Genomic DNA, 72,089 nt, shown 5'->3' with positions numbered 1-72,089 from the left:
ATCAACCTATACACAATGACATCCTTCATCTGTCCAATTCGATAGGCGCGATCAACACTTTGGTTATCCATACTGTCAATAAGAAATGCACACGTAAACTAACAGAAATATGCTCAAGATCTGCTTCTTTACTCATATATGAAAACAGCTACAAAATGTCTAAGCTATGTTTGAGAAAAGAAGGGAGGGAAAACGGATGGGAAAAATTGCACCCCCCCACCCCAAACAAAACCAAGCATAGGTTTAAAGTAATAAATACATTTTTTTTTACCAAAGAACCAAAAGAATTTGTGGTAAATGCTGACACTATTAGGACATTAGAAAATAAATAACAGCGAATGTAAGCACAAACTTATATTGTGCCATGAGTTTCTCCAAGTACACAGTAGAAGTTAATGTCAAGAAAGTACCTTCCCTTCCAGGAAGTATGCTAAAAACAACATAAGATTATATCACTAAAATGGTAGTTTTTTGCTCCGTCATATTGTTTTATGAGTCAAATAAGGGGGGATCATATTAACTTGCGTCAAAATTGATGAATAGATCAAGTCAAGGCTGACATGATGTTCCTTACATGTGTCTTTGCATCTTTAGTTCAGTGATATTGGTACCATGAAATATTATTTAGCATAGCAGCATGAAGCTTAAAGTCGGGTAAGAACTTGTATCATCTACCATAATGATATTACCCATGACAAGTATGGGTTAGAACTCAAACAGTACACAGATTCGTACTTAAAAGTTGTGGAATGGCATTGAATATGCCCTTACAATATAACAGAAAAAAGAAGTTCTTTTCTTCTTTCCTTTTTCATGTACTTGCAAAAGTAGTTGAATTCATGGCCGACAATCGAATAAGCAGTAGTACCTTGGATTCCATGCTGGATCGACAACAATCACACGGTCTGCTTTTGTAAGGGTGAGGCCTAGACCACCAACTTGAGATGTCAAGAGAAATATAGGTGCTCCAATGCCTTCTTGGAAATCCTAAGTTCATAAGATGAGAATAGTACATACTGCACAAAGAAAAGCAATATCAATATTGAATGTTGGAAAAGTGCAAAATTAATATCTCGAACTACATACTGCACAAAGAAAAGCTCCAAATAAGCATAGGTTGGTCAATATGATCTCAACAGAAAGTAATTGTTGTAAGTCGGTCCTCATAAGCTTACCCCCGAAGCTCCTGAACTAGCAAGGATTGCTAATAAATTCATCATCATCATCATCATCATCAGCAATCTCATTATCATTGTGTGGCTCATCATTGTGCCCATCACCTATTGGATTATTGGGATGTACATGAGGAACCTCATCGTGATCGAGGTTGAGGTGTCGCAAGACCAATTGCATTTGTTGTTTCACTGCTCTCATTTCTTCATCCTTTTGTCCAAGTAAATGTTTGAATTCTTCGTCCTTTTGTACAAGTAAATCTTTCAGTTGGCTCAATTCTTGGGTCATTTGCTCCTCATGTCGTGTCCTCCTTGAAACAGTCGCATTGGAGGATGAAGTTGCAGCACCCTTGGTTGTGTATGCCCTTGACAAGGATCCCATCCCAAATATTTTTCCTCCTTTCATCCCACCCGATGCCTCCAGCCATAATGCCATGCTGTCAACCGATGGCTCAGACGCAGCAACACCATCACCACCATCACCACCACTAGCAGTGCTCATTAAAAGTTCATCATATTTTTCCTACATTAACAATATAGATGAAAATAAAATAAATTCATATGTATAACTACCATAAGTATTAAAAACATTCATGGTTTTCATTATAGTTTCCATAAAATCCAAAATATAAACCTTACATACCTTAATAGCTTTTGCTCGATCGCCAGTCCACGTCTTGTCTTTTTTCTGAAATGTACGTTCAAATGTAGCTGTAAACGTCGGTTCTGTCCCCAATTCATCTGCCTACAAAATATAAACATAAATAAGATCATTGAATTAAATTAACTTACAACATGTTTAAACAAACTTACCATTCTTTTTCTATGCTCCCCGATGTTGATAGAGCCCCCAGCATATGTGGCAGACGCAGACCCTTCACTAGAACTAGAAGCTCGATTCTTCTTATTCTGTTTACTTATTTGCTTATGCTTCTCAGTTTCCCAAGTTCTCGTAATTTCCATCCAATTATCAGCTGTAATAAAATCCGGCTTTCGTTGCTTTCTCTTTGCTTTATTCATCACATTTCGCATGTGATCACCGGCTTTCTTCTTAAAAATTCTTTTAACTTCATTCTCTTCAATTTCATCCCACCTAAACTTCCGCTACAATCAATACAAAAACAACCGAAAGTTATTATGAGAGTCACAGGTCACATATCCATTACCATGCACCAGATAATTCGTGACAAAATTCATTCTTGATTATTAGTATGCTACGCCGAACTTAGTTTTTGAGAAAATAGAACGACAAAACTTACCTTGAACTCATTCCACCACAAATTCTTTACTTCTTTTGGAGCGCTGCTGAAACTAATATACTGCCCCATCCAATAGTTATCGACGATTTTATTAAGTTCCCTCACAACATGATGGCATCCGTGAATCTGCAAACAGGTTATAATAATATGAACGATGAAACAATGAAGCATATGGATAATTTGCAGCATAGACAATTCAATTGACATCCATAATTTACATATACGTTAAAAAATGAAGTACTTACGAATCTCCACATGGGCATATCATGAATCGACTATCTTCTTCAACATTCGAATGTTGCACTGAAGAAGAAGGTGGAATCGAAGGAGATGCAATCGAAGGAGATGGAACTGAAGTAAATTCAGTTCGCATGTCTCCAAGTTGTCCCCTAATATGTTCTTCAGGTTCGGAGGATGGGCCAATGTGTCCATGTTGTCCATGTAGTGGTTGAGGGTTAGATGAAAGGACAGGAGAAGAGGAAAGGGCCGGGGACGAGAACGAGGAAGGGGAAGGGGCTGATCTTCTTTGTGATACCGCACCACGTATGGGACCTCCACGTTTATACTGACAAGTAAGAAAGTTAGTCAAATATATTAAAAAATATAAACATCTATTAGGGATACAAAATGACGTACGTCATAAAGCTTACCATTTTGTTTCAAAGAGCAAAAGATAAACTTGAGGGTGGATCCTCCTTTGAAGAATGAACAAACAAATGCCAAGTTATTAAATAAGGATAAGAAACCTGTTCCTGATGAAATCCTATTGCATCAATAGGGAAGAAAAGAATGCAGTTGAAGTTGAGGCAACCCAAGCAAATGTCAATAGCAATAGGGCAGATATAGCTTGGCTTAAAACTTCCACCCACTCCTTAATATATGGTTGGCCTCACCTACATTCATTAATTTCCCTCATCCATCTCATATGCCAACTATTACGAACTCATCTCTCTCCCTCTCCCTCTTCCTTTAAGCCAAGGTGCCCCATTTGATCAAAGCATGGTGCCGGCCAGATCAGGACATGACCCATAAGAACCAAGCAGGACATTCCCTTATATTAAACTTTGTCTCCATGACTGATGAGGACAAAAAATTTATTGTACCTAATCTGCTCGAGAAAAGACTAAGAAAGTGTTTTGTGAAATCACCCGTGATCAATTTACTTCATAAGCTAATAATAAGCCCATGAACGATTTACTTTCACCACGTGCCAAGATCTGCAGTGCTGCTCCACAAGTACCATAGGAAGAAGAAGAAAAAGAAGACCTCTTGCTTCTCAGCAAGCTCTTCCTCTGATGACCATGCATGTATATGCAATACCAAAATGAAAAATTCGAACCTTAAACACCCACTGGTGCAAGGAAAAGGAGAGCACGACTCAGCTGGAGCGCAGTCGCCGAAAGGGAGATCTGGAAAATACTCTTTTAGCTCAAAGTTAAACAACACGAGAAGCACATTGACTGGCCTCAACTATTATGTCTTAATAATAATGATGAACAATCAGAAATGCAACTAAAGCGCTCTTCTTGCTTATCATCCGGGCAATGTCATCAACCAACAAAGATACTGAGAAAGAAATTTAATAGGAAAGAAGAAAAAACAAGATCTGATCACGCTTTAGTAATACAAAAATTCAGTGGAGCAGATTCAAGAACAATTATACTTCTTCTCCACCCACGGATGCAAGTCCCAATGTCGGGCCAGAGAGAGAGAGAGATCAGAGACATAAAAATAAGGACCCATTTGCTTGTACTAAGGACAACGTTCATAGGAATCCTAAACTGCCAAAGCTTTCACAGGCAAGGTCTTGCTATTTCCAGCAAAAACCACCTCCTCTTACCAAATGACAATAAAAATAAACCCCAGCTACAAATAGCAAAACCCATCTGGAACTAGCGATTCCCTATGTGATGATAAAAAATTACGACTTCAGTTGCCTTATAAATGCTCGCCCGAGCGGCCCTCACGCAGATCGGGAGGGATGCTCGTCGATCTGCGCGAGGGCCACCCTAATCGGGCTCGGGCGAAAAGACGAGTGACAAAATACAATCGTGCGAGACTCACCGGACGGACAGGAGAATGAACTGAGAGCCGTGAGAGAGCTGGTGAGTCACAGGAGATGAAAAAAATCGAACGACAAGCAAGAGCCGCCTGCAGTCGCGCCGGAGTGACGAAGACCTCAAAAGCTAGAGGTGATGTAGCGAAGCAAACACCAGCTAGCCACAGGAAGTGGGGAAAAACAGAGTAATTGCTTGAATGAGCCGAGTGAGTGATGTTGGGGTAGACAACTGCAAGAAAAGATGATGAAGATGAAGATGATTGTTAGGGTCTGTGAACAGGGGAAGAGAGAGATCTTTCTGAAGAGGGGGCTTCCTGTTCTAAGAAGGGTGTCATATTTTAGTCTTTTGCGCGCAAAGACTTTTTCGACAAAATTTTCTTGGCGGCATTGCGGAAATATTTGCCACGGATTAAATTCGTGGTAAAATTCGTGACTAATTAGCCACGAATTTAGCCACGAAAATAAAGTTTCCATAACTTTTCGGACTTTATTTTATTTTCGTGGCTAAATACGTGGCTAATTAGCCACGTATTTAATTCGTGGCAAAACTAGTGGCAAATTAGCCACGTATTTAGCCACGAAAAATAAAATAAATTCCGAAATAGGCATCGAACTTTAAATTCGTGGCTAAATACGTGGCTAATTAGCCACAAATTTTCCCACGAACTTAATACGTGGCTAATTAGCCACGTATTTAGCCACGAAAATAAAACAAAGTCCGAAAACGCAACGAGACTTTATTTGCATGACTAAATACGTGGCTAATTAGCCACATATTTTACCACGAATCTAATACGTGGCTACTTAGCCACGTATTTAGCCACGAAAAATAAAATAAAATCCGACAAGACCTCGAATTTTATTTTCGTGGCTAAATACGTGGCTAATTAGCCACGAATTTTGCCACGAATTTAATACGTGGCTAATTTAGCCACGTATTTAGCCACGAAATTAAAGTCGGGTGGCTTTTTCGGAATTTATTTTATTTTTCGTGGCTAAATACGTGGCTAATTAGCCACGTATTATATTCGTGGCAAAATTCATGGCTAATTAGCCACGTATTTAGCCACGAATTTAAAGTTGGAAGTTGTTTGGAATTTATTTAAAGTTCAATGCCTTTTTCGGAATTTTTATTTTTCGTGGCTAATTATCCACGAATTGTGCCACGAATTTAATACGTGGCTAATTAGCCACGTATTTAGTCACGAATTTAAAGTAGAATAGCTTTTTCGGAGTTTATTTTATTTTTCGTGGCTAAATACGTGGCTAATTAGCCACGTATTTACATTTGTGGCAAAATTCGTGGCTAATTAGCCACGTATTTAGCCACGAAAAATAAATTAAATTTCGAAAAATAAATTAAATTCCGAAAAAGCCATCCAAATTCAAATCCGTGGCTAAATACGTGGCTAATTAGCCACGAATTTTGCCATGAATTAAATACGTGGCTAATTAGCCACGAATTTAGCCACAAAAATAAAATAAATTCAAAAAAGCATCGAACTTTTTTATTTTCGTGGCTAATTAGCCACGTATTTAGCCACGAATTTAATTCGTGGCTAATTAGCCAAACGTAGACTTTTCTATCCCAAAAAGCGGAAACGGATATTCTAGGGTATATGCCATTCGGCGTACAGTACCAAAGTGACTAAAACGTCACTGCATGCGTAATCACATCTTTGAGGAATAGTCGACAAAACATCAAAAGTATGAGTATTTTATTCAACAAACATCCAAGATGCGAACTAAAAGACAAACAATCAATACTTGGAGTATTTTATTCATCGTAATAGAGGTTACATTGTTCATCATCTTCTCCAGCGATGATTAACCGGAACAGTATATCATTCGAAACATATTTTAAAATCTAAATTTAACTGCTCACTATGTGTACCACTACATACAACACATAAAAAATCTTCAAAAGTTACATTGTGGCTAAAGTTTGGACCATGAAAATAATGTTTCGACGCGACTTTATTTTATTTTCGTGACTAATTAGCCACGGATTTAGCCAACAATAATAATAAGGGTTAATACAACGAAAAACTCTAAACTGGTACAGTTGTGATAATTTTACCACAAACTATTTTTTTTACCACAAAAAAATCCCAAACTGGTACACTTGTGAGAAATTTATCCCGAACTATTTTTTTTACCACAAAAAACCCCGAATTGGTATACTTGTGACAATTTTACCCCAACTAATTTTTTATTTTTATTTTTATTTTTTGGAATTTTTTTATTAAATTTTTTTCTTTTCTTTTTTTTCCCTAATATTCATTATCTTCAAACTCTGGTCGGTCGCCGGTCTGGCGATCGGCCAGAGGCGGAAGCCGGAGAGGTCGGCCCCGCCGGTCGCTTGGTCAAGCCTCGCCAGCGGCAGGTGAGTCCGACCTCGCCGGCTTCCACCTCTGGCCGGTGGCCGGTCCGGTGACCGGCCAGAGGTTGAAGATGATGAATATTAAGGAAAAAAAGAAAAGAACCAGAAAGAAAAAAATTAATAAAAAATTTCGAAAAAATAAAAAATAACATTAAAAAATTAATTTGTGTAAAATTATCACAAATATACTAGTTCGGAGTTTTTTGCGGTCAAAAAAATAGTTCGGGGTAAATTTATCACAAGTGTACCACTTTTGGGGTTTTTTGTGATAAAAAAATAGTTTGGGGTAAAATTGTCACAACTGTACCAGTTTAGGATTTTTCGTGGTATTAACCCTAATAATAACGATAATAATAATAACAACAACAATAATAATTATGACAACAACAATAAACATTTGTCACAATAATAATAATAATAATTACACATAATTATTAAAAAGTCTCAAAAATCATAATCTTCGTCTTCGTCTTCATCTTCACCTTCGTCTTCTTCATGAGCATCATCATCATCATCTTCATCCTCTGTCTCAAAATCAGATTCTGCAACACCTTCTAAATTTGATTCGCGAATTTCAATTGGATCCACATCTATCATTGCTCCACATGGATCTCGTAAATTTGGAATGTTATATTCCTCAGTTTCAACCGTGTTACAAACTTCCTCTTGTTGATATGCTGTATCCTTCCAGTGTTCCTCGATTTTTCTTCGTGCTTTTGTTTTACATACAGCCCACCAATCAGCTTTGTCACGTTTCAAACTAGGATATGATGCATAATATACTTGAATTGCTTGTTGTGCCAACACAAATGGTTCATATTTCATATACATTTTCTTGTGATTTATTTCAACCAAATTAAACTTCGTATGCACCTTCATTCCTTTGACGGGGTCAAACCATATGCACTTAAATAACACAACCTGCATTAATGGTCCATGGTACTCTATCTCTATGATTCCATCCAACAAGCCATAAAAATCATCTTGTGAACTGTCACCATTGGATGATCGAACACACACACCACTATTCATTGTACCTTTTCCCATTCCATATTCTTGAGTGTGAAAATTATACCCGTTTATGAAATATGCTGGCCAACTTCGTACTCTTGGCTTTGGACCCCGTGACAGATGATATAGCAATCCTTGCTCTTCAACTTGATCATGATTACTGTGAACCTAAGATCATACACGCAAAGTCAATAATATATATTTTAATAAGTGATGTATTAATAACTTGGTTTTCGTCCATAGGCAACTTACATATGTTTTGAACCATGCTGCAAATTGTTCATCGCACAAACGGTCAAACTCATTTGATGGTAGTCCATTCATTGAAGTTTGAAAAATCCTATTAACAAATACCATTTATATATTAACAAATATTTGACACACAATGCATATATTTGTCAATGTACACTTACTCGAAGTATGGCTTCACTTCTGGACAGTTCAATAAAATATATGTATGGGCCGCCTGCCGTTCTTCGTCTGTTAAGCAACGAACCTTACATGCGCCGCTTGGTCGACCGAGATAATTGAAAATAGAGAATGATTTGCAATTGGGATCAATAGGGCCCTCATCGTTTCTTCCTGCTCTCCGCCTCTTGCACTGCACGTGCGGCTCAAAATAGTATGATGCAAATGTTGTCACTTCTTCCACAATATATGCATTACAAATTGAAGCTTCAACACATGCCTTATTCTTCACTTTTTTCTTCAAATGATATAAGAATCTAGTTGCAATAAAAAGAAGTTTATCAGAACATAATATATAATAAAGTAATTTGAAATTTATTTTAAAAAATATCTTACCTCTCAAATGGGTACATCCATCGAAATTGGACGGGACCTGCAACTTTGGCCTCATAAGGCAAGTGAACTAAGAGATGCTCCATTGAATCAAAAAACGATGGAGGAAATATTCTTTCTAAGTTGCAAAGAATAATTGGAATGTCACTCTCTAATTTCTCCATCTGTGATACTTTTAACACCGTTGAGCAAATATCATGAAGGAAATTACTTAACTCTGTAATGGAGCTCCATACAAAGTTTGGTAGAAGTTCCTTGAAAGCTATTGGAATTAGTCTTTCCATAAATATGTGACAATCATGACTCTTCAAACCTGTCATCTTGCATTCATTCAAATCAACACATCTCCCGATATTCGAAGCATATCCATCAGGAAACCGCACAGATTTCAACCATTGATAAATGACCCGTCTTTGCTCCTTGTTCAATGTATAAACTGCTTTGGGTTTTGGTCCCTTGCTGCTTGCATCGACATCTAGTGTTGGCCGATCACAAATATCTCTCATATCTTTTCTTGAATTCAAGTTGTCTTTTGTTTTTCCAGTGACATCCATCACAGTATTTATGACATTATCGAAAACATTCTTTTCTATGTGCATAACGTCAAGATTATGATGAATAAGATGAGCCTTCCAGTATGGTAGATCCCAAAATATACTGCGTTTAGTCCACTTATGTGTACTTCCGTACGCAATAGTTGTGCCATGAGGGTTTTCAACAACAGTTGGAAAGTCTTGCACTCGCTCCCAAATTTGATGACCGGTCAACCTCAATAGTGGACGTGTTCTTTCAATCCTATCCTTGGTGAACTCTTTCTTATTCCTTCTGAATGTATGATTTATCGGCAAAAATTGTCTATGACAGTCGAAATAGCTGGGCTTCTTACCATGTCTTAATCTAAATGACTTTGATCGCTCTAAACATATCGGACATCCTAAAATCCTAGCTGTACTCCATCCAGATAACATTCCATAAGCTGGAAAGTCATTTATTGTCCAAAGAAGAGCAGCCTTCATTACAAACCATTGATCAGTAGAAACATCATATGTAAGGACACCTTCATCCCATAGCCGTTGTAACTCTTCAATCAATGGTTGCATATAAACATCTATCAACTTTTTCGGATTTTGCGGGCCAGTCACGATCAATGTCAAAAACATATAAGGTGTCTTCATGCACATACCGGATGGAAGATTGTACGGAGTTAAGATAACTGGCCAACATGAATAACTTTTTCTGATTTCCCAAATGGGGCAAATCCATCAAGCACATAGACCTAACATGATGTTTCGAGGCTCTAATGCAAACTCAGGGTATGTTCTATCAAAATGTTTCCATGCCTCTGCATCTGAAGGATGACACATTAGACCCTCTTTTGTTTCATGATTTGCATGCCAAGTCATGTGTTCAGCAGTGGCTTGAGACGCATAAAGCCTTTGCAATCTGGGGATTAAGGGTAGATAAAACATTTGCTTGCATAGTCTACGCTTTTGATTACGACCCTGTCTTCTGTTAATCTTGTACCTAGGTTGGTTACAGAATTTGCAAAATTCTGCATTTTCATCATCTCTCCAATATAACATACATCCCCTACTACATATATCAATCCTTACAACTGGAAGACCTAAGTTATCCACTAGCTTCTTCATATCGTAAAAATCATTTGGCATGATGTTATCAGGAGGCATTGCTTCCCGCATTACTTCAACAAAAGAGTTGAAGCAATTCTCAGACACATTATACTCTGCCTTGATATTTAACAGTCTTGATGTCGCTGATAACTTAGTGTGGTTGTCACAACCTACCCATAACGGTTCATCTGCTGCTTTCAACACTTCCCAGAACTGATTAGATGGAAAAGTTTCATTACACACATTCTCATCAAAACCTGTTACTCCTATCTCTTCCAATTGTGATGCATGACTAGTACCCACGTGTTCAAGTGTATGAGTAAAACTAGTACTTGCATGGTTCGATTCTGAAACAAAATTATGACCAGCTGCATCAATCACCATCCTCTGGTATGGGTTCAATTGGTCGTAATAGCTACATTCTGCCATAACTAAAGATTGTTCACTTCTTCCATATCCTTCATCAGATATAAATGGTTCACCATGGCAAGTCCAATTATAGTAGTTCGGAGTAAATCCAAATCTACAAAGATGTTCTCTAACTTTATCACACACATGAAATTTACTATTACTGCACTTTGTACACGGACACCTTAACTTATTTCCATCCATTAACTCATATTTACTACTAGCAAAGTCCAAAAATAGTTCCAACCCAGTACGAAACTCATCAGTCAATCCTTGACGTCCAGGTAAGTTCTTATTATACATCCAAGCCCTGTTTCTTTGCATTGTGTCTGTATAAAAATAAAAAAATAAAAAAATATTAAAAATATGATATCTACTGTTTAATATTCTTAATTAAAACCATAAAATTTTGTTTATGAAGAAACAATTACTTTGAAATTGAAAAAATTACCATGTCAAGAAGACTTACCTAAGTATTTGACTGCAATCTTTGTAGTAGTGGTCAATTTGATGATAATTGCTACGTTCACTTGTATTGCGAGACCTCAAATCGACACATACCTAAAAAAAAGAAAAATAACTTAAAATTCATTTTTTAATAATTTTTTATTTTCTTTCTGAATTTTTTTTTCCTATATTCTTTGCCGGTCGCCGGCGAGGTCGAGTGGCCTCGCCATGGCCGCCCGACCTCGCCGTCGCCACAGATCTGGGCGACGGCAAGGTCGGGCGGCCATGGCGAGGCCGCTCGATCTCGACCAGGCGTGGTCGAGGTCGAGCGGCCTCGCCATGGCCGCCCGACCTCGCCGTCGCCACGGATCCGGGCGACGGCGAGGTCGGGCGGCCATGGCGAGGCCGCCGACCTCGGCTGGCGTGGGTGAGGCCGAGCGGCCTCGCCATGGCCGCCCGACCTCGCCGTCGCCACGGGTCGTGGTCGAGGTCGAGCGGCCTCGCCATGGCCGCCGACCTCGCCGTCGCCCGAGATACGGGCGACGGCGAGGTCGGGCGGCTGCGGCGAGGCTGCTCGATCTCGCCATGGCCGGCCGGTTCTCGCCGGTCGCCGGTCGCCGGTCCGGGGACCGGGGAACAAGTTATGAAAAAAACAGAAAAAGAAAAAAAAAAGTCAATAAAATAAAAATAAATTGAATCCAGTTACGAATAGTATTGCTACGAAGCCAATTAGTCACTACACTTACCGGTGAAAAAGCTTTACCGAGACTGATTTGCGCAAATGCAAAGAAGTTTATCGAGAGAAACGAAAGAGGGAGAGGAAGGGAGAATAGCGAGCGGGATATGAGGAATCAAGAGAGAGAGAGAAATTGGAGATGGGTTGGGACATAACGAAAGTTATTTACTGTCACAAATTTAGCGACGAATTCCGTATTCGTGGCAAATTCCGTTGCAAAATTAGTGACAAAATTTTTTTTTTCATCGCAAATTAGCCACGGAAAATTTTTCGTGGAAAATTCCGTCGCAAATTCGCCACGGAAAAATTTTTCGTGGCAAATTCCGTCGCAAAATTAGCCACGAAAATTTTTTCGTGACAAATTCGATCGCAAAATTAGCCACGCAAAATTTTGGTCGCAAATTCCGTCGAAAATTAGCCACGAAAAATAATTCGTGGCTAATTCCGTGGCAACTTAGCCACGAAAATATTTTCGTGGCTAATTCCGTCGTAAATTAGCTACGAAAAATTTTTCGTCGCTATAGCGACAAATTTAGGTTTCGTCGCAAAATCCGTTGCAAATTAGCCACGAAAAATTTTTCGTGGCTAATTTTTTGTGGCTAAATCCTTGTTTTTTTTAGTGATTGAACGAATTAAGAATTTAGGGATGACATTGCTTATTGAATCAAAGTTCAAGGACCGTTTATGTTAATTTTTTTTTATTTTTGATGTGATTGAAGAGGAGACAGATTGTGCCACCTGACAAGAGACTAGCCAATAAAAAGGTAAACTTTCGAAATTTTAATGCAAAATTGTGATGGAAATGCATATATGCAAGTCATGTGATTTGTCGGTTAACTATTTTGATTGTGTGATAGATACGTAACATAATTTTTTGGGATTGGGGCCCCAAGACCCAAACAAACTAGTCTTTCAGTACACACTATTGATCTTTTGACGAAGCCATGTGGCATTCTAGCATGCGTAAATTAAATTGCAGAATTTTGTCCATAATTACTAAACTGTAGTATGTGATGATAATTGGCATGAAGGGCGATCCTATGCATAATTACCAAAGCTAGCTACAAAAGGACTAATCGAATCTCAATGCCTCTTTGCTTCTGTGGTTGGCAAAGAACAGTACCAGCTAGAGGGACTCAGCGCAAGAAAGGAACTATGTACGAGGATTCATTCAACAAGTTTAGAACTTTAATGTAATATAAAATGGCCTCTTCGGTTCATCTTTCGTGGGATAAACGAGTTGAAAGCTTTCGATATCGCCTATAGATCATTGGAGAAGCAAGCTTTCGTATTGGAAGGTAAGGTATTTTTCATAATGATTAATATTTCCGTTCCTTTTTCGTTTGCTAGTTGTCTAATATTTCCTTTGTTAATTCTTAATGTCTTCAATCTTGATGCTGGACCACAAACTTTTCATTAAATTCTTTCTTGATTGGTTTACTCCATTCAATGATGTTACTAGTATATCAATACTAAAAGTTTGTCCCATTTGTGATTTCCCAATGCTTATTTTAATTTTAATTTTTTTTTGGCTCAATTTCTTTGTTTTACTTCTTATGGAACAGAAGAAAGAAGGGGTTCAATCGGGTCAGGCAATTAGGTTGGGTGGTGAAAAAGGCCACCAGCCACCACCATATTCATGCAAGATGCCGCAAGAGCTTGTTCGCGTAGTGACTGCTCGCCAATCGGATGATGCTGCGGGGCTAGCCACACCCCGACCGCATGGAAAGGAGATATCTCCTTATTATCATTCTTGATGTCATTGGGAGGCTGTAGTTTGTGCCGCATGGGAATAACACATTGTGTAACCAGCCAATAAAAAGGGAGTGTTTCGAAATTAAAATGCAAAAGTTGAATAGAAAATGCATATTATGCAAGCAATTTGATTGGTTAGTTAGTCACGTCGGTTTTGTATTCGATATATAACATACTTTCTTGCGATTGGGGCCCAAAGAGCGACAAAAACTGGTCTTTCGATAAGCACCATCAAGCTTTCGAGGAAGCCAACTAGCTTCCTAGCAATACACAAATTAAATTACAGAATGATTTGTCCATATTTACTAATCTTTAATGCGTGATATAATTGGTATGATGGATGGTCCTAGCAACTATTCAAGAGCTGGTATAAGTTACCGCCAAATTGTGTTATACCGAAGTAATTTGTTACCAGTGGCAATCGAAATTGAACGGTCCAATCACGATGAAGCAACAAAAGAGTTGCCACGTTCTTAAATTCATAATTGCCGAAGTAGCTACAAAAGACTATATGGATCTCTAAGCCTCTTTGCTGGTATGGGAGGCAACCTCGATCCTTGGTGACAGGTTAAAGCAAAGAATAGGATCAGTCAAAGGGACTTATAGCGAGAAAAGGGAGTATGCATGAGAATTTATTCAACAACAAGTTTAGCCTTCGATGTAGTATAAAATGGCCGCTCGGGTTCATCTTTTGTGGGATAAACGAGTTGACTGCTATCAATATCGTCTTTAGATCGTTGGAGAAGCAAGTTTTCGTTTTGGAAGGTAATGTATTTTTCAAAATGATTAATATTTACTTTCGTTTTTCTTTTGCTAATTGTCTAATATTTCCTTTGTGAATATTAATTGTTTCAATCTTGATGCTGGATCACAAACTTTTCATTATATTCTTACTTGATTGGTTCACTTTATTCAAAGATTTTACTAGGATATCAATTATACAAGTTTTGTTTCCTACTGCATGAGGACTGCCATTCTTTCTCAAGTTAGCTTAAGGTGTCCTTTCTTTTCACTCCTTTTCGCCTCCGTACTCAACTGCTTGACCTGCTAATTTTAGTTTGCATTCCGTACGACATCGCCCATGGGCGGCCATATATGCATTCTCCGGCCAAAAAGTCGACAAGAGGAAGAAGGGAAAAAAAAAACAAAGAGAAAGAAAAGAAAAAAAGAAATAATGAAATAAATAATTTGAAAAAATATTAAAATTTATCCACTTTAGGGCCGATCGTATCATGTAGGACAGCCGGCGTCCACGTCATCGATTTCTGGCCAAAATTGGCTTGATGGATTCAATTGACGAAACGTGAAAAGGTGAAGGATACAATTAGCACAATCTAAAAGTTTATGATTGAATGGACAAAAGTGCAATAGGTTTATAACTTTTTGGATAATTTTCCCATTTGTTATCTAAATCACCTTGATGTACTAGTCCGCAGGATTGTGGAGTTGTTGAGGCGAGAATGGGTGGTAAGGGGAAAATGGGGGCCGACTGATTAGCCAATGCAGCATTCTTTCAAGGACCAGAAATTTTATTTACTTAAGTTTACCTATGGGGCTTCAATTTTGGCTTTTAGGAGATAAAAGTGGGTGTTAGAAGGCCGAGAGTTGTATATGAGATGTAGCCTGTGTTGTCTTTGTTCACTTCACTTGTAAATAAAAGGATGCACTTCATCTAAATGTAAATTTAAATAAACAAATCACAACAAAAAAGAACCCAATCGTATAAGTCTTTTGCTTATTTGAAGTGGAAGATCCCATCGATTACTCTTGATCTAAAGTAAATTTCCTCACTCTAATTTACTTTTTGATTTATTTTTTTAGGGTTTTGGGTGTCATTCGAGTACGGGAAATACTTAAGTGATTGAGCAATTAAGTACTCACAGGAATACATTGGTAATCTTTTCTCAAGATCATGGCACAAAGAGATTGAGAACACTCATAAAGAAAAACTCATTTTTTATTCTCTCTTTTTCTTTTCTTTCTATTTTCTTCTCAGGCCCTTGATGACTACTATCTATCTATAGCTGATATATGAGGTATAGCTTTTAACCTAAAAGCAAATTAAGAGAAAAAAAAAGCTCTTAATAATAAAATTTGGCTTCATCCGCCAACAATAATGTCTCTTTACCCTATCGTTGCTCCATTGTAATAACTGCATTACTTGCATTGCTTAGGCTTGATGGACGTACAAATATCTATGAATATGGACGGGGAAGATATCCGGAGGAGTCAACAGGCGAGAATAAAAAGTGCATTGGTAGTTGCGAGAATTGCAGCGCGACAAGAACCAAAAGATTTGTATGCAGATGCCAGGGGACTGGTGAATGTCATCAAAGCCGCCGATGTCGAAAAGTTCATTTCCATGATCGAAAGGCATGCCGTTCAAACTGATCCGTCTGCCATTTTCAATTTCCAGGGGCTATCGAAGGGTTCACTGCTCCACATTGCAGCCGGGACAGGCAAGGACGACATTCTAAGGCTCCTGATTGATTGTGTTGGTTACGACCTCATAGCCGTCCCAAATGATTGGGGAGATACGCCCCTCCACATGGCCGCTAAGGCTGGGGGATCCGGAGCCGCCTTGATGTTGATTCGCCGGGAAAGAGATCTCCCCAGCATCAAGGACAACAAAATGATCCTGAGGATGAAGAACAAACATGGAAACACCGCTTTACACGAGGCTGTGCTTCATTGTCATGCCGACGTGGTGTGCCACTTGTTGAGGGAAGATCTTGAGCCCGTGTACTGGGAGAACATGGAGCAGAAATCTCCCCTCTACCTGGCCCTCGACACCAACGACTCCCAGATACATGAGGCTTTATTTTTGGCCTCGATCGAACCATCGAGGATACAAGGCTTGCCACCAGTTCATGGTGCCGTTCTGCGCGGTAAAGATGGTGAGTACCTAAATCTGCTTATGAGATATATCAATATATGTGTAGACCAAACTCGTCTCAAATCTGTGTAACAACTTTTGCATTTACCCAAACCCCTTACGGGTTTTTTTTACATAAAATTCCATACCCTGCTTATTATAGTATCTAGATACCCATCGCGTACTTGCAACCAGTCATATAATCCTTTTAGTAAACAAATTATCTCACATTAGAACATAGTAGATCACCTGAAATTTACAAACACAAGCATTTTACTGAAAACTCATGTGTTGATGAACTTTGTCACGCCCCGCACCCTACGAGCGCGCGATCATCCCGCGATGGTCGATCATTGAATGCGACGTCCCAGACACGTCGCCGACCCAACTCAAACATCAGAGATAAAGGCAAGCGGAAGCGAATTTAAAACAACCCGCATAATAAAATATGACAAAGGGATAGCACAAAATAATAATTCCAAATACACAACATCAAAAGGGAATAGTGGTGGGGTATCCTACTTCGCTATACAAAAGAGGGGCACACAAAATATGGGGTAACTTGACCCGTCCTCCATCCCCGAGATACCCTGGTGGCGTCTCCAATCAATCATGATCGCAGATCTGAAAATGGTTATATAATAACCGTGAGAACGAGTCTCAATAAGCAACCCCCTATACCCCACATAGGCCAATGCGTACCCAGACAAGTTGTAACATGCAATCTAACCGATAACTTATATATAATTCACATCAATGGACTTACCTCGCCATCCAATCACATGCCCACACTGTACATTAGTCAAATCACATTAGTGCATCCAGCAGAGCTCATATTCAGATCACACAAGGAAATTTTCCATGCATCATACAATAACACTCGCGCGTGTCTCGATTATAAGGTAAAACCACTTGGGCACGTCCCATACCATGCCTAGCAGTATTCACCTCATAATCAAACACTATGCAACATGCATGGTCCAACTAACTTTCTCACGACCTCCCGTGTCCTTTCACACTCCACGCCCTTTGCGCCTCGTGCCCATTCTCACGACCCGCGCCATCGCGCCTCGGGCCGCCCCTCGATCAAGCCGGGCTCCGTCCTCACTGGACATTTCACACTTTCCCACGACCCGCGCATCGCGCCTCGGGTCGCCCCTCGGGATCAAGCCGGGCTCCGTCCTCACTGGACATTTCACACTTTCGCACGACCCGCGCTATCGCGCTTTAGGTCGCCCTCGAGATCAAGCCGGCTCCGTCCTCACTTGGACATTTCACACTTTCCCACGACCCGCCATCTGCGCTCGTGTCACCCTCGATCAAGCCGGGCTTCGTCCCGCGTAACCACGCCTCAGGACATTTTTCCTTTCCAATGACCCGCGTAACCTACGCCTCAGTCTAACTCACCTTTCACACCGCGAACACGCCTCAGGCTCGCCCTCCGATCGATCCGGGCTTTTCTCATGCACATGCACCACAATACAAAATTCACCATGCTCTTAGTCATATAAATCAATTTCAATCACCACCCATTAACCAATGTCAATCTAGCACGCCACATCAGTCAACTCAATTCATGCTCCCGACATTGGCCCACCGACCCGACATTCAAGTCGGCACATTCAACTAATCCAATTCACCAACAAGCGCCACGACAATTCAGTCAGGCATATTTATCTCAAGTCAATCACTAAATCGGCCGCACAATTATCGCCACAATAATTCACCAATTAAGCACAATCAGTCCTAATTAGCCCACGCCTAATTAAAGTCCCAAGCCAGTACTAAACACATCCTAAACAAGTCTAAAAATACCCAAAGTACTAGGTAGGGTTTAGGAAGTCACTTACTTGGTTTTGGCCCGGAGAAAATCGGCTCGGGCCTAAAATGGCCCGGGTGAACACTGTCGAACTAAGCGCGGGCACGGGTCAACGGGCGCGGTGGCCGGCCAACGCGGGCACAATGGCCGGACGGCGTGCCTGGCGCGCGGGCGCGATGGCCGAACGGCATGCCCGGCGCACGGCAAGCTGAACGGGCGAGGTGCCTGGGTCTGAACGGGCAAGGCGCAGGCTTACCTGGCCGGGGCGACGCCAAAATGGGCTGGTCGGACGGGCGACGCGCTCGGTCGGATGGGCATCGGCACCGGGCAAGCTCGCCACGGCCGGGCTAGCAATGGGCTGCTTAATACGGCCCGGTCAGCCCGAGCCGCTTGGCCACGGCTTAGGCTGGTCCGGCCGAGGCCAGTGGGCTAGCTGGTCTGGCGGTGACCGCGGCGGCGGCGACTACGGCGACGGCGACGGCGGCGGCGCGGTGGTGGCGAGCGGCGACGACGAGCCGCAGGAGGGTGGAGGTCTGGCCGGGGGTGGAGGCGAGAGGGAGAGAGAGAAGAAGTCGGGGCTGAGGGAGAGGGGGCGAACCCTGGGCGACGGAGTGGTACCTTGCCGCGGCCGTCGGGCGGGGTCGGGTGGCGTCGGGCTGGCCGGCTGGAGCGACGGCGAGCGGCGGGCGAAGGCGGGCGACGGCGCCGCGGCGAACGGCGGGAAGACAAAGGAGAGAAGAGGAAGTCGGCTGAGGCGGTTGGTGCGGCTGAGGGGTGCTCGGCGACGACAACGGCCGCTCAGCGTCCTGGACGGCGCTCAGGGAGCTGGCCGGGACGACCGGACGACGGGCCGGGACTCCGCCGGACGCTGGCGGTAGCGGCGGCGTAGCCGAGCTCGCGCGTTCGGGAGAGGAGGAAGGTAGCATCGGGACGAAGCCGCCGAGGCGACGCGGCGGCATGGTGAAGGCGCGAGGAGACGGCGGCGTCGGCGACGTCAGTGGAGCGGGGGTCGGGCGGAGGGCGACCGAGTGGCGGGCTGCGGAGGCGGGGAGAGCCGCGGTGGACGGGAGCTCTGGGGAGGGAGATTGACCAGGTGACGGGGGCGGCCGAGGAACCGCAAGCGTCGTTCAGCGGCGCGCGGCTGGTCGAGCTAGCGACGGCGGCGCGCGACGGCCGTGCGAGCTCAAAGGCGATCGGCGTCGGGCAACAGGAAAAGGAACAGAGGCGGACGCGAGAGGCCGGAATGTGACGCGGCGAGGAAGAAGAAGAAGAGAAAGGAAGAAGAAGAAAGAGAAGAAAAGGAGAAAGGAAGAGAGAAAGTGTGTCGTGGTAGGTCTGCATGGGCGTGGCCGAGGGAGACGTGCGGCGAGAGAGAGAGAGAGAGAGAGAGAGAGAGAGAGAGAGAGAGAGACGTGCGCGAAGGGACGTTGCACGGGGGGTGGGTGGCGCGGCGCAGTGGAGAGAGGAGAGAGAGAGAAAGAAAAAGATAATTTTTATCTTCGAGCGCGATCCAACGGACACGGTTTAAACTAAAAAATCGATTTAACGGTCGCGATTCAAATATTAAATGCGATCCGATGACCCAATTTCAAAACCGAAAGCGATCTACCGGTCTAAAATAAGCCTCGCATATAAAAAGGGACAAAGGCCGAATTAATTAAATCAAACTATAGCGAGGGGGTCTACTAGTCCAAATTCGCACCCGGTCAAAAACTCCCATTTTTCCATTGTTCCTGACAATCTCAACGCTGGCTACGATAATATTGACACCGTCCAATTTATTTCGTCCTGAAACTCCCGAAAATCGACTGCCAAGTTCGAGGTCTAAATAACGGCCAAATTCGATCGAATGCGATTCTAGCGAAATCTCAAGATTTAAAAATAATAACCGGGAGTGATCAGTTCCCGGGCGAGATTTTTACTATAAGCGCACTGACGAAATACCCATTTTATAAATCCCAAAAATGGGCCAAAATTCGGAATGTCACAAACTTCGATAAGAAAAACCATAAAGTGCAAATATCTAAGTTCGACAATCATAAAAATCTAGAATCTATCAATGACAAAAGGAGAAAGATAAATGATGATGGTTGATGATGATGTTAGATTACAATTAATCTTCTTGAAGGTCACAAAATTGTATTTTTAGTTTGGTAAATGATTTATCATATTTTTATTTCGGATTTACTTGTAATACAAAATCATCTCACACCTAGTAGAGTTAGAATATGCATACTTACTAATGAAATAACCTAAGAAAAATCAAGAAATGAGAGCATTTAGTAAGTAATAGACATTAGGTTCAGATACCTGATATCACAATTATAAAACCTCAAACACATCCCAAACTCTATTGGATTTTTAGCATTTGAGCTAAAAGAAAGGAAAAAAAAATATTTACTGACTTGGAAAAATGATGTCACAGGAACATCATTATCTTGGCTTGGTAAATGTTGATGTAGCAATTCACGTTAAAAAAATGCACGTAACGTGGCAATACACTTAATGGAAGGATTACATTGAGTGAATTTTTGAAAATTTAGGAATTGGATTGAATAAAATAAAATTCATGGACCATGTTGAATATTGAAGAAAAGTTGAGGGACCACTAATGTCAATTTTCCTTATTTATTGAATGAGAGTTGTGCATATTGTGTGGGGTCATACATATTTTTCGAGTTATCAATTAATCCATAAGTGAACATATGCACACATACATGATTTCACCACAAAAAATAATTATACATTTTTAGATTATTCGAATTGGTATACTATTTAGTGTTTCTTTAGCTATAGTCGATAACATCCACCAAGTAATGCAAGTTGAAACTAATTTTTTGGTCTCTTTATACGCATGTTTTTTTACATGATCGAATCGCATTATCGTGTTGGACATGTATTAGAAATCCCAAAAAAAATGTAGAAGTGTTGGGAGCATGCAGAAAAAGCCCGGTACCTTCACTCGGGGAGATCACTAAAAGGGAGTCCAAGTCCGAGTATATCAACATATCTCTTTGGATATACATTTGCTCAAAAGCTCAAACCAATAAGTTATGGGCCAACTAGGATAATATTAACTGCTCTACACCATATTAATTCTCCAATGTAGGATTTCTTTAACACAACTTACCCACACGTGCATCTTAACAATCTCCCCCACACGTTGGAGCTCAATGTTAGGTCTGCTCCCCCTTAATGTAGATATCCTTTCGCATCAACTTATCTCAAGTTGATTATCTATCAATGCTCTTTCTCCATATCGAACCATAAAGTCTGCCATCGTGCCTGCGTTACTATACCACAACACCCATCGCTTGATCTACTATCAGCTTTGATATCATTTGTTGGGAGCGTATAGAAGAAACCCGATACCTTCCTCTAGGGAGATCACCAAGAGAGAGTCTAAGTTTGAGCCCGTCAACATATCCAATTGAATTCATATTCATTCAAAAGTTTAAACCAATGATTTATGACCAACTAGGATATATTAATTACCATAACAATTCTTAGATGCAGGATTTTTTTAACACAATTCACTCGCACATGCATCCTAACAGAAGGTCCTCATACATACTAAATCCCCTCATAAAATTCCAATAATTCAAAGTAAATGAAACTTAAATGGTAATTTATGGAATTTCTGCAGATTATTTCTATGGAATTTGTGTGTACCGTCACATAACTGTATGTATGCAAATGAGGAAATAATATGTATATTTGATTTTGAGAATGAAATTGTCACATATCATACAAAACATAAAAGATCAAGAGTGAGAAAGTACAAAGGGAATTGTAAGGTATGGGATTCATGAACTAAGCAGATGTTGAAATTTGACATAATATTATATTCTTGTTTAAGAAAAATTCATCGATCTACGCATTTGTCCACACCAATCTGCTAAAAATATAAATTTTCGATAGCATTTTGGGAAGAAAGAAGGAAGAGATCCTTTAAAAATAATAGAGCATCTATTTGCGTCATATTATAAAAAATATTAGTCATAATTTAAATGTCTATACAATAGGAACATTCAAATAAGCAAGATATAATTTGATAGATATAATAAAGTGATGACCATGCTACTCATGAGTGTTTGCTGTCTGGTTGATTAATATGAAATCATTGGACATACAAAGCTTTTATGCGTTTTATATTATTTGACCATATTATATTACCTCGATAAAAACTAAATGTGCAAAATTTTAAATCCGTAAAAGGCGCGGGTCTCCAACTTAATGTTATATATGTGACGATTGTACATCAATGTAATGAGGGTGCCACGTATTTTAAGTTGGGTCAATCGTGTCCCACTCAACTTCAAAATCTTTTTATTTATATTCAGAAATTTTTTGAATAAACGTAATAGTTGACACCATTTTTTTTTTGAGTTCTGATACCACTAAATTTCTTAAAGAACAATTGGATCCCAATAGAACTCAAAAAATCCAAGTCGAAATAAAATACGCATTAATAATAAATTCACTTAACTATTTAAATGCTTAAACACAAACAAGAATGATTAGAAATTAAGTTTTTTAGTCCTTAAACTTTCATTTTATGTGATTATAGTCTATAGCTTTCATTTAAAACCTGCTCATAATCCCAATATGAAATATATTTTTGTAACTTTTAGATTATTCATTTCGCCTTATGAATATATTGAGATGAGAAATTGCATGCAATATTTGTGACCTAAATTTTGTGTAACCATAGTTTCCTAACACTAATTTGCGTGTGATTTGAATTAATATTTTTGCACGTGTCCTGATTTCAAGGATATGGTTCGGCTAGTTAGGGAATCATTTAGCCTAAGAAATCATTTTGGGACTAAGTCGGCCAACAGCAAGAAACATGCCATGTTTGAAGCAAATGCGAGTCATGAACCAAAATGAACATATGAAAGTTGATGGCTTGAATTCTAAACTAGTAGCATACCTGTAAGAACGTGAATTTTTTTCGCTTTTGTAAAATTGAAATATGTATTTTATTATAAATGATTTGTTAAATTGTATTTTATTTTATATAAATCTTCCTCTTTTGAACAAAATAAATTCGACATTTTACATATCAATGTAAAATATATGGACTCGATAACAGCTAGGAAATTCCTAATTATCGTTGTTATATGACACAGGAAAATAATGTGTAATTATTATATACAAAAATTTGAATTTTCAATAATTGCTAATTTGCAATAGTAAATTCCTTAGAACTGACGTCATTAAAAGTGATGTTTTTTTATTTTTATTTTTGTTGAACAGGACTCGTGATATTGAATGAATCAAGCATAAATCCTAGTTTGAAGCAAAATGCGTGGAGTGCAAGAAAAACACTCTTTATAAGAAAACTAATCAATCATCTATCTGCAAATTAGAGCCCTATATGTCACTAGTGGTAAAATTAGACTTGTTCTGTTTTTTAAGTCATTTGAGTAAAAACATATCTCCCAAAATCACTAAAGATTCACAATATATACCTTGTCCATTATCTATTGCGCGTGTGTGGAGAGAGATAGCTTTCAAATATACTAGCTAGCGGGTATTAATGGGTTTAATGCATGGGAATAATTTTAGAAATATGAAAGTGAGAGAAGCCACTTTCCCATAATACAAATAGTCTGACCTGTCTGTGTACGTACGAGTATAAATGAAAGAGTGATGCTATATGTATTAAAGTTTTGTTAAAAAAAGCCTTATAAAATGATATGGCCTATGTCACGTCGTTACTATTTACGTAGATTAAGTAAGAATAATGCAATGAAAATTTGTCGCGACCGAACTCCCGAACCCCTTTCTTATTAAACATGCAAAAAAGGGGGGCTCGCCTGGTACGTGCTAAGTCTAGGTTCGGGACTTAACTCGGGCTCTCCCAAGCCCATACCATATCACAACTTAGGGTTTAAGTTTTTAACATGCAAGTGGTTTATATCAAGGAGTCGCCACTAATCGATTTGGGGTGGGTCGATTAGAAACCCAAATAGGGTGATGGGAGAATCACCCTATTCCTACGAACCAGAGATTAACTGAATTCGGGGACTTGGTTACACTAGTTAGATAACTAATGCCCTTTCGGTACCTTTCTACCCTGTTCATTTTTGAAAACATTTGTCAGACAATTTGGATTGATTTTAGGACCTTTCTCCTAACATGTGAGGTGATCAAACGAGTGCATAATCAGAAACGATCAGCAGTCAGGAACACAACAATTCATGCAGCCTAAGGTTCTAACCTTAACTAAGTCAGATGACTTTCAAAAAATACAACAGCTCATGTAATTGTATTAAAAACATGCATAATAACACAACGGTAATAAAATTAACATGCAAAATACTACCGCGCAATCCTAGGTTTATCTAATTTAAACATGGTAAAAACATGCATAATAATACAATAAATTAAAACACTTAGATATAACATAAAAAAAAAGATTTTTTAATTAAATTTTTTTTTTTCGAAAAAAAAAATAATAATACAGAAGAAGGAGAAAAAAAAATTATAATTATAATTTTTTTTTGAATTTTAAATTTTTTTTAAAAATAAAATAATAATATAATATTAACCGGGTCGGATCCGACCCGGGTCAACGGATCTGACCCGGTCGTTGACCCGGGTTGGATCTGCTGATCCGGATCGGTTGGAACCGACCCGAGTCGGATCTGCTAATCCGGGTCGGTCGGAATCGACCCGAGTCAACGGATCCGACCCGGTCGTTGACCCGGGTCGGATCTGCTGATCCGGCTCGGTCGGAACCGACCCGAGTCAACGGATCCGGCCCGGGCGTTGACTCGGGTCGGATCTGTGCGATTCCGGGTCGAATCCGAACCTTCCAACTCACGGACCACGGGGAGAGGGCGCTGCGGCAAGCGAGAATTGGCCGTCCGCCGGCCGCCAGCACGAGCGCCGCCCCCGGAAATCGCCCATGGATGAGGGACCGCTGTCAGGCTGTCCCACTCACTCGAGCCGTCGTCGGACCACCGTTCGCCGGCCGGCGATGAAAACAAAACACCGGCTGGTTGAGGCATTTCGTCGAACGCCTGGCGGGTGCGTGGAAAAACAAGGGATTCCGACCTCCTCCGGCGACCCGGTCGACTCCAGCGGCTTGGGTTCACCTCCGACGGTGACTAGGAGTCGGGATCGACGACAGTATGGGCCGGGATTCGCGCGAAACGGCCGGCGCGAGTCCCGGCCAAACCGAGGCAAAAAACAGGGGAAAACAGGGGAGCTTCTTGGCCGAGGGGGGCTCACCGGTTGACGGCGTGTCTGGATGGCTTCCGGCAGGTCTGGCGGCGTCGACGACCGCTGCTGGTTCTTCTTTAGCTTCGGCGGACTCTCGGCTCCCTCTCTCTTCTCTGTTTCACTCTCTATTCTCTCTCGGTCTCTCTCGGTTTCTCTCTCTCACTCTGTTTTTCTCTGAAAATCGCCGACCCACTCTCTCTCTCTGTGTCGCCGCCGTCGGCTCGGCGACGGGGATGGATGGCTGAGGCGCAGTGGCTGCCGGAGGCTTCCTGTCTCTCCCAGCTCACGCTCTCGCGCTCCCTCTGTATTTTTCTCCAAAAATGGCCGACCGGGCCTCTCTCTCTCTTTCCGGCTTTTATAGGCGGCGACGACGCGTTTTCTCTGCCCTTTTGCGTCGGCGTGACGACAGCCTGCACCGGCCTACGCCACCCCACGACTTTCGTGGCCGTGGCAGGCCGGTGCAGAGCAGAGCAGAGCAGGGGGGCCGGTTCAAGACAAACGCAGAGAGGAAGGAGGAGGGGATAAGGAGCCGGGAAACGGGGGAGGACGGGGCCCGGCAATTAATGCCCGGTCCCGTCGCGTCTCCTTCGGCCTTCCTACGGCCGGACAACGGCGGCAGAAGCAGCGCCGCCGTGCGTCACGCTTCCGTCGCGAACAGAGGCGAACAGGGGCAGTGAGAGCGACCGTGGACGAGGGGAAGAAGGAAGGAGAAGGGCTGGGCCGGGCCAGGCCTAGCTCGCGCGAGTAGAAAAGGAAAAGAAAAGTGGGCCGAGCCCACGCTGGAAAGGAAGAAAAAAAGAAAAGAGGGCCATTGGTAGGCCTGCTGGCCCGATCCGATTTTTTTTTTTTTTGAAAATTAATTAAGAAAATATGCTCTAATAAACCCTATTAATGCAAATATGCCTAATGTCTATATGCAATGCATTTAAATGGAAATTTTTTTTGTTTTAGAAATTAAAGAAAATTAATTCCTAAATTTTGTGTAATTAATTTTGGGCAAATCAAAAATAGGTGTCAACAGCTGCCCCTCTTTGAAGGTGAGCTCGTAGAGATTGAGCTCGTAGAGGTTACGTTCAAAGATAAAATGGCACCTAAATTTGGCCCATGCATGCTCGATGAATGTTATTTTTGGCGAGACCAGAGTCCCATTTTTATGATGCGATATAAGGTGATGCATGCTAAAGCAAATGAAAACATACCTGGGGCTACTTACCTTGCCGAAGGGTAGAGTAATTCCAGATAGTTGATATTGTGTGTCGAGGACCCGAACCTGTCTTCGGTCGCCTTGACGAAAAAAATGGTTTGTCTAGGACCCGAACCTATCTTCGGTCGCCTTGACGGGAATTGCTTTTGTCTAGGACCCGAACCTTTCTTCGGTCGCCTTGACTGACTGGATTTTGTTTTGACAAAGTACCTGGGGGTCCTCGCCCGAGGATTTGTTGGTTTGCCTGGTGGGTCCTCGCCAGCAGGTCTTGAAAAGGCTCAAACGATGAGCACCTGGGGGTCCTCGCCCGAGGATTTGATGTGAACATGGGGGTCAGTCCCATGCTCAGGAGGGTGAACAACGGGGTCAATCCGATGTTCAGAGGGTGAACAAACGGGGTCAATCCGATGTTCAGAGGGGGTACCATAACAATCATAGGTACCTGGATTTTTGGAACCGGCATGGGTAAAATGTACTTACCTGGGCACGTTCCTGCCTCTTAAGGGCGTGTCTCCTGTCAGACAAGTTTTTTTGTGCAAAGACATACGTATTCATCGGAGAAATAGACAATTGAGGCTATTCTTGAATATCGTATGAAATATCTTGACCAGCTAGTCAAGATGCTTTTCTTTTTCAAAGAAACACCCAATTTACCTTCTGGGTAGTTTGAAAAGAAATCTGATGAAATACCTGGGATTTCTTACCCGGAGGTTTGATGTATCATCTGCTGAATACCCGACCTTTTTCAGGGCATCTCTTTTGTGATGATAATGAGGGCTTCTCCAGCGCCCGAATTTTCGTGTTCTATCACTGGGGATTAGAACTTTGAGCTGCAAAAGCATGCTGTGTCAATTCCGCTTGGGGAACAGAAGAAATTTTTTGTGACATCTTTGGAGACGCTCCAAAGGGCATATGTTCTTTGAGTCTTTGAGGATATTTTACCTGTCAAAGAGAGTTAGCGCAAATATGCATGCATTCATCAAGGATAGACAAGCTAGGCTATCCCAGAATGTGTATTTGAAAGTTCATGCATGATGATTTTGCCATGTTTGCATCACCAAACATCCACCGAGGGTCAATCAAGATAAATTTTCGCTTGAGATGTGGACTTCTCAAGATGCTGAACGAGGGATTTTCAGTCAGAAAGGACTTTCCACTCGCTCTCGTTGAAAAGGGCTATTTGTCCCGTCCATTAATGCGGGAACATCGAAAACACTCAATCTGACCGTTATCACATCCGCAAGGGTCTGAGTTTTCTCGCAAGCGGTACGACGCTGCCAATCTGAGAGGTCTTCTTCAGGGTCGTAATGTAGGCTTGGTCAATGGCTTAACGAAGGAGACTGTCCGAGTCAAGGCCATGAAAGAAAATATTCTGTAACTATCTTCAGGTTTACAAGTCAAGAACCCTGCAAAACGAGATAGAAATAGTCTTGCTCGCACTTCCTCGAGCGTTGTTTATAAACATTTGAAATTTCACGTTAATTCAAGTGTCCTAATCAGAAGAGACTTCATGAAGGACGTAACGTGGGCTCGGTTCACAGGTTGAGAAACGAAAGGATCGTTAGGCTCAAAAATGTGTGTGTAAAGGTGAGAGTTGGTGATCATCTTGGCATTGTCACCTGTCTTTTTCTTCATCATCAGGATTCTCTTGGACAACTCCCTAGGTAATCCCGTGTTTTAGCATCTTTGACAACATTTTCTTGAGGAGCTTCTGCGTCAAGCATTTTCCTGGATACCATTCTATCCCTCTTCCAATTGCTTTCTCAAGAATAGGCTTGTCTTCATCTATCATGTGACAAATCTTTGTCAAGACAGAGTTCCTAAAGTAGGAATTTGTATCGAAGAAGAACTCAAGTTTAACCCTTTGGGGTCGTCTTTTCATCATTTTTCTTCTTCTCCTTTTTTCTTTTTCTTTGTTTTTTTATTCATGGGCATTGGCCTTGCTTTTACCAGGCACACTGCTTTTTCATGCCCCAAGTTTTCAGCATTTTTTTTTGCTGCTCTTTTGGTGTTGTCAGGACTAGCCTAAACAAGTTTGAGCAGACAATGTTATTAGGCTCTTGGAGTCTTCATCTTGATTCGGTACTTTGGACCCTGATGCTCAAGCTGTGGTGACTTTTGCCTTGCCCCGATATAGGGGATGATCACCAACTGGGTTGGTACGAAATGAAATCGCCGGCTCAATTGGGCTAGCAAGGGATATAAGTGTATGGGATAGAAGAAGAACTGCTCTTCGTCATCCTAGGGCACTTAAATTATCGTGAGAGTTCACCTGCAATAATAACACTCAAAGATTAATGCAAGTGAGAGCAAGAAAATTTCTATTCATCTTTTCACCTTGTGTGAGCTGTTGCAACTGATGATCATAGAAAATTTTAGATATTACAAACTCCTCATTCTTCTTGTCTTGCTTAGTGACAACATCACTGTTATCAATAAGATATTGGCATTTTGGACAGGCTTTAGTTTGCTGCTCCTCTCTTGACAAAGCCTTTTTAGCCTCGACTGTCCGGCCATCGATGGTGTGCTTGTCTTGGAAGACTCTGTCGAGGACCGCCGGATCCGTAAAGACGACGAGGCCGAAACCACAGGGGCGGTGACCAAAAAGGAGGAACGCTCTTCTTACTCCCTCTGGATTTGAATCCTTCCTATAATGCTGGTTTACCTCAAGCTGCCCCAATGTGGGGTGGTTCTTGACAGGGGTGATTTAAAAAGAACCTCCAAGTGTATGGGCTCAAATGGTCAAGCAAAGGATTAATGGTAGTGTATGAGGAAAAGAAATGAACTGCCTCTCGTCATTTTGGCTACCGTACCTTATGCGAGAAACCCCTTTACCTTGTAGAAGTGGAACCTTTTCGCTCATCTTACATGGGTTTGGTACTTGAGAATGTGTTTAGGCTAAAGATTGCCTCTCATCATCCTGACACACCTCGTTCAATACATCGGAGCGGTTCGACACCATTTGTCAAATTGTCAAAATTTTCATAGGGAATTGGTGAATTAAACAGGTAAATTTACCATGCAAAATTCCTTTCCACAAGACATGCAATGCACTTTGGGGAGGGTTAAGTATTTATTTGCTTTAACATGTTTCCTCTTTCTTTTGATTCTTTCAACTCTTAAAGTTTTAAGGGAAAGAAATACTTACCTATGCTGCAGCAGCGACGAGGTAAACCTGTAAGGCAATAAGAAAGATCGTGTTAATGAACGGCTCTTTGAGGGACAGGAATTGGGAACGATACAACATTATCCTTCGTGATTCCCCTCATTTGAGATTAAATGGACAACTCCTTGAGTTTTCTCGGATGTTGATAATTCCCTTCTGACACAAGCAGGAGTTTATGTTAGAAATGAGAGGATTGAAGGCAAACTGAGAACGATACAAATTACCCTTCTTCCATTTTGCCTTCAAAGCTAGCAAAGTCTTTTCTCCTCTTTACTTTGTTCAGCCTTCTCTGTCTCAGTCTGCTCCTCCATGCTCTTAGTCTCGAAGCTAGAATGAAATCCTCTATAATTAGGGGTGCTTCCAAATAGAGGGTTTTACTGTCAGCAGGTGCTGTGCAGTTCCAGCGTGTCGAGGAGTTTCTCGTGAATGCTCCGATTCCTGACTGCACAGGCATGTGCAATTGCTTGCATGGGGAACTTCGCAGCAAAGCTAATCTCTGCTTTAAAGGTCTTTGACGGTCGTGGGCGTGATTGGCATCGAGACTTCCATGGTTGTCAGGATCGGCCTTGAAGTCACTTTGACATGTGCGAAGTCCTTTCCAGCTGTTTGCACCATGAGTGTTCTTTACTCAATTTTGTCCCATGTAAAAGGAAAAGATATGTCATTTCTATGCTAAAGTGGATGAACTTTAGGAACGAAATACACCCTTTTTGATGGACTGGGAGATCGCATGCCCCCTAGTCTACTCTTCCAATTAAGCACTTCTTCGTCATGTTTCGTTCGAGAGGTCCCGACATTGGTGCTCTATCCGGCTCGCTAGCACGTCAGAGTTTAGCATGTTCCCCAGTTCATTATCTGCAAAAGAAAAGGGATGGAATGTCATTTCCAAAATTTGTTAAGGAATAAGACATACCTTTTTTCTTTCAAAAGGGGTAATCTTTTCTTGATCTGCCCCCGACTTTTGTACGAAATGATGTTTCGCTCATCATGGGGTCAAGGAATGGTCAGCATTCTCTTTGACTTTCTGAGGTTGATATCACCCACTAGTAGTAGTGAGGTTCGCCCCATGTTTCATTTGAAGGTTGGATGCTCTTCGCTCGGACTGCCCCTATCAGATGAGTTGGTCCGCTAGCATCACTAGGGTCTGATGTGCTCTTCAGTTTGTGTCATTTCCAAATGTCCCTTTCGTAATAATAAATCAAAAGGGAGTATGCTCTGAGACACGAAGTGAGCAAGTTAGAAAGACAAACAGGGCTATGAGCATGCACGCTTTTTTTTTCACCACCGTTCTTTTTCGGTCCTTTTGAAAAATGATAAAACGTTTGTTTTATTTTCAAAAGCTTAGAGACAAGGAAGCATGAGGAAGCCCGGGCCTCAGAACACTTTCCTTTTTGTGGATGGATATCATCAACGGGCCGGTTTGGAATACTTCCTCAGGCCCTCAAAACAAAACACTTGTAATTCTTTTGAATAGTTCAGGCGAATTACATTTGTTGGAATGGAAATTGCAATACTAAAATTCCAAGCATAATTACAAATTCAGAAAACTGGGAATCTTAGAAAACAACTGGGACTTTAGAAAGCAAGAAAAGCTCCTACATAGGAGGATTCAAACTATTAAATATGCATCTATTCTAAAGGAGGAAAATTGAGTCTACAGTTTACTCAATGACTACATCCGTGCCTCCTGCTTGATTGGGTGGTGCGTTGCGGAATGAAAACATCTTTGCATCCAGCAATTTCTGGACCTTATTTTTCAAGACAGCACAGTCATTGACGGAATGTCCCATTTCACCCAAATGATAGTCACATGCCTTGGAGGGATCGTAGTTCGGGAAACGCTCAGGATTTCCACGCTTTGGCTCTTTAGCAAGCAACCTCTTTTCCAGGAGAATAGGCAGGATCTGAGACATAGGCAAAGGGAGTGGCGTGAGCCGCTTTTGTTATTTCGCCTTTGGGGCGGCTTGCGGCTGAGGCCGGTTGCTGTCCACTTTGCTCATCCGAATCATTGGGAAGGACGAACGGTTTGGGTGTATGCAACATCCGCTTCTGTCAGGGGTTCTTTCTCCTTCTTCATGCCGAGTTTCTTGCTTGTGGAAGTGGGGTCTGTAAACCACCCCTCACGCAATCCCATTTCGATTCGTTCACCCACAGGAACAAGATGATTAAGGGATTCAGCAGTGGCACCAACCAGGCGGTGTCTGTATTCATATGGAAGAGACTTTATGAACAATTTCACTTGTTCATGATCAGTGAGTTGTGGGGTAACCTGGGCGGCCAAGTTTCTCCATCTGGTGGCATACTCTTTGAAGAACTCACTCTTCTTCTTCTCAGCGCGTTCCAGATCGTCACGAGTAAAGGTGACGTCGAGGTTGAATTGATAATGCTTGAGGAATGCATCAGCGGCATCATCCCAAGACTTAAAAGTATCCACATCCTTCGACATATACCATATCAAGGCTGACCCCGTCAAACTTGCTTGAAAGGTCTGAATCATGAGGGGTTCGTTGTCAACATACTGGGTCATCCGCACATGATACATGTGCAAATGATGTCTGGGGCATGAGGTACCGTCATACTTCTCGAATTCCGGCATCTTGAATTTTTTCTGGTACTTTGACCCGTTTGTATATAGACAGGTCAAGTGGGACAGCATTCTGCGGGCCTTGTAGCTGTTTCAGCATCTCCTCGACCTTTGCAAGGCATTTGTCCTGTTCTGTTATCGGTACAGCTTCAAATTCAGGCTTCCTGACAGCAAGGGGAAGCGGATCGTCCTCTAGCGGGGGCATTTTATTGTCGCTGGCGGAGGCTTTGTCTTTTCCGGTAGACGGTGGTGATAACACCACCTCAACTGCTGCAGGCGTAGGTGTGAGCTTGCCATGAATGGATTCCACCTGCTTTGTGAGACTTTGGATCGCATTAAGGACCATTTTCATCTCATCTTCCATGTTATTGAGGCGGACGTTTTCTTCGGCCATTTTTTGTAACTACCTGAGAAAACGCAGATATGAATGAGTATAATGCCCAATAAAGAATCATTCTATGACTTAGTCATATTATTATTGCATATTTTCTTTATTTGCAAAGAAAAAATAAGCAAAAAGGATTTTTATTAATATTAACATTACAGGCGGCGTCCCCGGGGTTCGAACCCCGGTCGCCTCGGACCGTGACGCTACATCCCCGGATACCACTGGGCCGAAGGCCGCGATGGTGTCATCAAGGGGCAAAAAATTTTATTTAAAGCATAAAAAACGGCTCGAGTTATATTAACATTTGTACAACCCATAAACATTTTTACAGGAGATAACCAAAACCCCTAAACATAAATACAGGGAAATATAAAAGACAGGGTTTTTAACAAAAGGGCGCCATTCCCGGATGCTCATTTTATAAACGATGGGGAAGCTACAGTCTCTTGGAGCCTCTTATTTTCACGGATAAGTTTTGCAATAAGCGTATCCCTCGTCTCGTCGGTCCCACCATGCCAGAAGCTCTTTTCTAGGAGTGGGGACAAATTGGACATCAGCTCTTCCCATCGTGTATAGAATGCAATCAACGGGTGGCCTAAAAAAACAAATCAAATGAATAAGTACGCTGGATAATAAAATGAAAAGGGACAGAATATATACCTTTCCTTGAACCATGGCAATCACAACGACATACACATGAGGAGTGAGGTTCGATTTCTATCTAGACTGGCTCAGCAAAATGAAATTAAAAGGGTGTCTGACCATCGCAGACTCGCGTTGGTGTCAAGTCCTTTTAACCTCGGCCAAATCGAAAGGAATATCTTATAGTCACGCGAATAGCGGCTAAAGATACTTCTTTACGATTTTTAGAAATAAATTTCGGGGAAAAGAAAGGCAACCTCTACATCGCGGGCTCGCGTTCGAGGTCGTATCTTTCTTAACACCATCCTAACATGCCCTATCGCGGCCCAGGTCCGGCAGCGTGGTTGTGTGTGCAACGGTGTAGTGCTAAATCATTAAAGCATGCACAACAAATTATAAACAATCAATTCGAACCTGCAAGAACAAATAACACCTTAATGTCAGTATCGTACCTGGAGTCCTTGCTGCCAAACAAAAATCATTTTTGAACAGGATAAAATTTTTTTGGCCTAAGTCCACTTTAAAAAATGCAAGTCCCCAACGGAGTCGCTAGTCTGTCGCGACCGAACTCCCGAGCCCCTTTCTTATTAAACATGCAAAAAAGGGGGGCTCGCCTGGTACGTGCTAAGTCTAGGTTCGGGACTTAACTCGGGCTCTCCCAAGCCCATACCATATCACGACTTAGGGTTTAAGTTTTTAACATGCAAGTGGTTTATATCAAGGAGTCGCCACTAATCGATTTGAGGTGGGTCGATTAGAAACCCAAATAGGGTGATGGGAGAATCACCCTATTCCTACGAACCAGAGATTAACTGAATTCGGGGACTTGGTTACACTAGTTAGATAACTAATGCCCTTTCGGTACCTTTCTACCCTGTTCATTTTTGAAAACATTTGTCAGACAATTTGGATTGATTTTAGGACCTTTCTCCTAACATGTGAGGTGATCAAACGAGTGCATAATCAGAAACGATCAGCAGTCAGGAACACAACAATTCATGCAGCCTAAGGTTCTAACCTTAACTAAGTCAGATGACTTTCAAAAAATACAACAGCTCATGTAATTGTATTAAAAACATGCATAATAACACAACGGTAATAAAATTAACATGCAAAATACTACCGCGCAATCCTAGGTTTATCTAATTTAAACATGGTAAAAACATGCATAATAATACAATAAATTAAAACACTTAGATATAACATAAAAAAAAAGATTTTTTAATTAAAAAAAAATTTCGAAAAAAAAAATAATAATACAGAAGAAGGAGAAAAAAAAATTATAATTATAATTTTTTTTTTGAATTTTTTTTTGAATTTTAAATTTTTTTTTAAAAATAAAATAATAATATAATATTAACCGGGTCGGTCGGAACCAACCCGAGTCAACGGATCCGGCCCGGGCATTGACCCGGGTCGGATCTGCTGATTCGGGTCGAATCCGACCCGAACTCGCTGCACCCGCGGGGAGTAGGGCGCGCGGCGTGGCTGACTACCGTCCGCCGATCGACCCAGCCAGCGGCTCCTAAATCGCCCGATTAGGGACCGCCCTGGGCTGTCCCACTCACCTGAGCTGCCGTCGGACCACCGTTCGCCGGCCGGCGATGAAACAAAAACCAGCCTGGTTGAGGCATTTCGTCGAACACCTGGCGGGTGCGTGGAAAAACAAGGGATTCCGACCTCCTCCGGCGACCCGGTCGACTCCAGCGGCTTGGGTTCACCTCCGACGGCGACTAGGAGTCGGGATCGATGACGGTATGGGCCGGGATTCGCGCGAAACGGCCGGCGCGAGTCCCGGCCAAACCGAGGCAAAAAACAGGGGAAAACAGGGGAGCTTCTCGGCCGAGGGGGGCTCACCGGTTGACGGCGCGTCTGGATGGCTTCCGGCAGGTCTGGCGGCGTCGACGACCGCTGCTGGTTCTTCTTTAACTTCGGCGGACTCTCGGCTCCCTCTCTCTTCTCTGTTTCACTCTCTATTCTCTCTCGGTCTCTCTCGGTTTCTCTCTCTCACTCTGTTTTTCTCTGAAAATCGCCGACCCACTCTCTCTCTGCGTAGTCGCCGCCGTCGGCTCGGCGCGGCGGGATGGATGGCCGAGGCGCGGTGGCTACGGGGCTTCGCCTCTCTCCCGGCTCACGCTCTCGCGCTCCCTCTGTATTTTTCTCCAAAAATGGCCGACCGGGCCTCTCTCTCTCTTTCCGGCTTTTATAGGCGGCGACGACGCGTTTTCTCTGCCCTTTTGCGTCGGCGTGACGACGGCCTGCACCGGCCTACGCCACCCCACGACTTTCGTGGCCATGGCAGGCCAGTGCAGAGCAGAGCAGAGCAGGGGGCCGGTTCAAGACAAACGCAGAGAGGAAGGAGGAGGAGATAAGGGAGCCGGGGAAAGCAGGGAGGGCGGGAGCGCAGTAATGCCAGTCCCGTCGGCATGTCTCCTTCGGCCTTCCTACGGCCGGACAGCGACGGCGAGAAGCGGCGCTGCCATGCGTCACGCTTCCGTCGCGAACAGAGGCGAACAGGGGCAGTGAGAGCGACCGTGGACGGGGGGAAGAAGGAAGGAGAAGGGCTGGGCCAGGCCAGGCCCAGCTCGTGCGGGTAGAAAATTAAAAGAAAAGTGGGCCGAGCCCACGCCGGGGAAAAGGAAGAAAAAAAAGAAAAAGAGGGCTGGGCCGGCCTTGGCCCGGCCCGATCCGATTTTTTTTTTTTTTTTTTGAAAATTAATTAAGAAAATATGCTCTAATAAACCCTATTAATGCAAATATGCCTAATGTCTATATGCAATGCATTTAAATAGAAATTTTTTTTTGTTTTAGGAATTAAAGAAAATTAATTCCTAAATTTTGTGTAATTAATTTTGGGCAAATCAAAAATAGGTGTCAACAAAATTAAAACGAAAAAAGCCCTAAATTGAACGAGATCGAGGCTTTCCTATTCTATTATTTGTTCTTTGTTGAGTAGCACAATCCCTAACGCTTTCCTCTCGCATATTATTCGATCTTCTTTACTAGCACCTCTAAATTTTTACATATGGGGCCAAAACTTCTTCTTTTGGTTGAGGTTTTTCCTTTCGGTGTAATTTATAAGCTGTACTTTTTTTCAATCTTGGATTCTGGTCACATATTTTACTTATGCGGATGTGGTCCCTAATTTAGAGCTCCTGATCCCAGCTTTACTAAAGAAGATACTCGGCCAAAACATGCAGCTATTTGCAATGACTGACTCCAAAGGTGGTAATGTATTCCACTTAGCAGCTTACATGAATCAGACCAAAGTATTCGAACTCTTGGGATCGCAAACTGAATATTTGGCCCGAGAAAGGGACATGAGTGGGGATCTTCCCATTCATATTGCGGCCAAGATGGGTTATGTTGATCTAATCCATAAGCTACATCCGGTATCAAATTTGCTAAATGGGCAAGGACAAACCGTTCTTCATGTCGCAGTAAAATATGGGAGAACTTCAGCAGTGAGATATATACTCAGTCATTTAGAACTGGGGAAGCTGATAAATGAAAGAGATCATGCCGGAAATACACCTTTGCACTTGGCCGCCATGCATTCACAACCCGCCGCTTTGATTCCTCTTGTGCTGGATCAAAGAATTAACCCCTTCCTTCTGAACCGCAAATGCTTGGCTGCTCATAACATTGCTCTATATCGCTTCAAAAAGGAGCCTACGTTACGGAAGGTATGTAACATGAACAGTCACCATCCTTTTTTTATCAACTTACTGGAAATTTCTTAGATTAATACCTTAGTTAAGCGTAAATCTTGTATTCAAATCATTATGTCTTCCAGTCGATAGCATTGTTGAAGCATTGATCAATTTTCTAGAATAGCCGGGACTCCTCCAGGATTAATGTCCTGCAAATCTCTAATTTACTCTTAATAGGAGGTAGTTAAAGCTTGTGGCCATGAATATGTCCGCGGGCAGAAATAAGTTAAATATCTCCGACAAATGCATAGATAAATTGTTCTAATTCGTGATTAATTGTCAGTGCTGCATTCTCTTTCTTTTTTTTCAAAAAGCCAGGGGTCAATGTGGCAAATTTTGACCACTCTACAATGGCATAATCTCATAACATTATGATGAAGTCAACCTATGACAACGACAAACTGTTGTTATTATGGATTAATAGATCATCGAAAGTTAATAAAACGAGATATGTTTCTTCAGTTCATGTATCGCTTAAGTTCATGAATCTTTTCAGTTCATAAATCTCTTTAATTCATGTATTTCTTCAATTTATATCTCTCTTGAATTCATGTATCTCTTTAGTACATGATTTCTCAAACTCTATAAATTGATTTGAACTATTCTTCATTTCAAAAAAAAGAAGAAGAAAAACAACGCATTACTTCACTTCAATTTTCTCTAAGTGTGCTAGTTTCGAGAAGTGTTTGAATGGGTTTTGCTTGCATAGTGCTAATACAAATGGATTCGGGTTGTTGTATCTTAGGAGGCATAGTTTGTAAATTTGTATAGAACCATTGACAATAACTAATCACCTTAAGGAGATTCAGTCATCCGTATCTCACCTCATGTTTAATTATGTTACAATTTTATAGAAATTTTCCTAGTTCAAAATTTGTTTTGTAATTGTGTCCTCATTACTTGTTAAGAGTAGATATTCAATATATTTACTCATTGAATTGGTCATTATTCAAGTTGTTATCGCTTTCTCAAAGTTATTATTTCTATTTAATTTTTCTGATTACAACAAACAATATTGTGTTACCAATAATTTACTACACAAACAATATACATTTCATTCATGCCTCTTTTTTCATCTCAAATGTACTTGTACTCTAGCGTTAATTCTTTCAAAAGAGCTTACACTGCATCTTTAGAAGTAAAAGTTTCCCTTTAAATGAGTACACCGGTGTTCTTTCCCGTTATCGATATGGTAACAATTTGTTCTTTTTCTCCTTCTTATATGCTCTGGATCTCAGCAATTGACATTAATGGTAGCAAACTCCACAATTGGGAAAAGTCCAAATGAAAGGAGAGACTTATTCGTACTAAGGCCGGAAGCTCGAGATGAAGAGTTTTCAATATACTCCTTGAACAAAAGCAAGCAAAACAAGGACCAGGTGAAGGATTTGATTAATACCCCGTCTGCTGCTGGCAACACTTGTGGCCACTGTGACTTTCGCAGCTGGTTTTGCAGTACCTTGAGGATTTAACGGCTCGGACATGGCATCTGAAGATGACCGGGGCATGGCTACAATGCTGGACAAGAGACTGTTCCAGGCCTTCACAATTTGCAACACCATCGCGATGTTCTGCTCAATGACCGCGGTCATCAACCTCATCTATGCACAGCAAAAGGACGTCCAAGCTGCAATAGCTGCAAACCGGCACTCAGTGCTACCGCTAACAATTGCACTTCCGGCAATGTCCGTCGCTTTCTTAACTGGTGTCACCATGACCGTTGGCAAACTCCCTTGGCTTGCCTACTCCATATTTTATTTGGGACTCGTTTTCCTCTTAATTATCTCAGGTGCTACATTGATAGAGTACCCTCCCTTACTTAAGAGGTATTGTCATCCTATTCGTCGTCCGGTATTCTGGCTCGTTCTCGCTTACATTTATTTGTGGGGAGTTGAGACGTACCTCTTAGATGACTTGGAAGATGATGGAACAATGAGCGGGACCTTAGCTAGTCGGCCTTCAAATGGTGTCGGTGATCGAATGACTGACGACTCGGTGACAGCAAAATGTGGGGACACACCACATCCTCCTAGTCACTAATTTCAGTTGATCATTCAATATTATCTATGATTTGAATAAATAAGCATTAATTTGCCTTGGTGTTTTCGTTCATTCTATAGTTGCTTTCGTGTTGCGTTATTTTAATGCTGATTGTCAAAGTATTTAAATAAAATACTGTCTTCTTTAAATAGCTTAAACTTTTAATACTTGGATGTAGTCCTACCAAATTTCACATAATACCATAGCAGTAAATTCTAAGTTCAAACCTTTCGAGGCCCTATCTGCCTCCTCGGTTATATATTCTCCTATTTTAGTTTTAGAGCAAAGTTCACTCTATGCTTGAAAAGGAGTATTAAAGTACTTGAGTTAAATCACTCCTTCGTCTAATAGTTTAAGTTGTTAGACATTCCATGAAATTTCACAGTGATACATGCGTTCTGTGATATGCTATGTCAACTAAATGGATGAGTGGCTCATTTCATCTGTTTGCCCACTCTGGAATCAAACCAATTGAGCATGTAGAAGCTCGCGGTTTTATGAAATCGCGAGTCTAGAGCGGCCATGGACAATTTACCTATCCAATTTGTGACACTCTCGAGTCACAGCATTCTAGGCACTCACTCACATGTCCCGTATGTAAAATGATTGTCATCCACTATTTCTCTAAGTCGATCTTTTGGCAAAGAAAACCACATCTTTTTTTTTTTTTGAAATTTTCTCATCAATCCCCACCGAAATTCAATGTTTTTAGCCCACTGCTTACACCCCTTTCATTTACCCACTTCTCTCCTTCCAAAACAAACCATAAGGAACTTTTGCATGGCGGAACTTGAATGAACTTGACGAGTGTTTGAAGACCAAGCCTTTTGTGCATGTATATGAACAATGAATCGACTTCTTAATCAGGCTTAGATCGATGTGAGGATTCTGCTTGCAATCTATCGAAACACTAAATCGAACGGCATAAACATGCTTTTCACTTAAGTTACTATTTTGTGATTAGAGTGGCCGTGTTGTGTGTTCCATAGAATTATCATGGGCAATTGGCACTCAATTTCTATGCATCCAAATGAGTTGGGTGTTTGATCCCTGTTTAGGTATAATCTAGTGACCAGTGACACAGAAATCTAATTAGAGGTCGAGATAAAAAGGAATTGCAATACCTAACTCAGGGAAGCGGGAAATTGTGGAAAAGCAACAAGATATGTAATTTTCCTCCTCTAACCTCTGCTTTAATTTTAATGTTGGCTGGTATCGACGTGGAGAATGGAACTTTCGTCTGATTTATTCGACAATAATCGTAGTGAAATATCGGTATATGTCACGTGCAATAAATGTCCGATTTACATTCCTTCCTTCGTCCTTAAGATAGCAATATCATTGACCTACAATGGCATTGCCTACTCGTCATTGTTTAAGAACGAGGAACGTATCTGGGCTCCGTTCCACGGATGCAAATCAGTTATCCCTATGGTGGATCCGTCTGTTTTCTCTATTTTTAGATCGCGACACGTCATTTAATTCCAGTCCTCACTGCACTTGATCCACCATAACACCCACCCTAGCAGAGCACCAAGCCCTCTTTTTTTTTTTCCTCTCTTCCTCCTCCACATCCACAGCCACCTCTAAGCTGACCACACGCGCCTGCTCCGGTCATAGGCATCGGAAGAGTTGCCAACGCCGTGTCCAAAGCCGACCACTGCTTGTGCATCCAAGACATGCCATCCGAGACGTGCCACCGTCCGCCGTCTTCCCTGCAGTATGCTGTGTCTTTTCACGCATGCAAGCCTATTAATCTAAAGGCACACCTCCAAATCTAGACCAGCGACATTGCAGGTCGAGGTAGAGCTCAACCCCGCATCGAGTTCCGCCACATGCAACGAGCTTGACGGCGATGTCATGCTCAAACAAAGACAACAAAGGGTTTTACAAAGAGAGATGGATGGATATAGAGAGACGGGGGTTGTGGGGACAAAGGTGGAGGGAGGGAACTCATCGCTGGGCACGACGGCGATCGCAAGGCGATGGATCTCGACGGTGGCAGCTAAGATAGAGGCTCAGCACCTTGGGCGATGGAGATGAACGAGCTGGATTCTGGGGAGAGGGTTGAAGAGTGAGAAAGAGAGAGGAGGAGGGATTAGCTTTGGGGTTTTGTCCTTGTTCTAGTGTGGGTCAGACAAAAATGAGAGGCTACGATACATCATCGCATGCTTGGAGACAGCAGCTCTGCGGCCCCGTTCCACCTATTCTTAGTTACGGGTAGAACTGTAATTTAGATACAAAATAGTGGCATTGTGGTCATTGCGACAGTATTCTCATACTGGATGAGCTAACTGAAAGAAAGTTAAACAACAGTAGCCACCCTTCTTACTTGGGAAAAAGGAGGTAGGGAGTTCGAATCCCCACCTTCTCATGGAGGACTAGGGGTGGGGGTGTGTAATTTCAAATGTGGATTTCGACTCTCACGTTCTGTATGAAACATGACAAAATTCTAAAAGTGAGTTGAGAGTTAAAATAAAATAAAATAAAAAAACTGAAAGAAAGTTGACTTTATAATCTTTCAATTTATTGACGCGGGATATTAAGAGAAAAGCCCTTAGCACCAACCAGAGATGAAGATTAGGTTGTGCGCATGTAGATGCAATATGAGATAGTTATATATACATACGATCGTAAATACATTTAGTATGTTTATCTTGAAGTTGCTGTACCAAAGCACAAATCTGCGCGGTCATCGGCTTATAGCGAGCGGCGGGCCCAAGGGCTAAAAGAACCCGCAAAAAGCCCATGGGATTTTCCCCTCGGTGCTTCAGTGAATGATTTACTCATGAAAAAAATAAATGAGAGCACACAATTTAGGGTTTCATACGGAAGATGAAACATAATACAATCGGCTATTTGTATAGAAATACCATGGAATTTGATTAATATAGACCTCATTGCCAAAGCCCTATATGCTATTGGAAATGTGAGTACCTATGTAGGCACATTTCACCGGCCAATATTGTCCATTGGTAATATTTTTCTCCAACAAAGATTCTGATCTATAGGCCATAAGTTATAAATATCATCAACATGCAAATTTTAACTAAAATTAAATCTTAATGATGTTCATGGTTGTGTGACCCACTAATCAAAGATATGATTGAAGAGAGTTCCATCCTACTAAGGTCGTAGAAAAATATGATCCTTTGACTATATTAGGTTTCTTTGCTTCTATTGCAAAAAAACCAGAGGTGGCGCCAGCATATGTTTTGTGGGGGTACCCCAAATGACCATACAATTTTTAAATTATGCCAATTTGACTCGATTGTTTTACATTTTTTGACCCCAAATATTATTTGAGCCTTCTAGAATTAATATGCCCGAGTTACAGAGCAAAAGGATTTCACTTATAAACAAACTCTATCCGTAAACTTCTACATAATATTACTACGGTCGCTAACATGCATTTGCATTGCCAAATTGGACAATGTTTTTGGATGACTTTTGGACTATCTATCCCTATTACATAATTACATTGTGTGATTCGGTTTAATCATGTGCAACAGCCGTGGCTAGAACTACGTTGCAATTTTAGTCTTCGCATATTTATTTGAATCAAAGTTACCATCATTGCACATGATTTAAACTCCAACAATATTCTAACGTGACATTTTGGCTACGTTGTAAATAAACTCAATTACATGTAAAAAGTTATCGGTATTTCATGAAACAGGAATCATGGACCAAAACCACATAACTATGGATTGGATGTACAAAATCTAAATTTCAAGAGATGGATAGCATAACTGCCGTAAAATATCAAACTTTAGGGTCATCGCATACACTGATTAAAATGTCTGGCCTAGAAGCAATTAATAGAGTAGAGATCCTATCATGCTTTTAGAGTGTTTAGAGTCAACTTCTTCCCCGTTTTCATACTTGTCCTCTTCAGTAGAAGTTATCATTGGTGTAGGAACATACTTCGCCCTTACAAAACCAAACTTCTTGAGCAGTTTCCTTCGTAATCAATACCTTCCTCTTATGAGTAGCCTTGAGCCGCTAACCTCACTTTGTTTCGAATCACATTAACATCTTGGTCGAGTTTGTTTCAAAAACCCACTTTCTTACAAATTATCTATGTATCTTCAGGTATTGGAACCAAAGTCCACATTTGGCTTCTGTCAAAATTGATTGAGTTCTTCTTGCAAACCATAGATCCAATCATCATCATCTAAATCTTCCTTGATTGTTTTTTGGGCTCTATCTGAGACACAAATGCATATTTGCGACTTGATCAATGCGAGGAACAAAGGCAACATGTCTATATTTATTTCTGAACGAGGAAGTGTTCCCAACTTTAGTCCAATCCCACTAAGTAAGAGTTCCTTCGGTTGATTAGAATGAAAACCATTTCTTTTCTAGGACGTTATTCTGACAACAGTAGCTGTAGAAGCAATTGTTGTGGAACTAGTAGGATAGCCTGCTTATGTAGAGTCTGCTTCTACATAGTCTGCATTTCCAAAACAGTTTCTCCAGATTCTGCTTCTTCAGAACTTGCTTCTACAACGACATGATCTCCAGCAGGTATTAGATTTCTTGAGGAATCATCGAAGGCGACAAGAATATACTCTTCAAGCGTTTTGGTTCTTTCATTATATACACTATATGCTTCGCATAAAAGAGTAGAGTCAAACCTTCCCTCATGATCACTAGCACTCTATAAGAAAATAGCAAGCACAACCAAGTACATAATTGTAAGAAACATTGCGCTTCCTACCTTTGGTCTCAAGTGTTCTTATTGAGGTGTCGACATCCTGGGCCCCATAATGCTTAGGGATTTTGCTTTCCACCAACAAGATACCAGCCATCTCTTGCAAGGTCCTATTTTCACTCTCAACAACACCATTTTGTTGTGGTGTATAACTGTGTAAGGAATGGAAAAAATCGTGCAAAATGCCCTACTCATCTCAAAATGATTCAAAGTCACGATCGCTTCTAATGCATGAAATCTTAAGCCCATTCTCCTTTTGGACTTTCTTAGCAAGTATAGCAAATGCATGCAAAGCATCATTGTCATGAGCTAGAAAAAAAAAACCCAAGTAATTCTAAAATAAGTCTAAACTAGCCTTTTCTTACGCAAGCAGTCTTAAAATGAAAATATTAACCTTTTACAAAATAATTATACTTTCCAAGGATCAGAAAAAATTACACATGGTCATTCTCCAAAATCTAGCTGTGTAATCAACTTTTACACCAGTAATGTACAAAATAAAATCCCTCAATTGGCTTCCTATATTTTTATTTTAGGACGACAGAGGTGTCACCCTATCTTGTTCATAGAATTAACATCGTAATTAGTGCTTAGATTAAAAAAACATTAGTGCTTAGATTCTATGCATACGTAATTGCTTACTGAAAGATTGAATAATCTATAAAATCATTTCATTCATTCATATTGTGCTGTGGCTGCTCCACTTTACATAGTTAAATAGACATCATATGAATAAAGAAAGGCTTAGTAAAGTCATTGTTTAGACTTAAATCTTTTACTATAAATCCAAAAATTTGGCAGTTGGGTACTAGGCCATTGTCAGACGGCGTCACTGTTGATAGAAACAATGAATTAAGAGAGACTTATATCTCAATAATGGACATTAACTTAATCTATGTTTCTTGATTATGTATGTCACGAGTTTTCGTACACAAGTGTCTAAATTGTTCTGAGCAATTTGATTCCATTGAATACTTAATAGAGATAATGACACAAATAGTCCTTGAACTTTTGCTCAATATGCAATGCAATGTCCCTAAAATTTTAATTTGTTCAATGCGGTTCCTGAACTTTATCCCAATATGTAATTTGGTCCCTAAACTTTCAAGTTATTTAATATGGTCCCTAAACTTTTAGTACATATTCAACTTAGTCCTTGAACTATGTGAAAATATTCAATGTTGTCATTCTATTAATTTAGGTAATTGTATACTGAAGGGCAAAAGCCACAAACATTCAAACCCCCACAAACCTCCATTGTAAACGCCTACTTGATTGCGAATGATAAAAAAAATGATGCCTCTTGTGATAAAAGGAATTGGATCGTCATATGACTTGTTAATCAATGAAAATTTACAAGTCAATTAGCACAGACATTTTTTCTCCCTATAGACCTGCAAAATTTGATACCTTCCGAGCATGTAAAACTACTTGACCTATCGATGGGTCTTCCAAAAATTGATACTCCCTATTTTCAAGCAGTCTTCTTAGTAAAAAATATTTAGAGTATTTGACAACACAATTCGATATAATTTGAGATTTTTTGTGACATCAACTCTTAATCTTTTGTTAGAAATCCAAAGTTTTGGCAGTTGAGTGTTTGGCCATTTGTCAGACGGTGCGACTGAAAATGACAAATTGTGCTGCAGTCAGCTGAAAAACAATGAATAAAGAAAGACTTACTGTTTACTTAACTTGTTAATTACGCGAAAAGTACACAATTGACTATATTATTCTGACGACTTTGATTCCATTGTATACTCGATACGGACAATTTTGACTGGTTGGGGTTCAAATCACTTAAATTGTGACATTTTAAGTAAGAATATAAAAGACACAGCTAATAATTTTATAAATAAAAAAAATTGAAGATGGGGTTGTGCGCATGTAGATGCAGTATGACATAATTATACATACATGCATACATACATCACCATAAAGACATTGAGTATGTTTGCCATGAAGTTTACTTTGTCAAAGCTAAAATCTAAGCGGTCAGTTGCTAATGTCAACGGCAGGTTCAAGTGCTAAAAGAACCTGCAAAAAGTCTATCGGGTTGTCCCGGGGTCATAGTTTTTTGTCGATTTAGGAAAGAAGGATTGAAATGAAAAGTTATTCTAAAATTTGGGAAATAATATAATTATGAATACTAGAAAGGACTGATATGACTTTGTCATGAAAAGATAGGGGACTAGATTGAACAAATTGAAATTTAGGGAATATATCATTTAGAAATAGTTCGAGGACCATATTAAATGAAATAAAAGTTCAAGGATGACATCATATAATACACCAAATTTAGGGACTATTAGAGTCAATTTTCCATTTTTTTCCCAACAAAAATCCACAAAGGAAAGGTTTCTTTGAAGGAAATTATAGCCCACGAGAAAATATTACCACCCCCCGATGCATATCTTTACTTTGGTTTTTATAAGATAGTATATGCACTAAAAATCGCAAATAATGATGTACTCTCCCTTTTTTTTTTTTTTGGTCAAAACACATAGATGTACTCTCCCTTTGACTGCGTAGTAAAAACGTGTGCAGTTTTGGTGAAAAAGAAAAAAAAATTCATAAACCATCTCTCCTTTTATGCCTCCGCCCAACCCAAAATCAAAACCTCTCTCTAGAATTCTGGAGACCGTAGCTCCTCCGTAACGAGGGGCAGAAGCAGGAAGGGCTGGGGCAGGCAAGGCGAGCTTGTCATGAGCAGCGCCAGTTGATTTTTAGAGTGAGGGTCTTCATTGTGGCTGAATTTAGAAAAATAAGAGGGCAATGTTGAAAGACCAATGTTGAAAGACAAGACAAATATCAATTCCATAAGCAAAAAGACGAAAACACTAAGGGTCTGCATAGCAACGTTTCTATTCCTAGAAACAATTTTTTATTAGAAATAGTTTTTTCTATTTCTATTTCTTGGAACAATTTCTGAGCAAAAAATAGCGTTTAGTTACTGCACAAAATTTCTATTCCTGTAATAGAAACAGAATAGAAATACGTTTATGGCGCGAATGATCCATTTCTATTCCATGGACGAGTTTCTCCCTTCTAGGCTACCGGCGGAGGACGGCGGGTGGCGATGGGGGGCGGAGGACAGTGGTCGGCGGCGGCAGAGGATGGTGGCTGGCGGTGGGAGGCAGTGGAGCATGGCAGTCAGTGGCGGAGCACAGTGGCGTCGGGTGGCGGTGACGGCAGCGGGGGGCGGCGGCAGGAGGTGGCTGGCGGCAGAGGGTGGCCATCGTTGGTCGATGGAGCACGGCGGCCGGTGGCGAAGGATGGCGGCCGATGGTGGGTGACCATCGGCGTCGGGTGGCCAGAGGCGGGAGGTGGCCGGCCGCCGGGCGCCAGCCGCCGGTGGTGGCCGGCGTCGTCGGGCGGTGGGCACAATGGCCGCGGCAGCAGAGGATGGCGGCCGGTGGTGGGTGGCCGGCGGCGGGAGGACAAGAACTCGGTGGTGGGTGATCGCCGGCGTCGGGTGGTTGGCGGGGGAGGCGGCCAGGCCGGGTGGCGGCCGGCGACGGGCGATGGAGCACGGGGCCGGCTAGCAGTGGAGGACGGCGGCCGTGGCTGGTGGCGACAAGCGTCGAGCGGCGGAGAACAGTGGTCAATGACAAGAGGCGACCAACGGGCGGGAAGCGGCCGGCGAGCGTTGGCCGGCGGGCGGCGGCGGCGGAAGGCGGGCGTTAGGTGGCGGCGAAGGACGGCGAGAGGCGGCGGTAGGCGGGTTGCGGCCGATAGATTGTTTCTTGTTTTTGGAGAATTCTAGAAAAAAAAATTGTTTCTTTTTTCTTGTTCCAGAAACAAGAAGCATATTTTTTTTACTTCTTGTTTCTGTTCCAAATCTATTTCTGGAACACTTTTTTGTTCCAGAAACAAAAAAATAGATTTTTTTTACTAAACATATTTCTGTTCTTTTTTTGTTCCGGGGAACAAAAGAACAGAAAAATAAAGAAACATAAACATTACTAAACAGACCCTAATTGAAGCTGAGGAAATGTATTCACAATAGTAAGGAGGCAAATTGTTCTATTTAAAAGTTAAGGATGGAAATCGACACGAGTACTAAAAGTGAGAGTGATTTTTTAAATTTGAGAAAAAAAGGTACATGGTAAGGACAAGTGTTCCTAAATTACGAGAATTTCCTACTATAGACAGCATAAATGGGATTGTATGAGTTGATTAACTATCTGAAAAGCACATTAAATACTTTATCAGTCTCGTGATATGGTCAAATTTGAGACTTTGATTTATGTAGACGGTTTTGATCCGGAACCGTTTATGACAAACGTTGGTTCCGTGTGTTTAAAAAGTACAAAAGTTTTGGACGGAAATTCTTCCGTCGACATAAAGAGGCGAGTTTAGACTATCGTTGTCAGCTTTGTACAGATTCTATTTATTTGATCGCTTAAGTTTTGAAGGAAAGACCCGAAAATTGTTTCTTTTTTGTAAGAACGAGGACTAGGGCCGGGGAAAATAGAAAGAGGACAAAATAGGGCTGGTTGAGAGTCGTATTGTGTCGAAATCGACAGGGAAGGGACAAACAAGACGGACTTTTTGGTCAAAGTATATATGAAAAAGAGAATGGCTTAATGTGAACGCACAGAATTAGTGAGTTATCAAAAGATATTACGATGGACTTTTTGGTCAAAGCACATAAGTAAAAGCGATGGCTTGATGTGAACGCACAGAGTTAGTGAGTCATCAAAATATAATAGGACGGACCTTTTTGGTTAAAGTATATATGAAAAATAATTATAGTTACAAATATATATATCAATTTAGAGGATTTAACTCTAATCAATCCGTAAAATTATGCTCCAATAGTTCTCAACTTCGTACTTAAGTTCATAGTGGGCCTAAAGTTCAAAACGTAAAAATATATAATCGGAAGATAAATAAGAGGGAAGCGTGGGTTGCACCGTCTCCCATAACAGGACAGAAATTGTCAAAATAAAAAACGAGATTATTGTTTGGTTAAGATGCTAACCTTAATTAATGAAAGGTTTCCAGAGAATATCAAATGTTCTAAGATTAAATTCAATTATTTTAGAGGCCTTGTTTTCTCTGCTATGCATCCCTTACTGAAGTATCACGCAATGCTCAAATTTTTGTTTTCACTAATAGAATCGTCGCGGTCGACGAGGACATGTGAGGTTGACAAAAATATATATGATCAATCAGAATTTGTCTGTATGTTAATAAAATAGTGAGACATGTTGGGGCAAATTATTTGGGCCTACGGCTGTAAAACACGATGAGGTCTGGCCACTAGCAATCGGGCGCCTCGAGAATATAATATTATGTGACCCTTTATGACTCACTCATTCGAATCAGTCACTTGCATACAAACTCTTTTATAATTTTATAAGAATCCAATACAATTATTGAATAGATAAATGGATAAATAACTTATTGGGCGTGACAATGACGTGATATTCTAAGAACATAAAAATGTGCTCAATTGCTGCCAGAGTCAGCCTCCAAAGCTCCGATATATTGATAATTAATCTTTTGCTCCTTTGATGAATATAATTCATCATGCCATTGAATTAAGATCTACGGTGAATATGATTCTGCTTCTTCAGAACTTGCTTCTACAACGACATGATCTTCAGCAGGGATTAAATTTCTCAAGGAGTCATCAAAGGCGACAAGAATATACTCTTCCAGCGTTTTGGTTCTTTCATTATATGCACTATATGCTTCGCATAAAAGAGCAGAGTCAAACCTTCCCTCATGATCACAAGCATTCTATAAGGACATAGCAAGCACAACCAAGTACATAATTGTTAGAAAAATCGGGCTTCCTACCTTTGTAGAGATCACAGATTGCCTAGCCTAATATAGGTCTCAAGTGTTCTTATTGAGGGAGTCTACATCCTCGGCCCCATAATGCTTAGGGATTTTGCTTTCCACCGACAAGATATGGGCCATCTCTTGCATGGTCCGATTTTCGCTCTCAACAACACCATTTTGTTGTGGTGTAGAACTGTGTAAGGAACGGAAAAAATTCTGCGAAATGCCCTACTCATCACAAAATGATTCAAAGTCACGATCACTTCTAATGCATGAAATCTTAAGCCCATTCTCCTTTTGGACTTTCTTAGCAAGTATAGCAAATGCATGCAAAGCTTCATTGTTATGAGCTAGAAAAAAAAAACCCAAATAATTCTAAAATAAGTCTAAACTAGCCTTTTCTTATGCAAGCAGTCTTAAAATGAAAATATTTACCTCGTTACAAAATAATTATACTTTCTAAGGATCAGAAAAAATTACACATGGGTCGTTCTCCAAAATCAAGTTGTGTAATCAACTTTTACACCAGTAACGTACAGAATAAAATCCCTCAATTGGCTTCCTATTTTTTTTTATTTTAGGACGACAGAGGTGTCACCCTATCTTGTTCATGGAATTAACATCGTAATTAGTTCTTAGATAAAAAAAAACATTAGTGCTTAGATTCTATGCATACGTAGTTGCTTACTGAAAGATTGAATAATCTATAAAATCATTTCAACAATTCATATTCTGCTGTGGCTGCTCCACTTTACATAGTTAAATAGACACCATATGAATAAAGAAAGACTTAGTAAAGTCATTGTTTAGACTTAAATCTTTTACTATAAATCCAAAAATTTGGCAGTTGGGTACTAGGCCATTGTCAGACGGCGTCACTGTTGATAGAATCAATGAATTAAAAAAGACTTATATCTCAATAATGGACATTAATATAATCTATTTTTCTTGATTATGCATGTCACGAGGTTTCGTACACGAGTGTCTATATTGTTCTGAGCAATTTGATTCCATTGAATACTTAATAGAGATAATGACACAAATAGTTTTTGAACTTTTGCTCAATATGCAATGCAATGTCCCTAAACTTTTAATTTATTCAATGTGATCCCTGAACTTTATCCCAATGTGTAATTTGGTTCATGAACTTTCAATTTATTCAATGTGGTCCCTAAACAATTGGTACATGTTCAACTTAGTCCCTGAACTATGTGAAAATGTTCAATATTGTCATTCTATTAATTTAGATAATTGTATACCGAAGGGCAAAAGCCACAAATAATCAAACCCCCACAAACCTCCATTGCAAACAGCTACTTGATCGCGAATGATAAAAAAAAATGATGTCTCTTGTGATAAAAGGACTTGAATCGACATATGACTCGTTAATCAATGAAAATTTACGAGTCAATTAGCACAGACATTTTTTCTCCCTATAGACCTGCAAAATTTGATACCTTCCGAGCATGTAAAAACTACTTGACCTATCGATGGGTCTTCCAAAAATTGATACTCCCTATTTTCAAGCAGTCTTCTTAGTAAAAAATATTTGGAGTATTTGACAACACAATTTGATATAATTTGAGATTTTTTGTGACACCAACTCTGAATCTTTTGTTAGAAATCCAAAGTTTTGGCAGTTGAGTTTTTGGCCATTTGTCAGACGGTGCGACTGAAAATGACAAATTGTGTTGTAGTCAGCTGACAAACAATGAATAAAGAAAGACTTACTGTTTACTTAACTTGTTAATTATGCGAAAAGTACACAATTTACTATATTATTCTGACGACTTTGATTCCATTGTATACTCGGTACAGACAATTTTGACTGGTTGGGGTTCAAATCACTTAAATTGTGACATTTTAAGTAAGAATATAAAAGACACAGCTAATAATTTTATAAATAAAAAAAAATTGAAGATGGGTTTGTGTGCATGTAGATGCAGTATGACATAGTTATACATACATACATCACCATAAAGACATTGAGTATGTTTGCCATGAAGTTTACTTTGTCAAAGCTAAAATCTAAACGGTCAGTTGCTAATAGTGAACGGCGGGTTCAAGCGCTAAAAGAACCTGCAACAAGTCTACGGGGTTGCCCCGGAGTCATAATTTTTTGTCGATTTAGGAAAGAAGGATTAAAATGAAAAGTTATTCTAAAATTTGGGAAAAAAATATAATTATGAATACTAGAAAGGACTGATATGACTTTGTCATGAAAAGTTAAGGGACTGGATTGAACAAATTGAAATTTAGGGAATATATCATTTAGAAATAGTTCAAGGACCATATTGAATGAAATAAAAGTCCAAGGATGACATCATATAATGTACCAAAATTTAGGGACTATTAGAATCAATTTTCCATTTTTTGCCAACAAAAATCCACAAAGGAAAGGTTTCATTGAAGGAAATTATAGCCCACGAGAAAATATTACCACCCCCCGATGCATATCTTTACTTTGGTTTTTATAAGATAGTATATGCACTAAAAATCGCAAATAATGATGTACTCTCCCTTTGAATGCGTAGTAAAAACGTGTGCAGTTTTAGTGAAAAAGAAAAAAAATTCATAAACCATCTCTCCTTTTATGCCTCTGCCTAACCCAAAATCAAAACCTCTCTCTAGAATTCTGGAGACCGTAGCACCTCCGTAACGAGGGGCAGAAGCAGGAAGGGCTGGGGCAGGCAAGGCGAGCTTGTCATGAGCAGCGCCAGTTGAATTTAGAAAAATAAGAGGGCAATGTCGAAAGACGAATGTTGAAAGACAAGACAAATATCAATTCCATAAGCAAAAAGACAAAAACACTAATTGATGCTGAGGAAATGTATTCACAACAGTGAGTAGGCAAATTGTTCTATTTAAAAGTTAAGGATGGAAATCGACACGAGTACTAAAAGTGAGAGCGATTTTTCAAATTTGAGACAAAAAAGGTACATGGTAAGGACAAGTTTTCCTAAATTATGAGAATTTCCTACTATAGACAGCATAAATGGGATTGTATGAGTTGATTAACTATCTGAAAAGCACATTAAATACTTTATCAGTCTCGTGATATGGTCAAATTTGAGACTTTGATTTATGTAGACGGTTTTGATCCGGAACCATTTATGACAAACGTTGGTTCCGTGTGTTTAAAAAGTACAAAAGTTTTGGACGGAAATTCTTCCGTCGACATAAAGAGGCGAGTTTAGACTATCGTTGTCAGCTTTGTACAGATTCTATTTATTTGATCGCTTAAGTTTTGAAGGAAAGACCCGAAAATTGTTTCTTTTTTGTAAGAACGAGGACTAGGGCCGGGGAAAATAGAAAGAGGACAAAATAGGGCTGGTTGAGAGTCGTATTGTGTCGAAATCGACAGGGAAGGGACAAACAAGACGGACTTTTTGGTCAAAGTATATATGAAAAAGAGAATGGCTTAATGTGAACGCACAGAATTAGTGAGTTATCAAAAGATATTACGACGGACTTTTTGGTCAAAGCACATAAGTAAAAGCGATGGCTTGATGTGAACGCACAGAGTTAGTGAGTCATCAAAATATAATAGGACGGACCTTTTTGGTTAAAGTATATATGAAAAATAATTATAGTTACAAATATATATATCAATTTAGAGGATTTAACTCTAATCAATCCGTAAAATTATGCTCCAATAGTTCTCAACTTCGAACTTAAGTTCATAGTGGGCCTAAAGTTCAAAACGTGGACATATATAATCGGAAGATAAATAAGAGGGAAGCGTGGGTTGCACCGTCTCCCATAACAGGACAGAAATTGTCAAAATAAAAAATGAGATTATTGTTTGGTTAAGATGCTAACCTTAATTAATGAAAGGTTTCCAGAGATTATCAAATGTTCTAAGATTAAATTCAATTATTTTAGAGGCCTTGTTTTCTCTGCTATGCATCCCTTACTGAAGTATCACGCAATGCTCAAATTTTTGTTTTCACTAATAGAATCATCGCGGTCGACGAGGACATGTGAGGTTGACAAAAATATATATGATCAATCAGAATTTGTCTGTATGTTAATAAAATAGTGAGACATGTTGGGGCAAATTATTTGGGCCTACGGCTGTAAAACACGATGAGGTCTGGCCACTAGCAATCGGGCGCCTCGAGAATATAATATTATGTGACCCTTTATGACTCACTCATTCGAATTAGTCACTTGCATACAAACTCTTTTATAATTTTATAAGAATCCAATACAATTATTGATTAGATAAATGGATAAATAACTTATTGGGCGTGACAATGACGTGATATTCTAAGAACATAAAAATGTTCTCAATTGCTGCCAGAGTCAGCCTCCAAAGCTCCGATATATTGATAATTAATCTTTTGCTGTTTTGATGAATATAATTCATCATGCCATTGAATTAAGATCTACGGTGAATATGATTCTGCTTCTTCAGAACTTGCTTCTACAACGACATGATCTTCAGCAGGGATTAAATTTATCAAGGAGTCATCAAAGGCGACAAGAATATACTCTTCAAGCGTTTTTTTTTTTTTTTGGTCGAGTACTCTTCAAGCGTTTTGGTTCTTTCATTATATGCACTATTTGCTTCGCGCAAAAGAGTAGAGTCAAACCTTCCCTCATGATCACAAGCATTCTATAAGGACATAGCAAGCACAACCAAGTACATAATTGTTAGAAAAATCGGGCTGCCTACCTTTGTAGACATCACAGATTGCCAGGTCTCAAGTGTTCTTATTGAGGGAGTCTACATCCTCGGCCCCATAATGCTTAGGGATTTTGCTTTCCAACCGACAAGATACGGACCATCTCTTGCAAGGTCCTTTTTTTCCTCTCAGCAACACCATTTTGTTGTGGTGTGTAACCGTGTAAGGAACAAAATAAATCGTGCAAAATGTCCTACTCATCACAAAATGATTCAAAATCATGATCGCTTCTAATGCATGAAAAAAAGTACGTGTGTCATTCTCCAAAATCTAGTTGTGTAATTTACTTTTACACCGGTCATGTACACAATAAAATTCCTCCATTGCCTTTTGATCCACTATTTGATCCATCAGTATAAACGTGCTCTTCTTTTTACTACTTTAGGACGACAAAATGTGACACTATCTTATTCATGGAATTAACATTGTAACTGGCGCTCAGATTCTATGCATAAGTAATTGCTTACTTAAAGGTTGAGTAATCTATATAATCATTTCATTCATTCATATCGTGCTGTGGCTGGTCCCATTTGCATAGTTAAATAAACATCATATGAATAAAGAAAGACTTAGTATAGTCATTGTTTAGGCTTAAATCTTTTATTATAACAAAGATTTAGCAGCTGTATACTAGGCCATTGTCAGGCGGCGTCACTGTCAATAGAAACGATGAATAAAGAAAGACTTATATCTCCATAAGGCCCATTAACTTAATTTTTTTTCCCGATTATATATGTCATGAGGTTTTGTAACAAGTGTCTATATTGTTCTAAGCAATTTGATTCCATTGATTACTCAATAGGGATTATGGCATAAATAGTCTTTGAACTTTTGCTCGATGTACAATATGGTATCTGAATTTTTAATTTATTTAATGTGATCCATGAACTTTAGATCAATGTGCAATATAATCCTTTACTTTTGGGGAGGGAACCAGAAGTCAGATAATCTTGTCTCCTTACACAACCCTTGTTCCCTTGCAATAACTACATTACTTGCATAGCTTAGGCGTAGGAATATCTATAGAAGAGGAGGACGTCGGCATGAACAACTCGATCATCTGGTGGAGCCAACGGGAGAGAATGAATAATGCATTGGTGGCCGCAGAGCAACAAGATCCATCAAGAATGTATGCAATTGCTCGAAGACTGGCGGATGTCATCAAAGGCGCTAATGTCGAAGAGTTCATTTTTGAGATCAAAAGGTGTCAAGAGTGTGTGGCAGAAACCCGATATTTTCACCTAGGAAGATCACCAAAAGAGAGCATAAGTCCAAATCCTTCATTATATCCAGTTAAACCCACATTCATTCAAAAACCTCTATGTTCGATCTATTGTTGAGAGCACGCAACATAAACTCGATAGTTTTACTCAGAGAGATTGCCAAGAAGAAACCCAAGTCCAAGTCCGTCAATATATTCAGTTGAGCCTACATTCACTCAAAAGTATGCATGTTCGGTCTATTTGTTGGGAGTACGTGGAAAAATCCTAGTACATTTACATGGGAAGATTGCCAAGGGGGAGTCCAAGTCTAAGCCTATCAACATATCTAATTGGACTAGCCTTCGCTAGGAAACCTAAGCCAAAGAATTATGGACTAACTAAGATATAATAATTGCTCTACTTCACACCAATTCTTCGACGCATGACTTTTTCTAATACAACTCACACATGCATCTCAATAATCTCCCCCTCATATGTAAGCTCATTATTAGGTTTGCTCCCCCTTAATTCAAGTCCCCCTTAATTGGGTACTTATCACTAGCCATATAATTCTTTTAGTAAACAAATTATCCCACATTAGAACATGATAGGTCAGCTTAAATTTACAAACACAATCATTTTACTAAAACCCATGTATTGTCGATCTATGATTAGAAAAATTACAGAGTGCAAATATATAAGAAAATGTTACTAAAATGATATGGCATATATCATGTCATTAACTCTGTGTAGATTAAGTAAGAATAACGCAATGAGAATTAAAAAAGAAAAAAAGCTATAAAATTAAGCAAGATCATGGCTTTCTTATATCTATTATTTTTTTCTTTGTTGAGTAGCACAATCCCTAAGGATGAGGCTATCCCTAAGGCATTCTTACCTGTCTTTGAAGTCCAATAGCCGTCCACATTCCTCAAACACCCCTGGAGTTTTTTCAAACAATTGAAACGCCTCTCCCGCCTTATTTGATCTTCCTTACTAGCACCTCTAAATTTTTACATTTGGGGCCAAAATTTCTTCTTTTGGGTGAGCCTTTCCTTTCTGTAATTTGTGATTTTTAAACCGTACTTTTCTAATCTTAGAAAGAGATTCTGGTCACATGCTTGACTTAGTTTTTGCTCAAAAGTTTTGGTATATACAGAATTTCCTAATTGAGCTTAATAAGTGCCGTATGCCTTACGAAGAAGATGGCATTCAGTCCAAAGAGGGTGGAAGAATTTCAATGGGGATTTAGGTACGGTGCCATGGAGGCTATTACAATGTTATGAGAATTCAAGACAACGATATATATAACAATTATCGACTAGATAAATGGATCAAGTTGTTGGGCGTGACAATAACGTAATATTCTAGGAACATGCAACTGTTCTCGTTGCCATCAGATTCAACCTCCAAATAAACCTCTCTCTTCCACTCTTCTGATGAACATTGCTTATTGTGTCATCGCTGAATTAAGATCTAGCATTATGATGATATTTCACGTGCATGAATATGGTTTCGATCTAATAGAAAAAGCCAATCTACTTTGTTACGTCATAGACCAAACCTTTTGGTCATTCACTTTTCCTAAATTAAGATCCCCTTGTTAACATCAATAATTAATTAGGTTGTCGACAATAAAATAAATTATGTAAAATTAGGGAATATTTAGAACAGCAGAGATAAATGCATATCATGCATAATATTTGGTAAAACACATGCCCATCAATGAGAAAATGATGTAAGTAGTCATAAGATTAGCTGTCGAAAGTACGACGACAGATAGTTGGCAACCGCTAAATCATGCTAGTGGGAAGTTTTTAGTGTTTGAAATTTAAAAGACTGAAATCGAAGAGGGAACAGTTACCGCCTAGGTACTTGTTATGGAAATTCTCGACGAAACCGTTATTGCATGAGGACTAGGTCATGAAAGTTATTGATAAGAATAAGAACACATGGTATTATGCACGATCGATGGCAGTTAGATTGACAGGTGTCGCAAGAACAGAGGATGAGGATGAGATCGATGGTAGTTACCTAACAGTAGTCGCGAGAATGTGTATAAAGATGAAATCGATGGCAATTACCTGACAGGTGTTGCGAGAATGAGTATGAAGATAAGATCGATGGCAGTTTCCTGACTAAGATTGATAGGTGTCGCAAGAATGGAGGATGAAGATTAGATCGATGGCAGTTATTTGACGTGGATTGACAGGTGTCATTGGAAGACGGTTATCACACTTAGTATAAATACCACCCAATGGCCAACAAGAAACCCCCCGAAAAACACAATCAAAATGTCATGATTATATCTTTAAGCTGTCCGCACGATGTTTTTACTTCCTTTACCTATAGATCTTTATGTTTTAATGTCAAGTCTGTAAGATGTTATCGACGAAGTTCAAAAACCATTCCCCACTGAAGATTGACACTAAATCGTCAGCTGGTTGAATCCGTTTGAACTGATTGTATCACTCAAGCGTTATCTATTGTATATTGTTATAATTCGAGCTAACATTGATTGGATGAAACGAGCAAGTATCTTTTCTCACCTAGATATCTCATGTCCGGAGTCGCCACTCAACCGGGTCTTTTCTCATAAAAAACCGAAGAACGGTGAATTATATTTCGCTGCGGGAGCAATTCGGCCGAAACAAGGACAAATCTATGGTGATTCTCCGAACTTGAGACCCCAAAATTTGCTCAAAAAAGTTTCAACGGGTCAGGTTTTGAAAGAATCATCAGGGATATTACCGGTTCGAACCGGTCAAGTGAGGCTCTCTGTAAAGTCAGCCACTTTGCCGAGGATGTGGTTGATGAATGAATTGTATCCAACTGAAATTTTCCAGGGCATCTGTTAACAAGACAATCTCAGAATTTGTCATCAAATAAAACACCCAGACCAAAAGGGAATTAATTACGATAATCTTTGGACCGATAGTGAACTCCCTAAGTCAGAAGTCACAACTAGAGGAGCTGTACAAAGGCCAAAAAATATTAAAGTTTCACCAGCTACTAACAACCTCAAGTAGCTTTCATCACGGTTTGATAATAAAGAACAACCCATCTTTGCTTACCTCGCTCACATCGGTGTCGGCACTCGCTTCAAGTCCTTAGATATAAGAATTTCCACTCCAGAGCATCAGCATCGGCATCGTCCTCCACTTCCTACACCATACTTGTTCTTCTCAAGTCCTGCCTTCTTTGTTCTTCAGGTTTTGTTCTTCGATCTCTCGACTCAGTGCTTCTGTTCTTTAATGGTCTCCGTGCGTTCCCATATTCTGTTAGATCTGGGTTTTGGCAATGGTTTTCTTATCTTCTGGGATTGATCTCTTTGGAGGATCCTCGGATATTCTAAATTTGTTGCTTACTGAATTACGCATGCACATTTAAATATTTAAATTGCCTGCTCGCAATCTCATGTTCTTTCTGCACTTAGTTATTGCTACTTCTGCCGCACCGCAGCTTCTAGATTGTCCTGAAAAATCTGGTCATCTGAATTTTGTTGTGAGCATAATTTGATTTTGCAGTCCACCCAAAAGAGAAAACCTTACGTGTTCACGGCGAAGATTCTAAAAATCCGTAAAAGTGATAATCTGCAAATTACAAGAAAAAAATTGGTATTTTCATAAGAATACTACTAAGCTACTAACAATTTACTTGAAAATGGGGTAACCGTAATTTGTTTTTACCCGTAACTTTTTAGCACTTACTAACCCTTTCAGAAATTTGTCGGCATAGAGAAAACTTGTCTTTTGAAATGAAATAGTAAATCGTGCCTCTAAAGTACGATAGTTACTCAATTGTCTTTTAACGACTGGATGGCCTCCTTACTGAACAAGAGGCTGTCTTGTAAATGGCGTAATTATGACTGTTTGGGTGTCGAAATGTCATGATCATAATTATCATGACTTTTTTTTAACCAATGTCATATGCTTCTCCCCCTTTTTGTCTCATCAAAAAGTAGTAACATAAGATATCCAGAGGATGACAATGTATAAGAAAAAAGGCATCCTTTTTTCCATAATGAACGAGTCTTCTGCAAAGCATATTCTAGCAAAATAAATATAACTGAAAAGTGATCATTAACCAAAGGGATCACGAACACCGATGTCATTCATAGAAAATTTTTAAACCTATCGTTATCAAGAGGTTTATTCAGAATATCAGCAAATTGAAAATCGGTGCGCACAGATCATTTCATTGATTCATATCGTGCTGTGGCTGCCATAATTAAAATGAATAAAATAATCATGTGCAGGAGTCTCTGTTCCTGCAGTTTGACCTAATTCAGAGGGCGAAATGGAAGCTACCCCTGTTTAAAAGTGAAAGTCCTTGTTTAGGCTTAATTCGTCTATTTGCAACCCAAAATAATCATACAATTGACTATATTATTCTGAGGAATTTGATTCCGTTGGCTACTGGTACCCAAAAATTTAACCGATTGGAGTTTGAATTACAGAAATTGTGACAAAAATTAAGTAAAAATACAGAAGAGATTTAGCTACTAATTATAGAAATAAAAATAAAATGAAGATCAGGTTGTACGCATGCAGATGCAATATGAGGTGGTTATACATACATACATATATACATTCATAAATACATTCTGTATGTTTATCTTGAAGTTGACTTTGTCAAAGCACCAAGTATGTGTGGTCAGTAGCTAATACTGAACGGCGGGTCCAATCGTCAAAAGAACCTGCAAAAAGCACAGGTTTTCCAAACTATACTTAAAATTTCATTTGTTTCACGAAAAATAAATAATTTAAAAAATATATTTTTAAAAATATTTGCTTATGTCGATTACATGAATAAAAGAAAAAAAATGTTTTTATCGTCAATGAACATATTTAGACATAGTCGATAATCAAATTATTTTCCATTAAATAATTATTTCAAACGATGTAAGCGATCAATTTTAAGAAAATATTTTTCAAATTATTTATTTTCTGCGAAACAAATTAAGCCTAAGTGAATGATTATTATTCGTGAAAGAGGCAGCATGGGCTGGGGCGGGCGATGGCAAGGTGGTCATGGGCAGCGCCATGATGGGGAGGAGGGGTGGCTGAGCACTAGTTGATTTAGAGTGAGGGTCTTTTGTGGGGGAATATAGAACAGTAAGAGGGCAATCTCAAATAAATTCCATAAGCAAAAGGACCAAAACATTAATTGATGCTGGTTAAGTGTATTCACATAAGTGAGTATGCAACTTGTACTATTTAACAGTTATGGATGCAGATCGATACGAGCACAAAAAGCGAGAATGGTTTGTGAAATTTGAAAGGAAAGAAAAACGTACACAATCGGTACGCCTGTTCCTAAATTATGAGAACGAGGACATTGGCCAGAGATAAAAGGAAAAGAGGATAAAATATGGGGATGAATAGAGAATGGACAATTATTGGATAGCTTGATGTGAAGGCAGAGTTAAGTCGGATCATCAAAAGATGATACGACGGAACTTTTTTTTTTCTTACCGCAGTATGCATATAAATAATTTATATATTATATATTAATTTATAGGATTTAACTGCAATTAATCGACAAATTTTGTAGGTTCACTATGAATTATTTTAAAATTTTGAGATGTTTTGATATGCAAATGCCCTAATAGTACTCATTTTCATACTTGAGTTTAGATTTGCCCTAAAATTTGATATTAGGTACACTCGGCTGAACCACCACGTAAGTCCGTGGCGTCTTATTACATTTAGTGAGGCTCGGGATTACTTAAACATTAAATTTGTGTCCTCAAATTAAGTATTTGACAACTAATTTAGTAACACCTTATAAGTTAATTAATGGTAGAGTAGATGGAAGTATTAAGTTGTTTAATGGAGATGATAGTCGTAAACGTAATGGTAGCAATTCAATCAGTCTAACCAAAGCTTTTTTTCCGGTTCCATATCTCAGATTTTTGTGTTCCATTAACATAGCTAATTTGGAGGAGAATGACTCATCGTCAGGATACGTGAGCCCCCCTTGCCTCTATTTTCTTGTATAAACAATTGAAATCTTATATAAGAGAAAATGAGGAAACTCTAAACGAAATTCATTCAATTGATATTATGTACTAATTCGACATAGATCTCAAATATCTTACCAAATAATACGATGAAGAAGCTAAATTTGTACTATGAATCAAGCAAATTTTTCAAGAAAAAACGTCGATAATTTCTTGATGTTGATCCCCCTCCCCATATTACAAAATGGGTACAAGCTTCTTTTAAAATATGCGGTTTTTCAGAAGGTTTTGTTTTTTGGAAAGACGAAGGTTTTTCAGGATGTGAGTGATGATATCTATACAATGGATTATTCCTACTACTCTTGAAGTAGAATTTCTTTCTCGATGTCCCCAAAAGTACGAGCGTATTGAAAATGTTCGTAAGCTTGAAGTCGACTCTCAAGGTTCATGCTTGAATATTCGTGTAGGTGAGCCATCAGCTATGAAATTCTTGTTCATTGTCTCTGGTCCCATTTATGATTTCCCCTCTTTGCTCATTTTAGTTTTTTTGGGCGGTGAAAATGGCACCACCAGCCATCACCACATTCATGCAAGAGCCTACCTGAGTTTGCTCCGGCAGCGACTGCTAGTCACACGCCGACCACATGGAAAGGAGGCATTTCCTTTTTCTCATTCTTGATGTGATTGGAGAGGAGATAGTTTGTGTCTTGCAGCAATAGGACATGGTGTAACTAGCCAATATAAAAGAAATGTGAGGAAATTTAAATGCAGCAAATCTAGTAAAAAGAATGCATATTCTGCAAGCCATGTGATTGGTTGGTTAGCTGCTTATGTTATGTGATTGATACATAACATACTTTATGGTGATTTAAGGCCCACAGACTCGAAAAAAACTGGTCTTTTGATGCACACTATGGAACTTTTGATTGAGCAAAGTACGTTCTAGTTGTACCTGAATTAAAACATGGAATAATATGTCCAACAATTACTAAACTTTAGTATGTGATAATAATTGGCACGAACGATGATCTTACGCATAATTACCACAGGTGGCTACAAAAGGACTAATTGAGAATCTCATGCCTCTTTGCTTCTGTGGTTGGCAAAGAACAGAATCAATTAAAGGGACTCGAAGCAAAAAAGGAACCATGTACGAGGATTCATTCAATAACAAGTTTAGCGCTTTAATGCAATATAAAATGGCCGCTTTGGTTCATCTTCCGTGGGATAAACAAGTTGACTGCTTTGAATATCGCCTATAGATCGTTGGAGAAGGAAGTTATCATATTGGATGGTACGTACTTTTCAAAATGATCAATATTTCCTTTCCTTATTCTTTTGCTAATTGTTCTAATATTTCCTCCGTTAGTATTAATCGTCTTCAATCCTGATGCTGGATGACAAACTTTTCATTATATTCTTTCTTGATTGGTTCACTCTATCCAATGATTTTACTAGTATATCAATTATATAAGTTTTGTTTCCTACTGCATGAGGACTACCATTCTTCCTCTGGTTAGCTCAAAGTGTCTTTCTTTTCACTCCTCTTCGCCTCCGCACCCAGCTGATTGAACTGCTAATTTTAGTTTGCACTCTGCACGACATCGCCCATGAGCGGCCATATATGCATTCGCCGGCCGAAAAGTCAATCCGCAGAGCGACCAATCACCGGCCCAACGAAACAGGATGAAATTAAGGACCAGCTTCGTGCCTCGTGGTGGCAACAGGGTTTCGCCATTCCTATACCCAAACTTGAACCCACTAACGAAATCTGATACAAAGCCCTACCACATAATTTAAATTAGGAATGTCTTAATTTTGGTTAATCAAACATAAGAAGTATCAATAAATCCTAGTTAGAGTTGGATTTCTAGTTTGAGTCGACTAAACGAGGATTTCCTATTTTGGATATAAATATTACATATACAAGAGGTGGTTTTTGGTTTTAGCATATTAGAGCAAACAAGAGGAGTATTACGGTATTCTCTTTGTGAGTTTTCGGAGTGAATTCTCTATGAGAGATTGTGAGATAACACTTGTTATGGCCTTTAAACTATGCTAGTAACTCAATTATTTTTTCACGATTTATGCCTAGATGGCTTCCGTACTAAACTAAAGGCCATCATGTAAATGTGGTAATTATGAATAGTTGGGTGTTGAAATGTCATGATCATAATTACTATTTTTTCACGAAGCTCATATTTTCTAAATTATTCCAATTCTAAAGATACTGGAAGACATTTGTTAGGCCGAAATATGCAAGTAAAAGGGAGGTGATGATTTTACAATAAAATATAAACTAATTTGGTAGAATCAATCCCAATAAAAATTGTGCTTCTACTTTAACGTAAATTAGCTTTATAAACCACGAGAAAAAAAAATTCCACACGAGATTTATAGAGGTTCATTTTGGGTGTGTCTACTCCTCTTTCCAGCTTTAACAACCCAAATAAACTGAATTCCTTTAGTTATGGCAAAAGTACAAATATCACCTTGTTACAAGTGTAGAACTTGTTGCCACTGCAGAATTCGACTTCCTTCTACAACAACCTTGCTAAACACTAAGTATAGTCATTCTCGCACTTTGTACACACAGCACAGTAGATTCTCTCCCCATGTAAACCACACCTCTGAGTGTTGATAAAGAGTCCGTTGTACAATTTGTCTCTCACCTAAGCAAATGTCTTCTCTCTTATTACGTATAACCACTTCTCTTGTATGTTTACAAATGGATGTGTCATTATTGCTAACTTTTAGGAATACTATTAAAACGGGTATTACAAGTTTATAAAAAGACGAACTCAAAAATCTCTCATCAATGTTTAAATTCTCTTGTAGCTGTTATAACATCTAATCCTCTGTAAAAAAATCTTGGCTAAGTTCCTGGAAACGCACGTGCAAAATCTTGCTTCAATCTGGGCTGTCAATCAAATCTTCTATTAATGCAGATTTTGGTCGCATCATTTCACCAAGTTTCTGAGCAAATTACTTCGTCATTTTTGGTATAAATAATATTTGAATATCATATTTTATTGCAAAGAAGGGGGTCTTTGATTCAGAATTAATTTTCCTGAGTTACGGACAAAAAGATCTAACTTATACACACTCGATAATTACAAGTTCGGATAGAGATAAACTTATTTTGGATCTCTATCCGCAAACTTTTGCATCATGTTACTACGATGTCTAACATGCATTTTTGCAGTGCCAAATCCGACGATAGTTTTGGATGACTTTAGGACTATGTATGTCGATGACGTTCATGATTCAGTTTAAGTTTATCTATGGGGCTTCAATTTATGTTCTTAGGAGATAAAAGTTAGTACTAGAAGGCCGATAGTTGTATATGATATGTAGCATGTGTTTGTCTTTGTTCGCTATCAAGCCACCATTGTGTCTAAGCGAAAAAATTACCAAATAAGTCATAAACCTATTGTACGAATGTCAATTCAATTATAAACCATTCCATTTCGTTAATTTAGTCCTAAACCTTTTGACAATTTATCAATGTAGTCTTTCATGCCAATTTTTCTTGAAAATTGTTGATATGGACAGTGGGCATCCTATGTGGCACAACTGGCACAATCGACAAGACCTATATTGATGTTGATAATTTTTTACATTTTTTTATAATTTTTCTAAATTTTCTATAATATTTTTTCTTTTCTTTTTTTTTTCGTTCTTCCTCTGCCGGTAGCCAAACCCAGCTATAGGTGAGGGTCGACCTCACCGGCAACCGACGGAGGAAGAAGGAAAGAAAAAAGAAAGAAAAGAAAAGAACACAAAAAGAAAAAAAGTATAACAATTTATAAAAATTCAGAAAAATTAAATGTAAAAAATTATCCACGTCAGCGCTAGCCATGCCATATAGGACAATCGGCTTCCACGTCAGCGAGTTTTGATTTGGATAGAAATGCTACATTAATAAATCATCAAAAGGTTTGGGATAAAATTGGCCAAATTGAAAGGTTTAGGACCAAATCAGCATTCGTACAATAAGTTTATGACTTTTTTTTTGTTATTATCCCATCTCCGAACTCAATCTGGCAGCACTTACCGCCACAGTTAGCCAGGCAGCTCCTCTCTCTCTCAAAGAGAAATTTTTTTAGAGAGAAACTCTAATTTACTCTTTAATTCATTTTTTAGAAGATTCTTCATGCAAGCACTTATAATCTTTTGCTTCTTTAAAATGGAAAATCCATGGCGTCTTAGTAAATTCTTGCATTTGAATTCTCGCAGCGAGCAATTTGTACGCTTGCGCCATCTCGAGCAGTAATTTTAAACTCGAAACTTTCTATTTTGATGTCATATAAAATTTTATGAGAACACTATTAACCATTATAAAAGTTTTAATCATTAAATGAATGCATTATTTAATGTCTCCTTCCTCAATCTTTGTTCCCTTGCAATAACTACATTACTTGCATAGCTTTGGCTCAATGGACGTAAAGCTATCTATAGGGGAGGAAGATGTTGGCACGAGCAACTCGATCAAGGAGGAGGTCAAGAAGGATGAAATGGATTCTTTGAATGAAGAAGAAATCTGGAGGAGTCGACAGGAGAGAATCAATAATGCATTGGCGTCTGTGCGAACCGCAGCGCAACAAGATCCAGCAGAACTATCAGCAGCTGTTCGAACACTCGAACATATCACCGATGTCGAAGAATTCATTTCTGTGATCGAAAGGCTCGCCAATAAAATTGATCCGTCTGCCATTTTCAATTACGTGGGACCAGCGGGTAATTCACTGCTCCACGCTGCAACATTACCCGGCAAGGACGACATCCTGAGGCTCTTGCTTGATTATGTCCCTGACCATATCTTGGCCGCCCAAAATGATTGGGGAAATACCCCCCTTCACGTGGCGACTTTGGCTAAGAGCTCTAGAGCTGCTGCTATGTTGATTCGCCGGACCAGAGACCTCCCCAACGTCGAGGAAAAGATCAAGATCCTGAGGATGAAGAACAAACATGGAGAAACCGCTTTGCACATTGCCGTGGGTACTGGTCAAGTCGATGGGGTTCGCCATCTGTTGAACGAAGATTTGGAGCTCGTGTACATGGAGAACGTGCAGCAGGCATCTCCCCTGTACTCGGCCGTCAGATGCAAAGATCCCGCGATGCATGAGGTTTTATTTTCGCTCCCGCTCGAACCATCGAGGATACAAGGCATGCCGCCCATTCTCAATGCCGTCCTTCTTCCAGGCTATGGTAAGTACCTAAATCTGTTTATGGAAATATATATGTTTAGACTAATCTCGTTCCAAATCCGTGCAGCAACTTTCTGCCCTTACCCAAACCGGTTATGTGTTTTCACATAAAATCCTAAACCTCGCTTATTAAAGTAGTTGGATACCCACTGGGTGCTCGCAACCAGCCATATAATTCTTTAGTGAACAAATTATCTCACATTAGAACATAATAGACCACTTTAAATTTACTAACAACAACCATTTTACTAAGGAGAATGAGCGGGTGACAGTTTGTTACTCTCATTGTCAGTAATATGACAGACCGATTTTAACCACAAAATTATTCCACAGAAACCCGATGATTTGTTTATCCAGTTGCAAAGAAGATTGGAGCTGTGCGGCTGTGACCTTTGATAAAGCAAATATTAGTAGAAATGCATTATACTATTATAAAATTATGATCTATATACATATTGCATTATACACAAATTTGGTTCCCTTTTTGCTCATGAATATTATTTGAATGAAACAAATTTTCACACCAACATCAATTAAATTAAAAGGGGGCAAAGCATGAGTGTTATGTCGTTACTCTATTAATAAAACTTTCAAGTATGATCTCTTATTAACAAAGGAAGTATGAACAATTATATGTGGTATTAGTTATAACATGCCGAAGGCACTATTTGATAACTAGTTCACATATAAACACAGACAAAGATAATATTTTGACCTAATAATTGGATGAAGATATCTGTTGTTATTTGATAAGAAAAGGAAAAAGACAGGACAAAGAGAATAGTAGAAAAGGAAAAGGAAAGTGACAACTGCAAGAGAGAGGGGCCAGGAGAAAGAAACGTGGTTATTGCTTAATTGACTATTGATAGCATAAGGATGTTTTTGTCACTTCAAATCCAAAGGTGTGGTTCCATAAAAAATGAGGGTGGAAATAACCCCACCCTGCACAAAGTTACATCTTTAGTTTTGTAACAGAGTAAATTTATTTTGGTAAATGATTTATCAATTCTAGTAGAGTTAGAATATGCATACTTACTAATTAAATAGCCTAAGAACTATCAAGGAAGTAAGAGCATTTAGTAATTGATACAAATTAGGTTCGGATATCAGATTTCCAAATTATAAATCATCATATATTCCCAAACTATACAGGGCTTTTAACATTTGAATAAATATGTCCTAATTCTCATAAAGACGCATTTGCTTAGATGACTTTGTATAAAGATAGTGGTAAGTGGGTAGTTGTAGGTGTAACACTAGAATTATTTTAGAAATACAAAATTCTCACAAGTCATGTATGTGTATATGAGGGAGCAATGCTACATGTATTAAAGTTTTACTCAGAAAATCTTTCTAAATGATATGGTATATGTCATGTTATCAACACAGTCCAGATGAAACAATAATAATGCAATGAAAATTAAAATGGAGAAAGCCATAAATTGAGCAAGATCGAGGCTTTCCTATTCAATCAAAATTATCACTACTAGTTTCAGCATTGCAATGTTATTCAACATCGGCGACTATCAATCCTAGTTGTGATTAAGGTTAGGTCAATAATGTCCTTATTCCAAATTGGGTTTGAATATGTTGAGACCAACCAAGCCCCAACCACTCTAAAATGTTTATGCGGATGTGGTCCCTAATTTGGAGCTCTTGATCCCCAGATGTAGCCAAACGGATACTCGAGAAAAACATGAAGTTATTTGCAATGACCGACTCCAGAGGTGGTAATGTATTTCATTTAGCAGCTTACCTGAATCGGTCCGGAGTATTCAAACTCTTAGGGCCAAAAACTGAATATTTGGTCCAACAACAGGACATGAATGGGGATCTTCCCATTCATATTGCGGGCAAGATGGGTTATGTTGACCTAATCGAGATTCTACTTCCAGTATCACAATCGTTGAACCTGCATGGACAAACCGTTCTTCATGTTGCAGCAAAATATGGGAGAACTTCAGTAGTGAGATATATGCTCAAACATAAAGTATTGGGGATGGCGATAAATGATGCAGATCATGCTGGAAATACGCCTTCACACTTGGCAGCGATGTATTCACAACCTGCCGCTTTGATTCCTCTTGTGATTGATGAAAGAATTGACACCCACGCTATCAATGACAAATGCTGGACAACTTGGGACATTGCTCTAGATCGCTACAGAAGGGAGCCTACGTTACGGAAGGTAGGAAACATGAACAGTCATTTTTTTTTATCAATTTACTGGAAATTTCTATAAACTAATATCTTAGTTAAGCGCGTATCTCGTATTCAAATCATTATGTCTCCCAATCGTTAGCATTGTCAAAGCATTGATCAATTTTCTAGAATAGGCGAGACTCCTCTAGGATTAATGTTCTGCAAATCTCTAATTTAGTCTTAATAGTAGGTAGTTAAAGCTTGTGGCCATGAATATGCCCGCGGGTAGAAACAAGTTAAATATCTCCGACAGGGGTGAACGTGGCTATATATACGGTCGTGGATAGAAGCCGGGGATTGTGTTCCATTCTTTTCTTTTCTTTTTTCTTTCAAAAAGCCACGGGTGAACGTGGCAAATTTTGACCACTCTATATATTGGATAATCTCATAACATTGTGATAAAGTCAAGCTATGACAACGACAAACCATATACATTTCATTCATGCCTCCTCTTTCATTCAAAATGAACTCGTACTTTAGTGTCAATTCTTTAAAAAGAGCAGACACCGCATCATTAGAAATAAAAGTTGCCCTTTAAATGAGTACTCCAGAGTTTTTTCCCGTTATCGACATAATAACGATTTGTTCTCTATCTTTTTCCTTCTTATATGCTCCCGATCTCAGCGATTGACATTAATGGTGTGGGCATCCTCGACAATTGGACAACTTCCATTTGCAAGTGGAACCTTTCTCATACTTAGGCCGGAAGCCCGAGATGAAGCGAATTCAATGTTATCCTTGCGCAAAAAGAAGCTAAACCGGGACCACGTGAAGGATTTGATTAATACCCGTCTGGTGATGGCAACGCTTGTGGCCACTGTTACTTTCGCAGCTGGTTTTGCAGTCCCTGGAGGATTTAACAGCTCGGACACGGCCTCTAAAGATGACCGGGGCATGGCTACTATGTTGCACAAGAGATTGTTCCAGGTCTTCACAATTTGCAACACCATCGCGATGTTCTGCTCAATGATCGCGGTCATCAACCTCATCTATGCGCAGAAAAACGATGTCAAAGTTGCGATAGTGGCAGACCGGCACTCGATGCTGCCGCTAGCAATTGCACTCCCAGCAATGTCTATCGCTTTCTTGACTGGTGTCACCTTGACCGTTGGCAAACTCCCTTGGCTTGCCAACACCATATTTTATTTGGGACTCGTTTTCCTCCTAATTCTCTCAGGCGCTGTATTGATAGAGTACCTTCCCTTACTACAGAGTAATCATCGTCCTATCCGTCGTCTGATATTCTGGCTTGTTCTCGCCTACATTTATTTGTGGGGAGTTGAGACACACCTTTTGGATGACTTGGAAGACGACGGAATGGGAAGCAGGATCTCGGCTAGTCAGCCTCCGGATGGTGTTGGTGATCGAATGATAGACGGCTCGACAACAGCAAAATGTGGGGACACGCCACATCCTCCACGTCACTAATTTCAGTTGAGCATTCGATATTATCTATGATTTGGATAAATAAACATATATTTGCCTCCGTGTATTTTGTTCATTCTGCAGTTACTTTCCGATTGCGTTATTTTAATGCGGATTGTCAAAGTATGTAAATAAAACCATGTCTTCTTCAAATAGCTTACACTTTTAATACTTGGACATAGTCCCATCTAATTTTACATGATACTAGAACATCAAATTTTAAGTTCAAACCTTTCGAGGCCCTATTTACCAGCCCACGCTTGAAAAGTGGTATTAAAGTATATGAGTTAAATCACGACTTTATCTAATATTTTAAGTTCTTAAACGTTCCACGAAATTTCACAGTGATACATGTTGTCATGCATGTCAACTTAATGGATGAGTGGCTCATTTCATCTGATTGCCCGCTTTGGAATCAAATCAATTGAGCATGTAGAAGCTCGTGGTTTTATGGAAACCGCTCGTTCAGAGCGGCCATGGATGATTTACCAGTCCAATTTGCAACACTCTTGAGTCACAACATCGAAGGCACTCACTCTCATGTCCCGTATGTAAATTAAATGATTCTCATCCACTATTTCTCTAGGTCGAGCTTTGAGCAAAGAAAACCAGAAACAATTTTTGAAAATTTCTGTTCACTCCTCACAGAAATTCAATTTTTTGGACCACTCTTTGCACCCCTTTCATTTCCCCACTTCTCTCCTTCCCAAACGAACCATAATGAACTTCCGCAAAGTGGAACTCGAATGAACTTGACAAGTGTTTATAGACCAAGCCTTTCGTGCATGTATACGAACAATGAATCGTCTTCTTAATCTGGCTTAGAGATATGTGAGGATTATGCTCACAATCTAGTGAAGCACTAAACCGAACGGCATAAACATGCTTTTCGTCTATGCATCCAAATGACATGGGTGTTTGATTCATATAGAGGTATAATCTAGTGAGCAGCGGGCACAAAAATCTGATCACATGTCGAGATAAAAAGGAATTGCAATACCTAACTCAAGGAAGGAAAAAATTGTGGAAAAGTAACTAGAAATGTTAATTTTCCTCCTTTAATCTCTGCTTTAATTTTAAGGGTGGCTGGTATCGACATGTTGAATGGAATTTAATGTTATTTTCATCTGATTTATTTGACAATAAACATAGTAAAATAACGGTATATGTCTATTGTCTAGTGCAAAAATATCGATTTACGTTCCTTCCTTCGTCCTTAAGATAGTAGTGTCATTGACTTGTAGTGACATTGCCTCCTCGTCATTGCTAAAAAGAGAGGAACGTGACTTGGGCCCATTCTACGAATGCATAGCGGCTATCCTTACGTTGCATCGATCTGTTATCTTTTTGATTGCCACACGTGTTGACTCAATTCTAGTTCTCATTGTTCCTAATCCAAATACCAACAAACCCTGACAGAGAGCCCAGCCCAAAATAGGAAAGTTTTTTAAAATTTGTGCAGGTAGTTGTCTATAAATATAACCTTGGGATAGGTAACTATGATTATTATTACCATTAAGGATGAGCAAAATGAACCACTTGAACCGGACCA

General features: G+C 39.8%; 2 protein-coding genes and 1 pseudogene across 2 annotated transcripts; 2 read left to right on the top strand and 1 right to left on the bottom strand.

The window, feature by feature from the left end:
• Nucleotides 1-1,181: 1,181 nt before the first annotated feature.
• On the bottom strand, nt 1,182-2,542 carry LOC115666297 (uncharacterized). Its single transcript, XM_056307069.1, has 4 exons — nt 2,432-2,542; nt 1,986-2,276; nt 1,816-1,917; nt 1,182-1,695 (listed from the first exon to the last, which is right to left on the bottom strand). Exons 1-4 carry the CDS (start codon nt 2,498-2,500, stop codon nt 1,192-1,194), a joined length of 966 nt encoding a protein of 321 aa, XP_056163044.1. The 5' UTR covers nt 2,501-2,542; the 3' UTR covers nt 1,182-1,191.
• An 11,821-nt stretch (nt 2,543-14,363) lies between these two features.
• On the top strand, nt 14,364-70,689 carry LOC115662010 (protein ACCELERATED CELL DEATH 6-like). Its single transcript, XM_056307065.1, has 4 exons — nt 14,364-14,427; nt 66,130-66,911; nt 68,578-69,098; nt 69,737-70,689. Exons 2-4 carry the CDS (start codon nt 66,140-66,142, stop codon nt 70,538-70,540), a joined length of 2,097 nt encoding a protein of 698 aa, XP_056163040.1. The 5' UTR covers nt 14,364-14,427; nt 66,130-66,139; the 3' UTR covers nt 70,541-70,689.
• LOC115664021 (protein ACCELERATED CELL DEATH 6-like) lies at nt 15,866-39,329 on the top strand (annotated as a pseudogene).
• Nucleotides 70,690-72,089: the final 1,400 nt, after the last annotated feature.

The sequence above is a fragment of the Syzygium oleosum genome, unplaced genomic scaffold (assembly GCF_021117445.2).
Source record: "Syzygium oleosum isolate NSW1041296 unplaced genomic scaffold, Sole_v2.1 Sole_v2.49, whole genome shotgun sequence".
NCBI lineage: Eukaryota > Viridiplantae > Streptophyta > Magnoliopsida > Myrtales > Myrtaceae > Syzygium > Syzygium oleosum.
This window is presented reverse-complemented; position numbering and strand designations above follow the sequence as displayed.

Excerpts from the sequence above, each read along its gene's own strand:
- LOC115666297 (XM_056307069.1), bottom strand. The coding sequence starts at position 2,500 with ATGGGGCAGTATATTAGTTTCAGCAGCGCTCCAAAAGAAGTAAAGAAT. Across the intron at positions 2,277-2,431 it reads TGTGGTGGAATGAGTTCAAG|CGGAAGTTTAGGTGGGATGA; the intron begins GTAAGTTTTGTC and ends TATTGATTGTAG. Across the intron at positions 1,696-1,815 it reads ATCGAGCAAAAGCTATTAAG|GAAAAATATGATGAACTTTT; the intron begins GTATGTAAGGTT and ends TTGTTAATGTAG.
- LOC115662010 (XM_056307065.1), top strand. The coding sequence starts at position 66,140 with ATGGACGTAAAGCTATCTATAGGGGAGGAAGATGTTGGCACGAGCAAC. Across the intron at positions 66,912-68,577 it reads CGTCCTTCTTCCAGGCTATG|ATGTAGCCAAACGGATACTC; the intron begins GTAAGTACCTAA and ends CTTGATCCCCAG. Across the intron at positions 69,099-69,736 it reads GGGAGCCTACGTTACGGAAG|CGATTGACATTAATGGTGTG; the intron begins GTAGGAAACATG and ends TCCCGATCTCAG.